This window comes from Mya arenaria, chromosome 17 (genome assembly GCF_026914265.1).
Source record: "Mya arenaria isolate MELC-2E11 chromosome 17, ASM2691426v1".
NCBI classification, from domain to species: Eukaryota; Metazoa; Mollusca; class Bivalvia; order Myida; family Myidae; genus Mya; species Mya arenaria.
The window spans coordinates 28,267,075-28,328,245 of record NC_069138.1 but is presented as its reverse complement, the minus strand read 5'-3'; the positions used below and the strand labels follow the sequence as shown (position 1 = coordinate 28,328,245).

The following is a 61,171-nucleotide window of genomic DNA, read 5'->3' as shown; positions in this document are numbered from 1 at the left end:
ACAGAAAAATTCAGAAACCAAGGTATTTCTGCCTTATAAGATGAAAGTGGATCACAGAAAATCTTTTAGCAAACACCAATCATTTAATATGTGTGCATTTTCAGCAATTAAATATATTGGCACATGTTGTTATCAGTAATTATTGTAATAAGTATTGCATGCTACTAGATATGGTGCCAAGTCTATTGCAATACCTTGCTGTTTTTTTTCTAGAAAAAAAAAATAACTTAGCTAAAAGGTACAAATATCAATACCAATCTTCCATCACCATGATTAAAACAGCATTTTCACCCTTGGACACCTTATATAGTTATCTTGTGCTTGAAATGAATTATAAAATATGTGGAAATTACTTAAAGATGCACTATTACTCCCTCAGAGGATTTACCACAATTAATACAATTGTTTAAATACCAGAAAGAATGAATAGATGTCGAAAACAATGGTTCTTATGAAGGATTCCGAGTTTAATTTGAAAGAAATGTGCAGAAAACATGGTATTTCCACCTTAAGGGAGGATGGTAGATCATGGTAAATCGTTTAGCATTCACCAATTATTTAATATTTTTGCGTTTTCAGCTATCAAAAACACGGTTATAATCTTGTATTCAGTAATTAATATTTTCCATGAATGCATTATTTAGTAAGTAGTTAAAGACTTACGACAAAAAAAAAAAGGTTTGTTTTATATATGTATGAATTGATTTTGAATAAGAGTGTCACTGTAATAACCCTAACCAATGTCGCTAGTTTTCCTAACAGAATGTAACACTACATAAAACAAAAACGCCCCCCCCCCCCCCCCCGAGCGCCATGTTGTCAGGATTATATGGACATTTGAATGAAATATGCATGGACCGAAAGCTGACAGCTGATTTGTTGCCGTTAAGGCAGTTTTAAGATTATGACCATTAAAGTGTGAGGATAGAGTGTGTTATGACCATGACCTTTTACCCTATGAACTCAAAATCCAGAGTCATCAGCTGGTCACCAGAAACCTAAATGTCAAGTTCGAGGGCCATGGGTGCAGGCATTGTCAAGTTATCACACAGACAAGTTTTTTTTCGTTCAAGGTCACTGTGACCTTGACCTTTGACCCAATGACCCCTTAAATCATAAGGGGTCACCAACAAGTCAGATGCAACTCCAAGTCAAGTTTGAAGGCCGTGGGTTCAGGCATTGTTGAGTTATCACTCGGACAACCTTTTACCATTCAAGATCACTGTGACCTTGACCTTTGACTCTATGAATCCTAAAATCAATAAGGGTGATCTACTGGTCAGGCTTAACATCTATGTCAAGTTTAATGATCATAGGTTCAGGCATTGTTGAGATATCAGTGGGAGAAGATTTGTTATCTTTTTTGCGTTAAAGGTTACTGTGACATTGACCTTGGCCTGATGACCCCCAAAGTTGATAGGGGTCATCTACTGGGCAGGCCCAACCTTCATGTCAGGTCCAGGAATTGTCAAGTTCGCTTTCAAGGTCAATGTGACCTTGACCTTTGACCCCTAAAATCAATAGGGGTCATCTACTGGTCAGGCCCAACCTCCTAAGTCAAGTTTGTGGGCCATGGGTGCAGGCATTGTCGAGTTATCACTCAGATAACCTTTTACCATTCCAGGTCACTGTAACCTTGACCTTTAGCCCAATGACCCCCAACAACCATAGGGGTCATCTCCTAGTCAGGCCAATTCTCCAAGTCAAGTTTGAGGGCCATGGGTGCAGGCATTGTTGAGTTATCACTCGGACAACCTTTTACCATTCAAGGTGACTGTGACCTTGACCTTTGGCCAGATGACCCCCAAAAACAACAGGGGTCATGTACTGGTCAGGCCCAATTCCAAGTCAAGTTTGAAGGCCATGGGTGCAGGCATTGTCAAGTTATCACACGGAAAACCTTTAACCATTCAAGGTGACTGTGACCTTGACCTTTGGCCCGATGACCCCTAAAAACAATAGGGGCCTTCTACTGGTCAGGCCCAACCTCCAATTCAATTATGAGGGCCATGGGTGCAGGCATTGTCGAATTATCACTCGGACAACCTTTTACCATTCAAGGTCACTTTGACCTTGACCTTTGACCTGATGAGCCCAAAAAACAATAGGGGTCAGCTACTGGTCAGGCCCAACCTCCAAGTCAAGAATGAGGGCCATGGGTGCAGGCATTGTCGAGTTATCACTTGGATATCCTTTTACCATTCAAGGTCACTGTGACCTTGATCTTTGGCCTGATGACCCCCCAAAACAATAGGGGTCATCTAATGGTCAGGCCCATCTTCCATATCAAGTTTGATGACCATAGGTCTAGGCATTGTTGAGTTATCACTCGGACAAGCTTTAAAATTATTTTACCATTATAGGTCACTGTGACCTTGACCTTTGACCCGATGAGCCCTAAAATCAATAGGGGTCATCTACTGGTCAGGCCCAACCTTCATGTCAAGTTTGATGACCATACGTCTAGGAATTGTTGAGTTATCACTCGGACAAGCTTTGGTCTACCGACAGACCGACCGACCGACATGCCTGTGCAAAGCAATATACCCCTCTTCTTCGAAGGGGGGCATAATAACTCTAAACCTTACATACTCTAACTAATGTCACTCACTCTCATAAAGACCCTCTTATCACCGATCATATCTTAAAATCACATTTTTGAACAGATAAATCCAAGAAATCATATTTTTTATTAATTTCACAACAAATTATTTTATAGGTTAAGTAAAACACAGCTTATTTCCATGCATTTAATGATTTTTATGTCATCTTTAACACTAAAATTTGTGATCTTAAGATATTAAGTTGTACTCTCGATGATAAAACAGCCCCATAATTCTCAAATAATGATAAAAATAATTAGAAAAGATGTCCTAATGTCACACTTCATACAACTCAGGATGGTGACCATGGCTTGTGGAAGAAAGCCTCAGGTAGTGGCGTACAGTGAGTAGAGTCATAGTCTTCAAGGTGCTTCTTTGCCTATAAATACAAGATACAAGGTAAATCATAGTCTTTGAAATGCTTCATTGCTTTAAAATACAAGATATAGAGTAAATCATAGTTGTCAAGAAGCTAAATCTTTGCCTTAGAATACAAGGTACAGGGTAAATCATAAGTCTTCAACTTGCTTCTTTGACCTAAAATACAAGATACAGCGTTAATCATTGTCTTTAAGATGTTCTTTGCCTTAAAATACAAGACACATGGTTAATTAATGTTTTTGAGATGTTTCTTTGCCTTAAAATACAAGATACAAGGTTAATCATAGTCTGCAAGGCGCTTCTTTGCCTTAGAATAAATACAAGATACAGGGTAAACAATGGTCTTCAAGGTGCTTCTTTGTCTAAAAATACAAGATACAGAGTTAATCATAGTCTTCAAGTTGCTTCTTTGCCCAAAAATTAAAAAAAAAACAGTGTTAAACATAGTCTTTAATGTGCTCCATTCCCTTAAAAACACAAGATAGAGGTTTAATTTTAGTCTAAAAACTAGTACACAAGATGCTTTGTTGCCTAAAAATACAAGATACTGTGTTAATCATTTTACCAGAGTTATGGGCCTTGCCACATATTGTCAATGGTAACAGAAAAAAATATGCACCAAGTCTTGTGTGAATATCTTGAAAGGTATTTGAGTCATACATGTATTCCATAACAAACATTAAGGGCAATAAGAAAACACAAAATGCTTTAAATAAAACTATCAAAAATGCTGCATTTGTATGTTGTTGTTGTTGTTGTTTACAGCTCTTGAAAAGGGGGCATTACTTGATCATTATTAAAAACCCAGATTTTCTCATGAATCACACATACCTAGTTTCATTTGAATATCTTACAAGGTTTTCATTGAAATTATTGCACCATTTTTGAGTTATGAACAAGATTAAGGTTTTGACACAACGATTACATCCACACCATTGACAACACCATGGCTATGACAATACCGCAAACATTTTACATAAAAAATATATGAGGTAAATTTAAACAAACAAAATATACTACCAGAAAGATAGCCATGCTAATTTTTTGCTGTTCAGTAAAGCCTTCCCCGAAGTTCAAAGGGAATGTGGCTCCTTGGTTTTCTTCCATGTACGAGCGGATCATGGTTTCACACAGCTGGGTGTCTACATTGAATACCACGGAGTATAACTCAGCTGAAATAAATTTAAAGTTTGGCAAAGTTAAGACAAATTCATTTTTTTTTCAAATCTGATGCTCCAAATATTATTTAATATTTTTATTTTTATTATAAAAACAAGAATCCCTTTTCATTGCAACGACAGAAAGTACTAATGTTTTTATTAAACCATATTTTAATATATAAACATATTTTGAAACTAAGATGGTTAAAACAGAATTTAATATTTAATTATAAAACATGTTTTAATACTTTTTCTGGTGTTTCACAACAAAACAGCGAGTGTCAAACATTTTTTGGAAACAAAGAGTCCAAAACCTATATAAAAGCTTACTTCATTATCACTATGGAAAATTGCATATTTTCTAAGTCTGCTACACATTTCATACACCATTGAAGTGAGTGATGGAGTATTAATAATAATTTATCTATCATGAATTTCCTGTTACAATATCCAACCTGCGGGCACGTGCAATAGCAGGTTAAAACATTGCAGAGTGCCTGAGCATCAGATTTCTTTTCCAGAAAGGAAACTCGTAATAGTATGAATTGCTTGCATACCTGTATTTATGTCGGTACATTTGTGTAAATATTGACATAGAAAGGAAGATTTGAATCCATTTATCCATTTAACCTATTATTTAATGAATGTGACATTTTTTTATTGAGTCATAATGCATACTTAAGTTTTATTTTATACTTGAATTTCAACAGAAGACTTGTCACATGCATAACTGTTTCGAGTGTATTAATATGAACATTTGTGAATTTTTGAGTTTTCTGTAAAAACAATGAAAGTGTGTCATCACAAATTTAAGTGCTTTCTTGCACATATGATAAAAAATGTGTCTTTTAATGTCAATTCTTTTAAATATCAATCATTCAGTAGCTAAGTTCTGTTTAAAGAGAAAATTAAAAATGACTAAGAGCGAAAATATGGAAAAAAATAACATGTTTCAATTTTTTCAACAAAAACCTGAATTTGACTGCGGGGGTGGTTTTCCTCAAAGAGCTCTAGAACCTTTAACTTTTGGAACAGAACCTCAAATCTTACTTTGTACATGTAAATAAGAGAGTTTCTAGGAAACAAAATGTAAACACTTGTTTTAAAGGGCAAATTACATCAATTTGGAAGTCACTTCTCAGTCTTACATAATTATGTTGTTTTATTCTTTTTATAAACACATGACAGTGAATCAAAGCATGGTTATACCATCTCAGCAAAACTGGCTACTTTACATTTTTAATAAATCCTTGCTATTGTAGATGAATGGTTTGTGATTTTAAAATCATGCTGAACATGCTGGATCTTTTTTTTTTTTTGTTCACATTTTCACCAAAGTGTTTGTACTCGTACATCAGATTTTTTGAGAAATACATAGTGGTTACATTCAATCAATTCTAATTTTCTTATACAAAATCCAATTTTTTTATTAAGTTTAAATGTTTCATCCTCAAGTGAATGTTACTTCCCAATGACAGTTTTGGGGACTATGGAACACTAGAGCTCAGTATTATTTCGCATGCAAAGCCGTCAATTCACCATAGAATATTATTATTATATAGGAAATTTATTTAGTGGTTTGTTACCTGATAGACTACTTAATTATATTACCTTGTTCACTGCCAGTCTGTGACAGCCAAGTGAGCAGAGCTGGTTGAGTTGTTGCGTCTACTATCTTGGGGTACCTTGATAAATATAAAGTTGATCAATATATAAGAAATTTATTTAGTGGTCTGCTACCTAAATATGAAACTGATCTTTATTAAAACCTATAACAAACAAGAGATGTTTGTCAAACATTATGCCCCCTGAGCGCCAAGTTGCCAGAAATATTTGGACAATTGAATGAAATATGCATGGACTGAAATGACAGCTGATTTGTCATTGGATGCATATGAGGCAGGTCATCTACTGGTCATACCTAAACTTCATGTCAAGTTTGATGACCATAGGTCCGGGAATTGTTGAGTTATCACTCGGACAAGCTTTGGTCTTCCAACAGACCGACCGACATGTGCAAAGCAATTATATAACCCCTCTGCTTCGAAGGGGGGCATAATTAAACTAGATGTTCACTGAAAACTGATACTTCAACTCATGCATTTAGTGACATATAAATTTCTACTGTCTACTATATAAGACAAATATCAGAACAATACTCTTACTTTAAAACTTTACTGAAGAAAATATATCCTTGATGATCATCTATCTTAGTTTGAAACAAACATGGCACTTAGTGGATAGAGGAGCTTGAGGCAAATTTTCTCCAAAATTGCATAAGATGCACTTTACTTATGATAACTTAAGAAGGCAAATAAATGCCCAACTAAAATAGTAACATAAAAGAAAATCATTTCTATACAAACATTTATACATCAATCCCAATCATCTGTGCATGCATTAAAAAAATATGGACAATCAGAAAACCTTTTTTCAGCTTACAGTCACACTGACCTTGACCTTTGACCCACTGACCTCAAAATCAATAGGGTTCATCTGCTGGTCATGACCAATAAGCCTACCTAGTATGAGGTCCCTGGGTCAAAGCGTTCTCAAGTTATTGATCGGAAACCGTTTTTCATGTTAAGGTCACACTGACCTTGACCTTTGACCTCAAAATCAATAGGGTTCATCTGCTGGTCATGACCAATACACCTACCAAGTATGAGGTTCCTGGGTCAAAGCGTTCTCAAGTTATTGATCGGAAACCGTTTTTCATGTAAAGGTCACACTGACCTTGACCTTTGACCCACTGACCTCAAAATCAATAGGGTTCATCTGCTGGTCATGACCAATAAGCCTACCTAGTATGAGGTCCCTGGGTCAAAGCGTTCTCAAGTTATTGATCGGAAACCGTTTTTCATGTTAAGGTCACACTGACCTTGACCTTTGACCCACTGACCTCAAAATCAATAGGGTTCATCTGCTGGTCATGACCAATACACCTACCGAGTATGAGGTTCCTGGGTCAAAGCGTTCTCAAGTTATTGATCGGAAACCGTTTTTCATGTAAAGGTCACACTGACCTTGACCTTTGACCCACTGACCTCAAAATCAATAGGGTTCATCTGCTGGTGATGACCAATACACATACCAAGTATGAGGTCCCTCGGTCAAAGCGTTCTCAAGTTATTGATCGGAAACCATTTGGTATTCCGACCGACCGACCGACAGACAGACAGACCGACCGACCGACCGACCGACCGACCGACCGACCGACCGACCGACATGTGCAAAACAATATACCCCACTTTTTTCAAAAGGGGGCATAATAATCTATTTCAATTATATATAGTAAGTGTTGTCTGTATGAAAACCCACTGTATTCAACTGTTCCATTAAAATAATATCATTATCTACTTATTTTAAGCGTTCTGTACATGTTTCTTTACAAGAATTATTCTTAACAACAACTTTCGCATTCAGGCAAAAGAAATGTAGGCAAATTATTAATCAAACATATTTTAAACTATAAAGCCCAAAAAAGTTTCATGGTTCAAACCTGAACAATGCGCAAATGATTTTTTCGAACCAGAAATCATAATCAACTTATAATTCTACAAAATTTCTAACTACAAAAAATATCTTCTAACAAAATAAACAAAACCAGAGCTATCACTGGATGTGAATAATATCCCCACTACACCACCTTCTTGTAATAAGAAGAATCACTATGGCCACCTTCTTGTCCTAAGAACAATCACTAGGGGAATGTATGCTTATTGAATGCCCAATGTCGGTGAGAAGACATCAATAAAGTTAATGGCCCTTATACATTAATAAAAATAAGGTCTGTAACATCCGTTATGAAAAGACAAAACCTTAAAAAAATATGGAGCTATGGAGGGAAGTATGTAAATAATCAAACGGCAATAACTCTAAAAATATCATACACAAAGTTATGTTTCTTATGCACATCAATCCTCCTCGACACTATCAATGTATGTATGAAGCTTAAAGTCAATACCTCAAAAACATATGAAATTATGGTGAAAGTAAACTATTCACGATGTCCCTGGGCATACCAACATTTAAGGTTAATATGATTTTTCCTTCTTTACAAAAAACCCCTCATCAGCAGGTGTTTTATGAGCTTTTCAAATAGAAACAAACCCTTACTATCATGTCAAAAAAGCCCACTAGTGCTTAATGCTGGCGCAGTCTGACCAATTGTCAAATACTTGGGATAAGGTATGATTCCTATAGCCAAAACCATCGACTGCCCGGGATATAACAAAAATTTACCTTAAAACATACAAATGGTAAACACATGTTGTATGTCATTTGCATTTATAAAATTCTTATCAAAAACAGGAAAATATATATATATACCTGCTTTTCAGCAGTCTCATTAATAGAAAATTCCCTCGGTTTGTGTCTATGGCGGTTGGATCTCTGAAATGAAAATAAATAAACTTAAAAGTTTTTTTTTCATTTAATTTGTCTGTGAAAAAGACAAAACAGTGAGCATGAAGGTATAATTGTATTGTAAATAGGTATGTATAAATGTTTGTAGGTATCTAGCATGAAATGTAGAAAGTTCATGAAAAACGGAATAAATATTTTGTCCATCTTTAGAAAGCAATATATTTCACAGTGAGCAAAATAAAAAAAAAACTCCTTGAGTAGTGTCCCCATCAGTGAAACATCAACTTTTGGTGCTTAATATTTGAAATGAAATGATTCAAAAAAGAATCTGAGGTAACAATAGAGTGGCTAGCATATCAGACTCTTGATCAGAGTCCCAGGTCCCAATATCACGAAAATACTCAAGTCAAATCACAATCTCAGTCTCAAATCTTTTTATCAAATTACAGCATAATATGATTCAAAACTGTAAATGTTTTACCCTTTTTAAAATCGCATTCTCTCATTCATTATGTTGATTATAAAATTTGGTCAATATTTTAAAGAAAAAAAAATGAGAGCAAAAGTTGTACTGGAGTCCAATTTATTATTTTTGAGTTTTACTCTAGTACATTTTGTGCTGTAGAAATGTTTTTTAGAATATTGATCATGTTAATCAGCATAATGCATGTGAGAATGTGCTTTTAGAAATAGTCAAACATTAGTAATTTTTAATCATGAATGTCAAACTGTAATGTGTAAAAATGAGTTGAGACTGAGACTGAGATTTGACTTATTATAGTATTTTCGTGATATTGGGGCCTGGTTCGATCCAAATACGGAGCCTCACCAATGATGAGTACTGGTTATCACCTAGGAATGGTAAATGGCTCTAAATAACATCTGCATTACATATTTTAAAAGTGTAAAAGTGTTTGTTTGTCGCTAGCTATTCAATCTCTTGATCAGAGGGTCCGATGTCCGATCCCAACACAGATCTTCCTTAATGATTAGTACTAGTTGTCAACTAGCACAACAGTGCGCAGTGGACTGGCAGTACAGCCGGGATTAAAAGTTTATGCTATCATTGTTTTCAGTGCACTAATCTGATCTTACCTTTTTGTAATTGTATGGAAGAATATAATAAGAAAAGGCTTTTGTAAATACTTGTTCCAATGTTCTACCTATTTCAAATCATATACTTTTATTTCCAGGTCACCAGCTCATTATTGTTTTGATATGATATGTATGTTTGTTATTCATGTCAGAAAATAAATCATTGAGCTAATGTTTTCTTGTTATCATATACCGGACTTTAAATAAAGATACTTGTATTGTGTATCTTGTATTACCCAGGAAAGTTAAATGGCTCTAATCAACAAGTACATATTTGAAAAGTGTAAAAATGTTTCTCATTATGTTTTCAAACTTGTTCATCAATGTGATGTAAATTAAATCTTATTTTTGGAATAAAGACTCATTAAACTGGTGTCAAACCTGGTAGTAATCATTTCATCTCGGCTTCTTCTGATGAGCAGTATTGGTCCAGGATATCTGAGATAAAAAATAGATACCTGCTTTAAAGATGCACTCTTACTCCCAGATAAGATTTACCACATTTAATAATATTGTTTTAATATTCCAAAAACGATGAATAAATGTCGAAAACAATGGTTCTTATGAAGGATACCTAGTTTACTTTGAAAGATATGAGCATAAAACACGGTATTTCAACCTTATGAGACTACAGTTGATCACAGTAAATCTTTAAGCATTCACCAATCAATTAATATTTTTGCGCTTTCTGCTATTAAATACACGGTTACAATCTTGTTATCAGTAATTAATATTTTCCATAAATGTACTATTTACTAAGTAGTTAAATGTTTATCAGTAAAAATTGATGTTTGTTATACATGTACATGTGTATGTATTGATTTTGAATAAGAGTGTCACTTTAACTTACATAAGTCAAACTCAAAAGAACAAATTAATACATGTATTGCATTTAAAGTTATTCGACATATACACATTTAAAAGAACAGTTTTATTTCATAAATACACAGGTAAACCCAACAGTTGATAAATTGGCAGTCAATTTACAATTGATAAATTGGCGTTAAAAAAACAGATTCATAAGGATAAATTAGCAATTAATACACAAATGATAAATTGACAATTAATAAATTGGCAGCTGATAAACAACTCTTACATCGGCAATCAATAATTTAAGTCTTAAACACTGCACGTTTCGGACATAGAAATAAAAGATCTTATAAGTTAATCATGCAATACTAAGAAATATAATAACCAACTATCAGTCAAACGCTTCAAGATATATAAATAAGTAATTAATACTTACTGCACAAGCTGTTCTGCAATATTAAGGTTGAGATATCTGTCCACGGTGCGTTTAACGAGACTTTCTGTAAAACAACAACAAAATATTAAATTAGTCGCACCATGTTATTACATTGTACTTCCAATCATATATAGCAGTTGCAACCAGAGATGGCTAAAAATTATATATACTCTTATAATATACAAGGGTTGATAAAGAAATATGAAGACTTTTCTTATAACTCTAAAATACTTGCTCTTGTTAATCCATGGTTTTCATGGTTGATATTTAGTCTATTGACTAATACAGAATGATAAACCTGAGTCATGATATTCATAATTTTATTTGGCAAATAACAAGTAGGATATAAGATCTCCAGCAAAGCATGCCAAAACATGGGGTCCGCCTGGTTAGCTCAGTCGGTAGAGCGTTGGACTGTTAATCGGACAACCTGGGTTCAATTCCCGGGCGGACCAGGTCACTTCTGTTGTGATTGGTTATGAAATCCTTTCTACGACCATTCGCACTGTACCACTGCCCCTGGCATGTACAGAAGTTGTCAGTTCCTTGCAGAGGTGAAGGCACCTAGAACTGGTTCACCGCCCAGGATAGGTGTGCGGTGGTTGAACTGTCACTCTGGGACCCTTCAATGTGCTCACGCCGGGACCCAAAGTATAAACTACTAACACCACCACCACCATGCCAAAACATGTCATTAATGCAAAATATACATTCTGATTCTTATATTATATCAACCTTAATCTTACTAGAAATATAATAGAAAATTTTCTGCTGAAACAAGATTTTTATAATTGGATATTATTTCTAATTTAATTGCTGCATAGTATTTGCACATTTAGGATCTGAATGCAAACTTGTATTGGGAATCGGTTCCAATTTTACTATCGATAATCGGTTCCACTCAAGTAACCGATTATCAATAGTACAATCGTTTTATAAATACTAGATAGTACCTGAATTGTTGTTTTATTCATGTAGAGTATTAAACTCCTAATCATTATATGCATATAGGTTATGTCTATGATTGAAGTTATTAAGTGTTGTTGTATAAAGAATAATTAATTTTCGTGCTCATTGTGGCTTTTATTAAAGATGACATCTGAACACTTACTTATTTTTATTTTTTTTTGATGATCGATTATAACCAAATACAATCGATTGTCACCGATTTCAGGTCCAACCAATCAATTTTCGATTAAAATCAATCATCGGAACACCACTAATGCAAACCGTCATATTTTTATTAAATCTATGACATTGAATTCCTGGCATCAATGTTGCACTTCACATTTCATTTTCAGAGGTCAAGAAATTGTCCTAAATGGGGATCAAATAGTTTTGAAAATGGCACATTTACCACAAAATCAATTCAAGAACATGTCACATATATCAGTTTAGGACATGTCACATATACCAGCTTCAATTTTAGGACATGTCACATATACAATTTAAGTACATGGCACACTTACCACAAATTCAATTTCAGAACATGTCACAGATATACCAGCTTCAAATTGATTGCATGGCACAGATACCACAGTTTCAATTTTAGGACATGGCACATATACTACAGCTTCAATTTTAGAACATGGCACATATACAGGCCGTCAACCAAGTTTTGGTGAAAATATAGGAAAAAATATAGGAAATTTTGTCCAAAATATATGAGGTTTGGGCATTTTCTGGGCAAAATATAGGAATTTTAAGGTTGAAAAATCGATATTAAGAGGTATGTAAGTGAACATTTACTTACTTGATTATTTGCTATAAACATAAAATTGGTGTTTCACTTAACCAACATTCCTTAAAGGGATTGTTCACCAGATTGGTATCAAAAAAACTTTTTTTCTGTAACAAATCTCAGGACAATTATTTAATAAAATATTTTACTCTTTGATATCATAATTGTAAAAAAAATACCAAAATGTAAAAAATCAAGTCGGAGACCGGGTTCGAACTGGGGTCGCCAAAATTCCAGTCCAGTGTTGTATCCACTGTGCTACAAAGGCTTACCCTTAACAGTTAGGATATTTCAGCTATATACCTAACTTGGTAATATCACATGATAACATCGACTAGCCAATCACGCATAAGGAATGAATTCTTTTTTAAGGAATGAATTCTTTTTTAATGGAAAAATACAAAAAAACAGCGAAAAATAAATTAATTGTAAACTTTGTGGTACTTCAGTTAGTAAGTTTCAATGCATTGTATAAATTGATACCTAGTTTATGTCAGTTTTTTGCTATTTCATCATACGGAGTACAGCCGCTTTAAACCTCTCCATCAAGGCAGACTATGCTGCAGCAACACAACTGTGGTCATCAAAGGTGTCAAGATGGATAACCAAGGCTGTACAACAGCAATTCTGAATGATGGTGATGGTTTGGAGAATAAAGACAGTCTTAAACTGTAAATAAACAATATCTAAAGGCGGTATCAATCCTTTGGATGATTTCAAACATATCCCAGCACCACTTTTTAAGAAAAATATAGGACAAAAATCCAAAATATAGGAAAATATAGGAAATATATGAGGTTTTGAAAAATATAGGAAATTTCTCAAAAATATAGGAAAATATAGGAATATAGGAATTGGTTGATGACCTGCATATACCACAGCTTCAATTCGAGGACATGGCACATATACCACAGCTTTAATTTGAGTACATGTCACATATACCTCAACTTTAATTTCAGGACATGGCACATATATCAGGTTAGAACATGGCAATTTCACCACAGCTTCATTTGAACATTGATATATTAGGGATTCAATATAACACTGTTCACTTCTATGATGTTGTGGGGTAAAAGCATGTAGGTACCAAAACCTTACATAAGTTTATGTTGCCTAAGCATGAATCCCAAGATAAGATACAAAAAGCAAGTGTTTTATTTTTAACTTACTACGAAAAATCAGAATCACCTTCATTTCCATAAAGATCCATTGACTATGTGTTTTTATCTTAGCCAGATTAAAGGTTTTTGAACTTTTTGGGGGCAAAAATGAGTTAGTGAAACATTGTCTTATTTCAATTTCTTCTGAGCTTAAAATTTAAATCATTCATGCCCACTTTGAATGTGAGACTAACTTACGTGCAAATTCTGGCATCTTAGCTTTGGCTAGTGGCATCATCTCATCAAACGTAGCATCGAGAATCTGTTTTAAAAATCACAAAAATAGTAAAAGGAGTTAAACGCAACAATTAATGTCCCAATTACAAGAAATGATACAAATTGATGGCATTAAATTGAGTTACCTTGATAGAGGTCCATGAGAACACATTTTAACTTACTTTTTTGTCTTTTAATACGTAATTAAATATAATTTGCAGCAAAGACATTATCCATTTAATAACTTCCTCAAATTTCATAATGTAAATTGGAGGTACGGATAATATCCCCCCCCGGATGATTGCCCCCCCAGACAGTAGCCCCTAGGACCATAGCCCTCCCGGAAGATAGCTCCCCCGTCTTAGTGAAAGAACAGACGATATCCCCCCCAATATTAAAATGCATATTATAACCAGTTTATTTAAGCAAATTTGTAAATTGACGTGGCGATAAAAATTGGATTAAGTCAGGCCACAGTAACTAAGCAGTTAGTTTAACAAAGGATTCTATTGACTTCAAGAGCATGTGTTATTTTGTTTGTTCCACTAACATTTCAACTTTTATTTCACAAATTAAAGGTCCCCACATAGAGACAGCATTAGCATACATAATATATAAAGCACAATGGGTACGGCTATATGTGATAGTAAATATTGATTATTTTAACAAGGACGTTTTTCAAACATCTTATTTTCTACTGTTACTTATAACTTCTTAAAATGAATAAAACAATTTGGGTTATATCTTATGTTTTTATCATAAAGTTAGGAATAATGCCAGGTTTCCACAGATGATGAGTAAAGCTTTAAATAGTTGAGTGAAACTTGTTATGGTACATTTGCTTTTAGTTGTAACTTACGGAGTCCATTTCCGGAATAAAGCATGCAGAGAGGTGAGTTCAACAACGGCATTGTTTTTTACACCTTTTATCCTTAATTCATTGGATATAAATATCAAAATCAGGGTGGCTCAGATTAAATTGATTGAAATAAATACAGAAAAGAAATCATAGGAAACATTTAATGTTTTTATAATTGAACAAGGGTTAAAAATGTGATAATTTAAGATGATAATAATTCTCACCATATATTTGACGTCTGGGTAGGTCATAGCGGCCCATGTCGCTGTGTACCCCCCTATAGACCAGGCGTACACTACAATGTTGTCGGGTGTGAATCCCAGCTTCTGTATAGCGTACTGCATCACAGCGTCTATAGCATGACGCTCTTGGGGTGGAAATGGTATACCCTGAAATAAATGTTTTACTATATTAATAAACACAAGAGCCGCATAGAGAATGCTAAAGCATGTTTGCTCTTGTTTTTTTATTATCTTAAAAGGGGCATAACTTAATAGCTATATAGAATCACAGACATGCGCCTAGCAATCCACTTGTGTATTTTCTCCATCACAATATGTTCCATGTTTCATTTGAATAGCTAATGGTTTTGAGTTACGGCATAGAATGAACTATGAATATAACACCAACATCATCATTAATATTGCAATTTTTTTAACAAATTTATGTTTAAATTTCTGCTGTCCAGTAATTATTTTAACTTACTCACCAAAGAGGTTGTGAGTTCAAGCCCCACAAGCAAACTTTCTCTTTGCCACACAAACCAGTGCTGGTTTACAACCACTGGCTTTCAAGTAGCCAATAACGAAAGGTAGGGATAAAAGTAGGAGGATTTCTTTGAAAAAGTACGGTTAAATAGGGATATTAAGAGCAAAAAGTAGGGCTCTTTACTTTAATAGGGCTATTCCATTTAAACATATAACCCCCGTGGGAAGGCACTTCTAAATAATGCCACCCCCCTACAAAAGCAAATTTATCCTTGTGGGGTCCAAATTAGCAAAAAAAGGCACCCACCTATATACTATTTAAATAATTGCCCCCCCCCCACCCCCCCCACCCCCGTGGGTTATATGTTTTACTGGAATAGGCCTTACCTTTTTGGATGCAAATAAATGATACTAAAACTATTCATCAATAGTGATGTACATGTACTGATCTTTGCTTATAAAACAGTGCTTCAAGAGGGATTCATCCACAGGATGAGGAGTTGAACCTGGACTTGGTGTCTCTGACTTGTCAACATGACCACCCATTCCCATCATAGAACCCTTCTTGCAGCACTGGAGACCTACTGCATCAAACTAATCCTTGAAAATACTAGAAATGTCTTTTTGGCTCTGTCAGATCAAGATTTAGATTATCTCAATCAATTCATTTAGTTTAAACTTTTCTATTATTTCTTTATTTTTACAAAAAAAGTAGGGATAGTAGGGCTTTTTAAAGAAAAAGGAGGGAAAAGTAGGAGCCTAACTAAAAAGTAGGGAAAAGTAAGAAAAGAAGGGCCCGCTTGAAAGCCTGCAACCATGACACATACTCCAGATTGATTCATTCCAGCTATCAGCTGTCTTCTAAATCAAGCTAAAGTAAATAAGTAAGTAATTTAAGGTGATAATAATTACTGTGCTTCCTGCAAAACCAGGGTGGTTCCATCCTAGTACAGAGTAGCCCATCTTTAGAGGGGTCTCCATTGCCCCAATCTCGTAAAACCCGGCATTGCCTTCGGAACACACAACCTGGTTAAGAATATAAATTCTTAAACTGTATTTATACACTATTTTAAGTACATTTAAAAGTATTTAATCTATTTACATCAAGCCATATTAACACTATTCATAATATTGACAATATTTTATTCTGTTTGGGGAAACCAGAATACCTGGAAGATATTTTACTTTTCTAGCCTGATGAACACCAACTAAACATGTTTTGCAACCATTTTTTTTTAAAAAACGTTTTGCAGGATATTAAATCATCATGTGATATCTTTTGTTGTTGTGTTCATCATTTTGCAACACCAACTGACTCATACCAGTGTGCGTCCAACTTCTGTTCCTGCTCCTCGCTTGTCCACAAACATGGTGTCTATTTGGTTCTCATCCTCTGTTCCCAGTTTTGCCCGCTCTCCCCCACGCTGGAAACCAGACAAAACAGTTGTTGGAAATATGACTAGAAAACATTTAAATGTGTACTTTTGAGTGGCCAGCACATTATGTTTGTACATTTATTATACTTATTACTATAGGTGTTCGTCAAAGAGTTATTAAGTGTCCTTTAAGATAGCACCCTTCTGCTAGGGTTTTAGCATGAGTTATGCAAGGGTGTTGTGCTTTTTCCGTTTATGGTATCACCTTTCTGCTATGGTTTAAGCTAAAGACTTAGAGTGATGGAAGGTTGCTGCACCCTGTTCCTTTTTGGTAGCACCCATCTGCTAGGATTATAGCTATAGAGTTATGCAAGGGTCCTAGGTGTGGTATGGTATACTATAGTTTTAGCGTCTTGACCGAGAGGTCTTGAGTTTATTCTCTTTGCCTCTCCAAAAAAACAGTACAGTCGACCCCTGTTGGCTCAAACTCCAAAGCATTCCCGCTTTGCTTGAATTTCACGAGTTCGAGATATTTTTCACAGGTCCCTGAGAGCTCATGCCATTGGGTTTTGACTGTACTGGCTTCCACCCATGAGACTTGAGAATGATTTTTTAAATAAGAGATGTTTGTCAAACATTATGCGCCCCCCACCCCCTTACCCGAGCGCCATATTGTCAGAATTATTTGAACAATGGAATGAAATATGCATGGACTGAAATGACAGCTAATTTGCCATTGACATTGGATGCCTTTGAGGCAGTTTTAAGATTATGACCATAAAAAATGTATCCTTTTCGCAGCACGGAATTAGTAAATGTGAAAAAATTACCGGTAATGATGAATATGAGTTATGATCGTCATGACCTTTGACTTCAAAATCCATAGGAGTCATCAACTGGTCACCCAAAAGCTAAATGTCAAGTTTGAGGGTCATGGGTGAAGGCAATGTCAAGTTATCACACTACCAGCTTTTTGCATTCAAGGTCACTGTGACCTTTGACCCAATGAACACTTAAATCAAAAGGGGTCATCTACAGGTCAGGCCCAACCCCCAAGCCAAGTTTGAGGGCCATGGGTGCAGGCATCATCGAGTTATCACTTGAAGAACATTTTCGCATTCAAGGTCACTGTGACCTTGACCTTTGACTACTAAAATTAACAGGTGTCATCTCCTGGTCAGGCCCAGCTTCCATGTCAAGTTTGATGATCATAGATTCAGGCATTGTTGAGATATCACAGGGAGAAGCTTTCTTAACTTTTTCACATTAAAGGTCACCATGACCTTGACTTTCATGTCAAGTCTGATGACCATAGGTCAATGAATTGTTAAGTTTGCCTTCAAGGTCACTGTGACCTTGACCTTTGACCAGATGACCTCTAAAATCAAAAGGGCTCATCTACTGGTCAGGCCCAACCTCCAAGTCAAGTTTGAGGGCCATGGGTGCAGGCATTGATGAGCATAATTTTCAAATGATGGTCTCTCATGATAGCCTCAAAGTTGCTTACACAAAGGGAATGTTTGATTTGATAGCCTTCTGGCAAAAGTTCACTCAGACATACTTTGCCAATTGAAGAACCAAGCCATGATTCAGTGATAGCTACCAAATCGAATTAGTTTGAAAGTATGAAATCACAGATGGCCAGAATTGTTAAGTTTGCCTTCAAGGTCACTGTGACCTTTACCTTTGACCCGATGACCCCTAAAATCAAAAGGGGTCATCTACTGGTCAGGCCCAACCTCCAAGTCAAGTTTGAGGGCCATGGGTGCAGGCATTGTTGAGTTATCACTCAGACAACCCTTTATCATTTGATGTCACTGTGACCTTGACATAATGAACCCTAAAATCAATAGGGGTCATTTTCTGGTCAGGCCCAGTCTCCATGTCAAGTTTGATGACCATTGGGGTAGGCATTGTTGAGTAATCACTCGGACAAGCTTTAAATCCTTTTACCATTAAAGATCACTGTGACCTTGACCTTTGACCTGATGACCCCTATAAGCTATAGGGGTCAACTTCTTATCATGCCCATCCTTCATGTCAAGTTTGGTGACCATACGTTCAGGAATTGCAAGTTAACACTCGACAGGCTTTAGTCTACCGACGAACCGACCGACCAACCTACCAACCGACCAACATGTGCAAAGCAATATACCCCTCTTCTTCGAAGGGGGGCATAAAAATACATAATGTCATGTCATTCAATAAACTGTACCTCTTCAACCAGCTTTGCTCTCCCTTGACACAATGGCCCCTCTGTAAGAGAAAATATACACACTTAACTACATACTGACTGAATATCAAATCTCTATCCTTTCAGGAGATATGAAGAGTTCACGGTTCAGGCTAGAATTTGGAAAAGGGAGAAGCTAGGGAAACAATCTATCAAGACTTTCAGCATAATTTTCAAATGATGGTCTCTCATGATAGCCTCAAATTTGCTTACACTAAGGGAATGGCAGTTTAGCTGAATATAGTTTCTACTCCAATCAGAACCGTGACATACGCATAAATTGTACAACCATGGAAACTCAGTGCATGGCAATCCTGCTAAAGAAAATATCTCATAACAGACAAGCCTAAAAAAGAGCATAATATGCAAACCTTTATCCAGATATTTTTTTTAATTAAAAATGGGGAATGACTCATAATTATTTAAACCACAGTTATGGGCCTTGGTTTTAATGTGCATATTGTTTCTGGCAACATGTGTTCAAAGTTCCACTGAAATATGTTGAATTTTGTTTTAGTTATGACCACAGTTAAAGGTTTTGGCACTACGATGCCGACACAGACTCAAACGACTATAAAAATAACCTGCTTTCTTTCTGTGAAAAACAGACAAGCTGCAAAAATGTACATTTAACACTTCAGTGTCACCTATTTGTGAGTGGGGCTACAGCCCTTAGAATTTTTGTGCTTTAGAATTTTTGTGCTTTATAATGACTTGTTAAGTATGGCAAAAAAATATATATATAAATCTATATATATGCGAAAAAGGTCTAGTACAATGTTGTTGCTTTTCCGCAGATTGACAATCCCAAAAGTATTTATATTATATACATATATTAATATACTATTTGGAATTGTGAATCTGTCGAATAAACAACAACACAACACTAGAATATTCCAATGATGACTCAATCCCGCAAACCAATTTTCCACACAAATCGGACAAGCTAAGAATAATATGATAATAAACTCACCAACAAGACTATTTATAAGTGCAGTTGCCCCCGGGTACATCATTCTCCGTCCAAATGTGTTTGCACACATATAGCTGAAAAGTAACAGAAATAAAAAATGTAAAGTACACATCAGAAATGTTCAGTTAGCGCAGTGGTTAGTGCACTCTCTTCTCACCAAGATGGCCCAGGTTATATTCCCAGCCTGAGCACATATGAGTTTGGTTAGTGGTAACAAAACTGGACAAGTGGGTTTTCTCCGGGAACAACGGTTTCCTCTAAAACACAAGACCACACTCCCGCCCAACATCATGCCAGGGAGAGGGACTTAATATACGTTAGAATAATCTCTTCACAATCGTTGTAAAATATATAATGTTTAAATTAAATAAAAGAAGTATAATCTGAAAAAGATACTACTACAAAACAGAAAGATGGACAATCATATGAAAGTGCCAAGTTTTACTAATTGAAAAGCCACTACTCACTTCTTAGTTTGTGTAAATGCTAAAAAACACCAGGTGCAAAACTTATTCACCCCAAAAACATTACCCTAAGATTTCAATACTCTAGGCCAAATAGTCTTGGAGTTTTGAATGACTCAAGTTCTCAAAATGACAAATTTAGGTAACTGAAGGGCAGTATTTGATGAGTATGTGCTATGAAGGGCCCATAACTTTTCCCTGACCATGTGCAGCCGCAAACCAAACTTCATGTGCACAACTTCATCATCTCAACAACATTCCCCTTAAGTATTCAAGAGTTTAGGTTAAATAGTTTTGAAGTTTTGAATGTCGCAAGTTCACACAACAATACTAACTGACGGTCTATCCCATGTTTCTTGTTTATGTGTTTTTTCTTTCTTAACACTAAAACGTGTATTTTGATGGGTTTTTTTAAATAAAAGACATAACCAGATACACACTTAACACTGAAGGAAACACTCCCTTAACAGCCCAAGGTTGGCCCAGATGGACACGCTGACAGACAAAGGCAAATCTATATCCCCCTCCCCTATAAGTGTTGGCATAAAAATATTTATATTTTTTATATAACATGTGTACTGTTTTTAACTGAATATTTACACTCAAAATTGTAAGCAAGGTAGATATTGATATTTGTGGTCGTGCCATCAGTGGATTTGGGAAATCCTTCAGCTATACAATATTAATTGGAATGACATAACCTTGGAGGCATAAACAAATATAGTTTATGTTTTATTCATAGTCATGGTGGACCTTCAACTGTGGATCTGGGAAGGCCTTCAACTTAATTTTTTTTTTAGGAATGGCACAACTATGTTTAAGAAGCGATGGTCAAATGGTTAGTGTATCAGACTCTGGATCAGAGGGTCTCCACTTATAGCTTTGTAGAAAATTGGCACTAGCTATCACCCAAGAATGATTAATGGTCCTTAATAAATGAGGCCAGTTTCCGCCTTCCAGTTTCTATGACAACAGTATCAAGTTCAAGGTCACCTCCAGCTTTAAAAACATTGTCCCAATAACAGTACATTCCTGGAGTAACTCAGCTAAAATACACAAAACAGCAACAATTTCCACATAAGTCGTATTCACTTCACTGGTACATGAGGGATTTTAAACCTACATAAATGCTTGTTGCTATAGAAAATACTCAACATTGAGACCAGTTTGAGAGAAATCCTACATTTACATCTTTGTATTAGCAAAAGAATACCTGAGGATGTCTAATGGTAAGGTAGCAATTGATCTTGGTGGACCTGCATCTGTGGAACTGTGAAACCCTGGGGTACGCCTGAAAAGTGAAAAATATTATGGGAGCATTCCTTAAGCAGAAATTGCTGGTCAAAGATACTGTATCTGTTAAAGCGAAATAACAACTCTTTGTCTTATTTTTTCTCTCAAAATAGGCACATGTTAAGAGAGAATACCCTTTTGTTTAAAATGTGCATTGGTATGTAAAATAAATTTAGTTGGTAAAAACAACACATTATCATTCAATATTTTCAGACCTACCGGTATTTCGACAGATTTTTGATCATGCACTGTTTCTTTTTTCTGCTTTTATATATTAGTTTGTCATTCAATTCTAGTATTGCTGTTTGTTTTTCCATTCTCTATGCTTGTAACAGGCTAGGAGTATTCTATAAAAATATCTGACATATGTTTTACATTGATCTATATTCTATAATCCACATTGATTTAGTATAATTCTAAATTGTTCAGTAAGTAAATAATATTCATAATAGATTTTTTAATTGCTAAAATGTGATTCAGAATTTTCTTTTGGGAAGAACATATTATGTTATTAATTCTGAGTTAAATATAATACAATGTAAAATAATGTACACCTTGTTGAGTGACTGAATGCTGTGATCAAAACAAAACAAGAGAAACACAAGGGAATTCTGATGCTCATCTGTTTGTTTTTTAAGGTGAACAAGGGGCATAACTCATCAATTATCAAGTCAGATTTATGGGCCTTGCTTATTCGCTGGTTTTATATGTACTAACTTCACATGAATATCTTCAACAGTTTTAAAATTATTGCCAAGGTTTAAGCTTTTGTACAATGCCAAGGACACCAAGGCTTATCAAAATATACAATTTATGTTATTTGAAAAACAGACAAGCCAAAAAAATGGGCAATATAAATCTTTTGAAAAGTTTTATATCAAAATTACATACAAAACATACATGAACATATCTTCTTACCCAACATTAAAGTCCGGCCACTTGTAAAGCACAGGACTCGCCCAGAAATCAAAGTCATATCTGGACAGAAGTCTCTGAAATGTAATTCTTATAGTTCAGTTTATACAATCATATTTCAGCTCCATTGTAAATACAGGTACATTATAACTACATGTGCAATTTTATATTAAGGTAAATTCAATATTTACTACTCTTGAATCTGTTCCCTTTGGTAGAAAGCAGTACTGCTGCCTTTTTTGAAAGACCATGAGAAATCATCCTTGATAGACCTTAAAACCACAACCTTTTCACCCCTAAAGCACTAACTTGGTGCAATCTAAGGCTCTTAAAATACTTCAACCCCATGACCTTCAGGGGGGCTTTGCGCTGCTCTTGACCCGTAAGGGGGCCTATCGCGGTCCCCTTAACCCACGGTGGAAAAGTGGCGACAATTTTTTAGAACCCAGAGGGAACCCTGACTAAGACAACCTCCACCCACTCTTTTTGTAATGTTCATTTTACAGCCATTATTTCAAAGCTGCATAAAATTTGATAACAAAAATACCTTCATGTACAACAAAATCAAGACTTATGCATTTTTGTTTCATATATTATTATGACATCAGATAAACATTCTCTTTTTTCAATGAAAATACTTAAAGACATATACAATTATAGGTAGAGATTCACATATATACGGAAAAACATAGAAAATACACAAACAGAATTTAACTCACACGAAGATTCAGAAATAGATATGTTTTTTTTGTCTTTGAAAAGGATGGACGTTTCCCAGAAAGGTGTTGTATAATCCAAATGTAAACAGCTGGTTCTATATGCAATGGTTTTTTTCTTATATAAATGGATCTCCTACTGTGAGTGAAATGGTAGGGATAGGTAGGATTACCTTGGAATAGAAAAAAGACCAAACTGGATTCAATAAAAAACAGCTGGTAAAATAAGCCTAACAAGGGAGATTACCCTATTTTGTGGATTGAAGACATTCTGGGCATTAGCCAGGACTGTAATGAAGGCCATATAGTCAGGGTTCATGCATCTACCTACACCTGCAAAGATGACAAAAAAGAACAACATGAATTTGTAATTAGGTTTGACATGATTCTCATAGATAAACAAATGTGCTATATCAAGAGCTGCCACAGAGACACCGCGCTCGACTATTCTGCCACTTTTTAGTTTAAAGATTGCAAAGTTTTAGTGACAGTAGATATGGTTTTAGTGAAACATGCATGGATCACTGTAAAATTAGATTACTGCAAAACCTTAACCAGAAGCCGTAATAAAAAAGCAATTATTTGCAATGTATGAAAGATCTAGTTATCTTTCTTGATAAATTAAGAAGATTGGATGTTTGAGAACCCATGTGTAAAGTTTCCATGCAAAGCATCATGTATTTGTTGAGATTTGTTGACTTTTAAAAATGTGGTTACATGCAAAACCTTAACCAGAATGTCGGAGTCAAAAAATGTAGGCCCATAATTTGCAAATATATTCAATTAGTTTTATCTAACTTTATACATGTAAGTTAAGTAGATTGGATAGTTGGGAATACATATCTTAAGTATCAATTCAATTACATGGATGTATTTGCTGAGATATTGATTTAAAGGAGCTTACATTAACCTTAACCAAGGTGTGACGCCGACACGGATAATCGGGTGAGGAGATTAGCTCTCCTTTGTTCCAATATTTGAGCTAAAAATGAGTTGTTTCATTTCAAAACATACCTCTGACAAGGACTGCAGTGGTATATATGACCCCAACATACATCATGAACCTTCCAATATTGACAATCCCTTCAGAGGTGAAATGACCTGAAACAAATGATAAAAGTAAGCAGCTTGAGAATGTATACAGAAGTAAAACTTAATAAGAAGCAGGAAGCTATATAATAAAAATGGAAAAATAACACTATAACTGAGTTTCACTCAAGACACTTTTAGTAGAAAAGATATTCTTTATCCAGATATACAAAACATCTCTATACATCTATGTGAACAAGGGTAACTGTAACAGCACACAACCCTATACAGTGTATAGGACTACCCCCCCCCCCCCCCCCCCCCCCCGCATACATATCACCTTCTGATCATTTTTGTATAGGTTGAGGAAACCCCACTCATCAATTTCACAAAACCAACGAAACACCCCCTCAGGATTTTTTTCTGTATTGCTTCATGAAATGTCATTTAAAAAAATACAAAATAAAAAAATACAAAAGAAAACAATATATTAAGCAAATATACACCAAAAACCACACGAAGCAGTTTATTTAATGTTGTAAAAATGTATGAAAATATTCAGACATCTAATTATAAATTTACTATTGGAGTCTGAATGACACTTTTATTGAAAATAATTGGCTGATTATTAACAGCATAGTTGTAATTTCTTGTCGTTGATATCTTGTTGACTGGTATTTTCTGTAATTTACTAAACATACTGCACCTCTTCTGTATAGGATGCCCAGCAAGAGAGGAGAGGTCCAGTAGGACAGGGACCAGCAAAATCTGATCTGGAGAAAATCAAAGTCACAGTCAAACATGTATTTTTTTTAACAAGAAGCACAGAATCTTGACACAATAACATTTTGAAATATGCTTGAACCAATCAGGCATATTTGAACCCATCAGGAGTGAATAAAACCTTTAATGACAAGATTCAAATGAACCATTTCCATGTCTATGTAATAAAGAGAATGTGAGTCTCATTTATATATTCGTTATTTCAACAATTGTCATAGGTTGACAACCAAATTTTCCTTGATTATTCTGATTTTATAGAATAGTAAATTACACGGACAATAGTCATTTACAAAATCTAGATTGCACTCACATTTGTGACTATGCAAGTCCAAAATCAAGCTGTACACGACTTGAAAATTATACTTACTGTCCCGATCACCTTGTCTGCCCCAGATTCCAGTAACTTCGGTTCATAATTTCGGCCCTGAATTAAAACAATATCTATTATGGTACACTGTTATTTTTCGTTGAAGCCAATTTCCATTTCGCAATCCAAAAACATATGCTCTTTTCATAATATTGAATTCAAAACTCACAATCTTAAAAAAATCAACTCTTTACAAGTAAAATTAGCACAGACATGTTTAAATGCAGTCTTTTTCTCTTAAATTCTTTCAATCCATGATCTTAAAGTAACACTCCTATTTAAAATCCATAAATACACATGTATAACAAACATAAATTCTGAATGATAAACCTTACTACTTACTAAAATAAAGATAATTATATGGAAAATATTAATAACTGATAACAATATATGGTAGCTGTGTATTCAATAGCTGAAAACACACAAATATTATATGATTGGGGAGTGCTAAAAGATTTACAGAGATCAACTATCGTCTCATAAGTAATATGGTGATTTTGTGCATCTTTCTTTCAAATTTAACAATATAGTTATATAAGAACCACTGTTTTCGTTATTCATTTATTCTTAGACCTTTTCTGTAAATTAATGTTAAACAATTGTACTCATTCTGGTACATCTTATTAGGAAGTATGAGTGCACCTGTAAATCGGGCTTGGCTATGTTTGAAATATCGTAAATTCACAAATTTTAGGCATTCCGTTGCTATTTCCACAATTCTAAGGGCTCTGGCTCAGTTAACAAGGTGTAAAAAAACACTGTGGTACCGTCAATGCAATAATCATAACTCCATTACATTGTCCATAGTTATAAATAATCAGGAGTAGTTTGTTAAGAAAACTGCTGTAGTGTAGATGGGTGAGAACCAGCTGCCTTGTTAACTCATTTGGTAATCTAGATCTCTGGTTTATGTTTGGACTTTCATTTCGCATTGGGCACATATTTTCCTGCAGGTCAATTTCACTCGTATTTGTATTTGTGTCAGCCCTATGCTCCAAACATCGTTGCTGTCAAGCTAGCTTTTAAAGTGACGCAATAGTGCAGTGAATGACATTTTTCAGTAAATATATTAAAGGGACTGTACACCAGACAGGCACCAAAATAAGTTTTTAACGAATCTCAGGACAATTATTTAATAAAAATGTTCCACTCTTTGATATCACAATTGTTAATAAATTACCAAAATGTAAAAAAAAATCTAGTTGGAGACCAGGTTCAAACCGGGGTCGCCAAAATTGCAGTCAAGTGTTGTATCCACTGCGCTTAAAAGGCTTACTCTTTACAGGTGGAATATTTCAGCTATGTACCTAACTTGGTAATATCACATGATAACATCGACTAGCCAATCACGCATAAGGAATGAATTCTACTAGGAAGACATACCTAGTAATCTTTTTGAATGGAAAAATACCAAAAAAACTGCAAAAAAATAAATTAATTGTAAACTATATATATATGTGATACTTCAGTTAGTAAGTTTCAATGCATTGTACACAACGATACAAAGTTAACGTCAGTTTTCGACAATTTTCTTTTTTTTTTCGCTATTTAATCAATCGGAGTACAGCCCCTTTATTTATCAAACTTAGTGTAATATATATGATTTAAATGTATTAAAGGATGCGTCATTGCGGTTCAAAAGGTACAGGTTCAAACCGTTATCTGCCATACATTCTGTCTTTCACTTTAATGAAGTCAGAAGTCATTTAGAAGCGCCTAAATGTAAAATTGGGCAGAAATGGAATATGTACAGGTCAGTACATCCAAGCCTAGGGAATTCTGATTCAGTCCAAAAATTGTACAGGAGGGAGTAAAGTTTCACAATAATTTTAAAACAAGAGCTGTCACAGAGACAGCGCGCTCGACTATTCTGCCACTTTTCAGTGTAAGGATTGAAAAGTTCTGGCGAAACATGCATGAATCACTGTTCAGGGCTTTTTCTATAGTACCCACGGGTCGGACTATCGGACCCGTTCCCAAAGCAAAATATAAGATATTTTTCCCAATCTTCAGAAAAAAATCCCAATCCAATTTTTTTTTATTTTTTTTTAGAAATTCTTTTTACCTGTACTGGTTCATTTTCAACATCCTAATAAATTATGTGATGTGAAGTTTTTTTGGTAATTGAACTCAGAAATCATTGATTTTCATCACATTCAAAGATATGAAATATTATCTGTCATGATTTATTGCAATAGATATTTACACCCCAAGGATTGATATTTCAGCCATTGTGTGTCCTTTATAGGGAAAATAAACTAATATTAAATCATTTCCTAATTCACAGGAGACTGGACAGCTTTTTCTTTTCACTGTAAAATTTCCCAATTTTGGCATTTTCACGACGCAAAATTTCCCAAAATGTCTAGGGTCTTTTTCCCAAAATGGGCAGAAAAAGCCCTGCTGTTAGATTAGATTTCAATGCAATATATGATGCGCTGAGATATTAACATAAATGTGGTTACATGCAAAATTTTAACCAGAATTTTTAAGTCTACTAATAAAGGGCCATCATTTGCAAAATACAGTTATCTAACTTGGTTAGTTAAGTACATTGGGTGTATAAAGTCTCAATGCAATACATCAAGTAGTTGCTGATATTATCCTATGTGTGCTAACATGCAAGACCTTTAACCAGAATTTCTAAGTCTCATAATAAAGGGGCAAAAATAATATAATATGAGAGATAGAGTTATCTTACTTGATTAAAGAAGGAGGTTAAATGGTTGAGAGCCTGTGTGTAAAGTTTCAATGCCATACATGATGTTTTCACTGAAGTATTGACTTAACCCTTTACTTCATGTAAACCTAAGCCATTTCAGGCTGCCAGTTCATGGCTTATCAGTTCATATCAGTACCCCTACTTCATAGGAGATAATTGATATTATTGGAATTTTTTCCCTAATGCATTACAAACCTATTTTCTTAGTATTTCTTTTGGTTTAATCAATAAGTCATCAATGTAAAGTTTATAGAGAATTAAATTTCCAATCCAGTCATATAAATTTTATTTTGTTATCTAAATTATTTCCGCATGATATTCATAAACAAACAGAAAAATATGTCAAATTTGATGAAAATTAATTTTTATTACACTTTTATTTATCAAACATAACACGAAATATTATATAAACAACATATTTTTATAATTCATTTAATGCAACCTGAATTGAAACAAAGATGGACAGAATTAAAAAATAGTTCACAACAAAGAAGCACGGTATATTTATATATATGATACAGAAGAAAAAAAGTTGATCAACAGTCACAGTACGTATAACTTTCGGTTATTTAACACTACAATGAACAAATAAAGTTATTATTCAACTACTAAATGAGGCCTGCATGTTATTGTTTACAAAATTTATATCGTTTATTGCATGTCCATGTATTGTCATTTGGGTTTGATTTTAAAAATCTTCATTTCTCGTATCCTTGTGTGCGTGACGCCGAGGTCTGAATTCTCGACGTCGTACTCAATGTCTCAAACTCATTTTAATTGAAGCCAGAATGTTCCGATTCGTCAGACAAACACTGAAATATAAATGACATTATTCAGGAATGTTGTTTTAAACTGAAGTTAACAAGGGCAGAAATTAGCTCTACATCGCATTCTTGTGTATTCGAAAACACGTGTTTCAACAGCTGATCGATGTTAAATTGGGTCATGTCAAAGTTTAACAATAGGGATAGTCATTATTTTATAACACATTTGTACTTACTTTCAATTTGTAGAAGCAGATGCGCATTTTTATGACCGGATTAGCGAAACAGAAGTGACACATATGTCCCATATAATGATTTATGGCCTTTGTTTATACAAGCCAGATGATCTTTTTGTTTATCCAACATGGCCGACATTTTGACACGTTTTCGAACCATGACCTGTGACGTCAGGCGCGTGATCAATAAAATATTGTTGTATTATTGGTAGTTAATTATAACTTGCAGTATTGTGTAAATTTCCACGAGGAAAACAAGACAGGAATGCCCACAAACCTGCGCAGTCAACGTTTTACGCATCTTTGATACCAGTGACCTTATTTCGCAATTTTCCGAAATTCTTTAAATAGTAACATAGTGTTTTTTTTAGTGCATTGTATTTATCGATGTTTATACTTCATGAATATGAATTTATAGCGCATAAACAAGCATCAGGTATGAAAATAAATGCCCCTACATTACGAATACGTAGGATTACGTATCTATGAAGCTATGGATAAAACGTTAAGATCCGTATCTATGAAGCTATGGATAGATAAGTAAAATTGCGTATCTATGAAGTAAAGGGTTAAAAGTGGTTATTTGCAAAAACTTGACCAGAATTTCTATGTGCCAGGGCTTTTTCTGCCCATTTTGGGAAAAAGACCCTAGACATTTTGGGAAATTTGGCGGCATGAAAATGCCAAAATTGGGAAATTTTACAGTTAAAAGAAAAAGTTGTCTAGTCTCCTGTAAATTAGGAAATGATTTAATAGTAGTTTATTTTCCCTTTAAAAGACCCACAATGGCTGAAATATCAATCCTTGGGGTGTAAATATCTATTGCAATAAATCATGACAGATAATATTTCATAATTTAGATCTCTGAATGTCATAAAAATCAATGATTTCTGAGATCAATTTCCAAAAAAACTTCAAATCATATAATTAATTAGGATGTTGAAAATGAACCAGTACAGGTAAAAAGAATATCTAAAAAAAAACGTTGGTACTATAGAAAAAGCCATGAATGTTGAATAAAAAAGGGGCCATTATTTGAATTTAATGCAAACTAGAGTTTTTAACTTGGTTAATTAAGTTGGTTGGATAGTTGAGTACCATTGTATAAAGTCTCAATGCAATACCTCAAGTAGTTTCTGAGATATTAAAGCTGCACTCTCACAGATATACCATTTTTACAACTTTTTTTATTTTTTGCCTTGGAAAGAGCAAATGTTTGCGTAAATATCTGCAAACCAATAATATAAGATTGCTGACAAAAAATCAGATCAGAGATTTTCATATTTCCGTTCGAAAGTTAATGTTTTATGGCTTAAACCGTTACTAACAGTTTCAGAAAAATGCATAAAACATCGATTTTTGAACATAAATATAAAAATCTACGATCTATTTTTTTGTCAGCATTCTTATATAACTATTTTTCATGGATTTTCGCAGAAATTGGCTCATTCTAAGACAAACAAGAGCTGTCACAGAGACAGTGCGCTCAACTATTCCGCCACTTTTCAGTGTAAGGATTGAAAAGTTTTGGCCAAACATGCATGGATCACTGTTAGATTAGATTTCAATGCAATACATGATGTGCTGAGATATTAACATAAATGTGGTTACATGCAAAAAATTTAAGTGTAATAATAAAGGACCATTATTTGCAAAATACAGTTATCTAACTTGATTATTCAATTAGGTTGGGTGGTTGAATACCATTGTATAAAGTCTCAATGCAATACATCAAGTAGTTGCTGAGATATTATCCTAATTTGTGTGCTAACATGCAAGACTGTTAGATTAGATTTCAATGCAATACATGATGTGCGGAGATATCAACATAAATGTGGTTACATGCAAAATTTTAACCAGAATTTCTAAGTCGCATAATAAAGGGGCAAAAATTATATAATATGAAAGATAGAGTTATCTTACTTGATTAAATAAGAAGGTTAAATGGTTGGGAGCCTGTTTGTAAAGTTTCAATGCAATACATGATGTATTTGCTGAAGCATTGACTTAAAAGTGGTTACATGCAAAACCTTAACCAGAATTTCTATGTTGAATAAAAAAGGGGCCATTATTTGAATTTAATGCAAACTACAGTTATCTTACTTGGTTATTTAAGTAGATTGGATTGTTGAGTAATAATAAAGGGCAATTATTTGCACTAAATGCAAACTAGAGTTATCTAACTTGGTAAATTAAGTAGGTTGGATGGTTGAGTACCATTGTATCAAGTCTCAATGCAATACCTCAAGCAGTTGCTGAGATATTAACCTATGTGTGCTTGCACCCAAAACCTTAACCAGAATTTCTAAGTCAAATAATAAAGGCCTATTATTTGCATTAAATGCAAACCAGAGTTACCTAACTTGGTTAATTAAGTAGGTTGGATGGTTGAGTACCATTGTATCAAGTCTCAATGCAATTTACCTCAAGCAGTTGCTGAGATATTAACCTATGTGTGCTTGCACGAAAAACCTTAACCAGAATTTCTAAGTCAAATAATAAAGGCCTATTATTTGCATTAAATGCAAACCAGAGTTATCTAACTTGGTTGATTAAGTAGATTGGATGGTTGAGTACCATTGTATCAAGTCTCAATGCAATTTACCTCAAGTAGTTGCTGAGATATTAACCTATGTCTGCTTACACGCAAAACCTTAACCAAGGGGTGACGCAGACGCCGACGCTTGGGTGAGTAGTATAGCTCTCCTTATTCTTCGAATAGTCAAGATAAAAATAAAAAAGTTGTCAAAACGTTCAATCTGTGAGAGTAAAGCTTTAACCTATGTCTGCTTACACGCAAAACCTTAACCAGAATTTCTAAGTCGAATAATAAAGGCCTATTATTTGCATTAAATGCAAACAAGAGTTATCTAACTTGGTTTATTAAGTAGGTTGGATGGTTGAGTACCATTGTATCAAGTCTCAATGCAATACCTCAAGTAGTTGCTGAGATATTAACCTATGTGTGCTTGCACCAAAAACCTTAACCAGATTTTTTAAGTCGAATAATAAAGGCCTATTATTTGCATTAAATGCAAACTAGAGTTATCTTACTTAGTAATTAAGTAGGTTGGATGGTTGAGTACCATTGTATCAAGTCTCAATGCAATACCTCCAGTAGTTACTGAGATATTAACTTATGTGTGCTTGCATGCAAAAGCTTAACCAAGGTGTGATGCCAACGCCAAAGCTGAAACCAACGCCAATACTAGGATTAGTAGTATAGCTCTCCATATTCTTCGAATAGTTGAGCTAATAAATATGTTTAAACCAAACTAAAGACTCCTCTCCAACAAGACATGCATGGAAGTAATGCAGCCTTTGACTGTAGTCTAAAATAATAAGACAACAAATAATTATACAGCATTCTTCTAATCCCTAACGTCTAAACGAGTTTGTGCAAAAATGTTTTTTTTGAAAAATATTGAAATTGTATTTAGAGAAGTATTTTATGTTTGAAATAGATAATATAGGTTTATATTCATATTTTACCATGTAAGTGCAAAGATATATTGCACAAAACAAGCATAAATGCATTAAAACACAGGGTTTACCTATCCAATAAAACGAAACTTTAATGATACCGACAACAATTATGCCAATCGTAACAAATTGGCTATCTCCGGCAAGCTTCGAGATAACCTCGTAACACAATCATAACAACTAGGCCATGATTGTGGAGGAGATCTGATTGATATAAAACGGTGAACTGCAGCCTTGCAGGTTCCTTTCATGTAAATATATCCTTATGCTTTGACAGTATGAAAAGAAATGAAAAAAACCCATCAAACTCATGATTGTTCATTAGATATTTATTTTTTGTGTACGGACCTTATATAAAAAAAAACATTATCTAGTAAAATTTCTTGTTTTTATGTTTCTTTTATAGATGCAATATGCTTTAACCCAGAATCCCCATTGGAATAACTACCCACTTTCGTTACGAAACAATTTGTATGTGAAGGATTTCCCTTTAATATCAAAATCATTAAAAATCCATAAACATACAAATATTTGCGCTAGCAGCCTACAGTACACTTTACGAGTTAGACCCTTTTTCCTCGATCACTCCGAGGGATGAAGTCAATGATTGCGGATTTCATCCCAGGGTAAAACTATTGCCCTCGCTGACCCTGCGGCAGAACTCCGTGTCTAATCAGATAATCAAGAAATCATTCTTGTTCAAATATATTTGTTTTTTATGCATATGAACATTGTAAATCTTAAAAGATTTTTACCGTTGTTTAATTTGTATTTGTGTCCGTAAACACCAATTGAATAATGTCTTTACTTGTTATCAATAAACATTGAATCATTGATGCATTGCTATTTATTGTATTTCGTCATAATTCAGTACACATTTTACACAAATCTGAACCATGACCCCTGGCCTGTTAAGCTTAAGAAATTTTGAGAAATTGGGGCCAGATGTTACCCGTGTGATCGATACTATATAGAATATATACATAATTGGTGGTAAAAAAAAGCTATGACAATTTAGGGAATTTTCCGCAAAAAAACAATACAAGAAGGCCTTCAACCATGCGCTGTGAACTTTGAACGCGTGTTTGACACCCTTTTCAGAAATAGTGTAATAAGTATCCTAGTCCTTTTTGAGTGAATTGTGTTTATCAATGTATTCAGTCATAAGCAAAAAACATGTACTGGTTGAGAAGCAATTTCCGACGGAAAGCAGTTTCCGACAAATCGCTTTTTGGCATACTTTCTTTAGATCTTCATAAAGAAGGCACTGCAATTCAACTATATGGTAACTAGGCAATCAAAAGTTGAAATTCTTACAGAGACACATAAGTAACTTTTATTATTATTTAATGTTTAATGTTTATTTTTTATATTGTACACAAACTTGCACGTGGGGGATCAGCATGCGCAGAGTATTGCGCATGCGTGTGAACCTAATTTGCATATCTATGAATAGCTACAAGGTTTTCCTATATTGACTTATACAAACGATGATCATTGTTTACATATTTGTGAACGCTGGTGGCATGCTTGTAAGACACCCACATTCACTTAAATGTATACAAACACAAGTTTCTATCAGAAATGAATCAAAATATCATTGATATTCAGTGTCTGCCTGATTTCGAGTATGAATTGACTGTCGTAAATTTTAAGGTTTAAATTTTTCGTAAAGGCTAAAAAAAATATAAAAATATTTCTCTTATTACAGTCTTATATTAAGTATATTAAATAAACGGATAATAAAAACAAACAAAAGGCCCTTAAATATGCCACGAATTCAATTTGTCGGAAACTGCTTCTCATCACAAGCTAATCAGAACAGTGTAAGTACCCTCTTTGCGCCACTATTAGATACACTATATGTGACGTCACACATGTGAAAAATATATCGACAATCGCAGCTTGAGCTGTAGTTATCTGAAATGCGGCTTGAGCTGTAGTTATCTGAAATGTGAACAATTTTAGTAGGTATTCAAACATGTTTAAATAATTCAATAAAAACGTAAAAAAATGTTGGAAACTGCTTCTCAACCAGTATATAAGATGCATGTGCAATAAGTGAAAAATGACTGCATTCTTGTGGTAAGCTAACTTCATGCAAAATGGACAGGGGAAAAAGAATAATAGCAATTTCCTGGAGCCGTCATAATCGTGTGAAATTTTTAAATTAAAAAATAACATTTGCGTAGATTCTTATCAAGTGTCCGCAGATTTTGCGGAGTTAACCCCTCTGGGCAACTCCGCGTTTGTAATTATTCGATCTGATCACTGATCACACTCCGGCATTTAATTCAAACTCAGAAGATATATTCATTATGCTGGCCGCCATAGCGAAAATCCGTGGAGGAACACGGAAAGAGTGTCTAACTCGTTGAGTGTACTGTATGTTACTTTTGTAAAGTCTAAAGATCATGAGGATTGATTTTAAAAACATTGTAACCTAGTATAAATGCAATTAAAAAATTGCCGGGCATTTACATTGAAAAACGACAGAGATAACTTACTGCTTCAGCATTTGAGTGGAATATTCTAAAAAGCCTGGGACCTTTGATAACGTGGAAAATATTTCCCATTTTCGCTTTATTTGTTGACACACTAACGATCACGATCACCTAAGATGTTTCGGCGATTATTGAGTTGGGGCAGGCAACAGTTTACTAAATAGAGCTCAGGGTTACGCAGTGATTTCCCATTATTAGTGTAATGTACATGCATACAAATTATACTCGAATATCCTTTGTAGAATAAAGTTCTGCTGGATGGTCTCACTTAATATGTCGCAAAGAATTTTGGGATTTTTTTTCATTAACCTTGCAATTGGTACATCCTTCAGAGAAAAGCATGCTCGACCTTGAAGGGGTCCACTGGTCCCAATTAAGTAATCATTAGTTCTAGATCTATGAACAAATCTTTTTTTCAAATCAAAATATTGCCGTCCGACGTAGCATTTATGACGCAATTTATCACGTGGTATACACACACTGATGAACAAACTTCTGTCTATAGCGGAATATTATACTATGAACGCACATCCGCCGCTTACAGCGGACAGTTACATAACATTCCCTTCCAGAAGACTCGTCCTGAGTCTTGGTCTGGGAAACTCCGTTCCGGCAGTTATCAACATCCTACCGCTGCCACCATTTGTAACGTGCATGACAAACAAACACCTACAGATCACTTTAGAGAAAAGCATGCTCGACCCTGAAGGGGTCCACTGGTCTTCATAAACACTAAATTCTCTATCCACACGGAGCCCGGGCTTTGCTAATTGGCATATAACCAATCAAGTAAACTTTCTATTAATTAACGTACTTTCTTCTTTAAAGGAATATTAAGCTATGGACGCACATCCGCCGCCTACAGCGGACCGTTACACATTTTTTTACATTGTAGTTGCACTGCACATACTTAGTCTTAGATGACGTTATTACAAGGGGCAGGTCTAGGATTTTATGTTAAGGTACATGTAGTGTAACGATTAACAGTCAAAACGTCCCCAGGTCAAAACGTCCTATGGTCAAAACGTCCTCATTTTGGTCAAAACGTCCCCAGTGCCTAGTCAAAACGTCCCCAAGAACGTCCCCATTTTTTTTTTAATTTATACATCAACTTCAATGTATATATGATTAATTAAAAAACAAGAAGTAATAACTTCCCAAATATTTATTTGATGTCAGGAATTATATTTGTAACAATAATGACAATAAGTTTACTAACATTGACTACAATTATACTTTATTTATTTGATAATAGGCAATATATTAATAACAATAATGATAAGAATATAATAATACTTTATCTATTTGTTGACACGAAATATAATATTATCAATAATGATAAGATGTGTACTATCATTGACTAGTCCTCATCCTCAACCTTCTCTGTTCTTAGGACTCGATGACCATAGATAACTGAGACCTTCTTCAGGAGCCCTGAAGTTGATATATCGCCGGCAGTGTAGGCGTCCCACGCACTAAACAGCCTCGACTGCATCGACCGAGTTGACTTTCGCTGAATTCTCCGAAGACTGAGTTCTGAAACCAGATGAATCTGCTCTTCCACATCCTTGGCCTCGAGATGCAGGACTTGGAGGAGGACGTAGAAGGGTGGCGCCGCTCCCGTCTTCATGTTCAGTCGACGATGCCACCCTGGAGGAGAGAAATTTAATTCTAAAATACATATACTATTTATTGAATAGATGCAAGTTATAATTCTAAACATATTTTGTACATTTCTTTTTTTTGTTTGCTTTACAATTGCGAGCTAAAACATTTACCTTCTACATCATTGTTGGTTCGGACAGCTTGTCCGAAGACGCACCACTCCTCTACTGTCCAACACGGAGAAGAAAACCACTGCTGTTCTAAGTATTCTAACAAGGGGAGCACTGCTTCAGAAGATGTGTAGTCCTTCATACACTCAAAGGTTGGCCGGATGTGTTCTTTTGGTAAGAAAGGAAGGCTAAGAACCTTCCGGATGAAAGCATGTGTTCGCCGGTCCTGACTATACTGGGTGGCAAGTCCAAGTCGCTGTAGGGGTATATATATATATATATATATATATATATATATATATATATATATATATATATATATATATATATATATATATATATATATTACATCCTAACATTACCTTTTTTTATCTAAAAAATGTCTGAATGTTTTTTTCTTGATTTTGTAACATTTTAATCATGAGTAACGTATTCAATGTTTTTTTATATATTGGTAGGTACCTGCACGGTCCTCCAAATAGCCTGACCCCAATGAAAGGCGCAGCCACGGAGCTCGATGGCTGGGAACACATCCTTCGCCGCTTTCCACAACCCCCTCTCGTAATCTAGAACCATGCCCTCTACGGCGCACTGCCCAACGATGGCGTTCTTGATGGACTATTTAGAAATACAAGAAATGAAATGAATAACAATCTCTATCATAATAGTAGTTTTAAATTTTATCGTCTCAAAAGAGAAAACATGTATACTCTTAAAATAATTGTGATAGGCTGATCGTTTACCTCGAATACTGCAACGTAGTCACGTGCTTTGCGCCCGGTCATCAACGCAAACAACAGCGGCACCTGTTTGCTGCAATCGGCCCGCTTCACGAACACGTGTATTGTCAATAACATTACAAACGGGAGCCGCATACACTGAAAAATACGCAATGCCATTTTATACAACATACTTTACGAAGTCTCCATTAAAAAGATGTGTGTTCAATAAACCAAACCGGTTAGTTACTTACACATATTAGAGATAGTCAACATTAACTTACCTTGAATGTACCATCCACATACCAACGGGAGGCACGGCGTAGTACAGAAATTTGAGCATCAATCCCGAAGATGAGGTGTCGCCTGTCCTCCACAATGATGTCGTCGCGACTGAAGTTCTCTGGGATGGCATTGTTGTCCAACTGAAATCATCATCATCATCATCATCATCATCATCATCATCATCATCATCATCATCAACGCCATCAACAACAACGTTTTGACCTGCAACCAGAGTAACATAGGGGGTTGTAGCTTTTAACTTGCGCCCCTGCCTCAGAAACAAAAATAATAATTTGGTTTAAAAGTCGGATTTGGGGATATTCCCCAAAATATTTCTAACAATTTTTAGTCCGAAATGATGCATTTTAGGCGTCTTTCTTTAATCTTTTTCTATTTTTTTTAATATAAAAAAATAAACGTGGGCGAAATATGGGAGGAGTGCCGGGTGCACCCTCCCTGGATCCACTAGTGACTACATGCGGACAGATGGGGGTTTTGATCTGCGCTATTAGCAGTGTCAGAAATGAACACTTTTACTTATGGGAAGTAATTGACCAACTAACAAACATATACATCCTATTTATTTCTGTCAATAATTTGTACTATAAAATGCATACAGCTAGGCTATAGAGACCTTTTACGTCCGGAAATGGAGATTTTCTTGAAAGAAATGAGAAAGTTAACACCGTGTGATTTCTTTAAAGGATAGTTACTGAGTCCCCTGATCTAAAAATCGTTTTTATAAAATCTAAGATAATTATCTTAGATCAAATTCCAATGCTAAATACATGTATATTCAATAATATCCCATGAATCGCAGTCAGCAAAGTATCAAATTTTCGCTCACTCACATTGCCAACTTTGAAGCTTATCAGGCTAACGGCCGTATTTTCAATTGATTTCTCCTCTCTGTGCAATAGTGGGGTAGTTTAGGAATTATTAATCTATTGGAAGTTTTGCTAGATTAAACCAGCTAAGAATTTAAGAATTTATGAGGGTCATAAATCAGATCCGTCTTAATAGTTTCCATTGACACTCGTAAGTTTCTTATAAGGCTAAAACGACATTGAGTAGGGTTAACAAAGAAAATTTGGTTGATAAAAATAATACTGAATTCGTAAGTCATCTCTGATTAACTGTCTAATTTTACATCTTAAAAATATAACCTCTGTTTGAAGCCCCTGATTGATCGTTAACAATTCAGTTGACTTTATTATATAACAGTTGGAGCGTAACCGCATCTTAGCACGCTTACCGCCCTTTATTCTAAATTGGCCATTTCCTTTAACAAAGTTAGCTGCCGCCTGGCGGTGTTTTTCAAAGGTAAGTTTGATATCCCAGAATAATTTATTTCTGGCTTCCATCACTTCAATGTTGATTCTTTTTTTGATATTTACTTCATATTAAAATTATGGCGTAACCCCCATACCAAACTTCCAAAGTAAACTAGAATCAACTGAGTACTTATGATGATGCAAGTGAATGACTCAGCAATCACATGGCCATGATGACGTCGATGGATTCAATTTAAGCATCGACTTCAAATTGTTCATTTAGTTGAAACCAATTTAAGTAAGATTGAAAATATCTTTTGATAAGTTAAAACAATTGATTTATTTCAAATGTTTTATCTGTTGTATTTTTAATTTTTCAAAATAGTAAAATAAAAGCAAAATAAACACTACATTTGTTACAGGTGCTCATCATATTACCTGGATACAGTAATATATATATATTTTTTAACACTATTTCATTTTTTTGGTCAAGATAGTGAATATATGTCATTAAAAAAAATATTCCACAATTTTTCATGAAAAAATGAGTATTATTATTATATAAATAAAGTTTTATGTAAGGTGAACATGTGCATAAATTCATCAATTCTAAAGGACCTAAACAATAGAACATAATAATGGGGATAATCTGATAATTTTTACACTTCTGATAGGTAAAATTCCCATCTACAAGAAAAATTCAAACAAAGTGCATCTACCAGAAATCTAAATTTGCCATTACGAAAGAACCGGGAGGTTGAAAAACAACAGCTTTTTCCTCTGTAAAACACGTTAAAAACAGACTGACATGCGGTTCCTTTGCGCCTGCAAATACAAAGAGAAGCTTGAAATATCATTTCTTCTGTTGAAAACACATTGGAATGAGACGCATATTTATCCAAATCAATGTTTTTTGTTGCGGTTTGGAATTGATGTATAATATACTAATTTTCTTTCATGAAAAAATGTTAAATAATTTTTTAAATGACATATATTCACTATCTTGACCAAAATTAATAATAAAAAATAACATTAAAAAAATGTATTACTGTGTCCGGGCAATGTGACGAGCACCTGAGACATTTTGAAAATATGTTAGAAACTACATTTTACTTCATTTACCTGAAAATATAGTTATTTTGTCTGTACAATGAATACAATTGAAATAACAGCCTGACATAAAATGCATACATGCCATATCCCCCGGGGGGGGGGGGGGGAATCCCTCGGAATTTCGATCCATCCCCTGGTCTCCCGGCGGGAGATAAAAATCCCCCGGAATTTAATTTTTTTTTTTTTTAAATTTTACATCAGGCAATAATGATAAAGTCAAACCACAGTATGTGAGTGAAACTCTCCAAAAGTAAACTTTTACAACAAGTGATCAAGTAATTTGTAGTAATTATCAAAGGCAAAGAAATATTACTCTTTTGGAAGGAAGAAATTAATAATATTTATTCTATTCTCTTATTGTCTGAAAGTCATCAAAGCTGATAGAATTAAGCACAATTTTTTAAAAAGACTTTGGAGGAAGGTAAATTTAATTTAATTGTCTCGAAAACATATTTTTCCAATGACATGTTTTGTTTTGCAAGTGCATTACAGTACGACATGACAGTTTATCATAAAAATATGATAAATCATGACATAAAATAATTCTGTATAATGAAAAAGTTAAGAGGTTTTCAAAGCAAACTATATGTGAATACATTTTTTCATACTTGCGTCTAAAAATACTTTAAAATTTCGCCAACTTAGACCTGCTAAAAAAATCCCCCTGAATACAACCAAAATCCCCCTGAATTTTCAGCCTTTTGAACAAATCCCCCTGAATGGTCTCCAGAAAATATGGCATGTGTGAAAATGTAAAGAATTTTGGTTGGGTTTGGATATTGCGTTTTCTTCAGCTAACATGTCTCAAAGGGTAATATATAACGTGTTCAATGAAGTTCTTAAAGCGACAGTCCGCAAATCGGGCAAATTAGCCATGAAAAAAAATAAAATTCATCTATGTGTTGATAAGCATTCCTGACTGACGAATCCAAAAAAAAATTGGTTCAAATCGACCTAGAAATGAGTTTTTCGTGTCATTTTCAATATCTCTTCTAACTATCGGCCCCCCGAGAGTTAACGGTTATATAAATAGAAAAAACAGTGGGATTCCAAAGTTCTTGCGCATGCGCAGGGCGATACTATTTCCCGGTCTCTCCTCGTAAAATCCGGTCTCATCCGGTCTCATAATTCCCGGTTCATAATTTATGGCCCCAGGCAACGGATTGTGTTGCTGATGTTTATAACACGATTTTGACAATCTTATTTGTTTTTATATGTAACAAAATGGTATAAAATATATAAACATTATGTCTTAATTTATGCAATTTGTTATAGGTATACACTATTTATGCAATTCGTGTTAAAGGTGTAGAGAAAGATGCGATGCAGTACAAATGCTCATGTTTTTTGCATAAAAGATTGAGGACGGCTAGAGTATGAAGTAACTTAGAATTGCACCTTTTAAATTATGTTATGTTATGTTATTGTTCTTCCTTTTATGTTTACCCCCCCCCCCCGACATAAAATTTTTAAAGCATAAATGATTACAATTGAAAAATTCCATGTTTGCATATCCGACTCATATCGATACGATACGATATGTTTATTGCGTAAAAACATTATACAATGTTCATCGCATGTAAACAAGTAAATCAATGAATGGAGAAAAAGTACACAAACACATTTTCTGGAGCTAAAAGTTGCAATGTTATAACATCCTATTATAGTAATTATGCGTGTGCTTAGACATTAAAGCTACTAGATGAAGAGTGTTTCTTTGAAGTTGCGCCATTCTGAAGTAATCAACACATTATGTCTCCATTTTTCGTTTATAATTTTGTGCTATTCGCTAATGCTAGGTTTATATTAGGCCACGATTACCACGATGTCCCCGATTCCAGAGCATCGTGGCGAACGTAACAGAGCGTGGAGTCGAATCGGGGTGATCGTGGGGGGAGCGTAACGGAACGTGGTTGAATCGGGGACATCTTGGGCATCGGGACAGATTTTAAATCAAACTTAAATTTTACCACGATTGCCCCGATTCATTTTCTAATCGTGACATAGCGTGGCCTTCGTAACAAAACGTAACGGAACGTAACGAAGCGTAACAGAACGTGGAGTACAATCGCAACAGATCGGGACCAGCGTGGACACATTTTTTCATCCCGCTTCGCTGCGACGTCTCACGATAGCTCCACGCTCTGCTACGATCTACCACGATCTGTTACGATATACACTTTTCTACCATTTATTGCTCCACGTTGCGTCACGCTCTCCTACGGTATCCCCGATTGTCGTTCACGTTCTGATACGCTCTGACACGCTCCATCACGTTTCCTCACGATAGCCACGATTTCCACGCAAGCTGCATATACATAACAGCTTTATCTACTGGTACTCTATCGTTTAATCATGCCAGCGAAACGAAAAGGTTCCAAAACTTCAAGAACTGTTGTGGTTGATGTTCATCCGCCACCACCCCCTCCCCCACCTCCACAACCGGAAGAAATTGAAGATGCTCCGACATCCCGACACCGGAGTTCGGCGTTTAATAGTTGTGTGTAATGTCCATATTGAAGCCTACTTTCAACACTTAACCATGGCTTAACCCAGCATGACCTAGGCTTTCTATTTCTTCTTCTGACTTCTAATCCGATATTTATATCACGTGTATGCTGTGACCTTTTCTTTCGTTCAACAATATATGCGTAAATTAAAACAGCCAATTCAGGATCGTCTATATCCAGCTGGTTCATTGTTGCGAATAATAAGCCTAAAGTGAATTATTTCTTGCTTAAATTTCAAATCGTGACGTAAAACGTGGGCCTTTGTCTCAAATCGTAGGTCAAATCGCAGGAGATCGCAACAAAGCGGCTTTGTCGTGGGAGATCTTAACAGGACGTAACGGAACGTGGTGGAGCGTGGAAGCCAATCGTGTTGATCGCAACAAAGCGTAACAGAACGTGATGCAAATCGTGGGCTCGATCGTAGCAAAGCGCAGCAGAACGCAACAAAACGTGCTGATTTCGTAAGGAAGCGTAACAGAACGTGGAGTAGACCATTTAATCGTAGAGCTCCCCGATTTTTTTAGCCTCTGGATAATCGGGGAGATCGTGGCCAGATGTAAACCTAGCATAACATTGAATACATTTGAATACCTTCGTCATTATTACACAACTTTAGCCGAATATATTTTATTTGTCAACTTGAAGTTTGCAATAAAACTCTAGCTGTTTAAGAAATCTGATGCTGATTATTTTATTTATTTTTGAATTTGGTTATATGTTATCATCGTATTATTTCTAATTAAGATTATTAGAGCCTTTGCATAACAATCATTTATTCTATAAAATTGCCTTTATAATAAACAACAATATTTTTAGGGTATGAACCGAACAGTAGCCGTGCGTGTGTTATAAAAAACACTAATCCGTTTATCATGCCCTTATCGAGGGACATTCGCTAATCTCTGACACGCGTTGCATAACGCATTTACACCTTTCATGATATGACATTATTGTGTATTGTCATAAACCTGTTATGAAGAGTTCCTTGACAAAATAAAATGATAATAAATAAACTTATGAAATATTCGGAAGGCTATTTTACAAATGAAATATAACTAACAACATACAAGAATCTTTATTTAAAGTCGTCATGATCGGTGGAACTACGATGCTCCTAATTTATAAAAAGTAACAAATCTCAGCTTATAAAAGTTCCACGACTTCTATAACAACCAAATGTACATGCCTGTGGTGTCTTTGCAACTGCTAATGCTGTGGATTTTTGTTTTAAGAATGGCTATGTAAATACAAACGTCAATTTCGTTGTAAGTGAAATGAGGGAACATGTCAGCTGTCTAGAAAAAAAAAAATCCGTTTTATAGAGAAAATGAAAAGTCGCGATCCCTATGAATTTCAAATTAAAAACATTCTGTTCATGTGAAATGCCAGAATTCGTCGATAATTTAGTTATTTGCGAAAATAGAACATGCAGGAAAAGATTCCACATGAAATGCGTCGGCATAAAAATTAAAATTAGACGATCAGTTGGCAGAAATACATAAGGCAACTGGTCGTGGAAGCGCATCTGCTGCAACAAAATCAATAGTTAAACAAAAGAAGGATAATAGAATTCCTGAAGTACTGAGATAACTTACAAATTTGATTTACATGTAGTCAAGCATTGTTATTTTTTGTATTACTATTATCAATAGTATACTTATAACTGAATTTAATATGAAAAAAACACACACTCAATGTGTTTGTTATTCATGACATTAATTTCAGTACATGTGCATATTTCATGTTTTTATCTTTGCCTAAATTTATTTTATGTTTTATTGATATAAAATTTGAAATAAATAGTGACATAATTATCATCAAATATCTAATGTTTTAATCAACTGTAATCTTTTGTAATCCTATTACCCCCCGCGGTCATTAACACCTTTTTGATCACGCCCGATAGCTACTATAAAACAGAGACCGGAGGAGACCGGGACCGGATGAGACCGGGACCGGGAAATAGTATCGCCCCCAAGAGTAGTCGGAAAAACCGTAGACCTACTTTCTCTTTTGCCGTCTAAAAATAGCAACTTTCGGCAATTTTCAATTTGTTAAATCTAAGTTATTAAAGCGATTTTTTAAAAAATAATTGCGGTTCAGTCGGTCTGAAACAATGTGGAACTTATTAAAAACTTTTGAAATACGGTTACTTTTGCGGACTGTCGCTTTAAGCTAATTCCGTACTAGTATTTTATTAGCATTTACAAGAAACAATAGGGAAGCTTTTCAATGAACTGGGAGTTGTTTTCATAATACACCAGTCAATTGTTTCCACGCCCCCCCCCCCCCCCAGGTCTAGCAAAAGCGGGGACTTTGACTATCGGTCCAGTCAACCCCGGCTAAAATCCCTGGCCTGCGGGGACAAACAAATGGTAAAATCCCTGCCAATTGCCCCTGCAACCCAGGGACCCTGAGCAAGGCCCATTCCCCGCTATATTTAAAGCAAAGACAAAACCACCGCATTCACCCGGCACTGTGGGGCCACCTGAAAGGTAAAAACACTGCCCATTTCCCTGGCTATCCCTGGTATACCCCCAGACCTGGGGGAGGAGGCCATGACAGGTTACAATTGACTGGTGCATAAAGACTTTTAGTAAAAAATAATAATGATAGAGCTGTCTCCCTGTAAGTTTTTGCAAAGTGGAATTTACCGTGTTACACATATTAATAATGATCTTGTCATCCCTGGAGTATAATAAATAACGCTTTCTTAATAAGCTGGTGCACTTGGTATTTATGCATGTTTCGCAAACAGGATTAAATTTTAAGTACATCCTCCAATAATTAGGGTTCCCATGCTACTGGGAAAATGGGAAAAAATCTGGAATATGGAAAAATCTGTTTCTGGTTGTGAAAATGCCTTGAAAAGCCAGGAAAAAGTTACACTTGGTTGGCAATATGCTAATTAGCAAAGCCTGGGTTCTGTATGGATTGAGAATTAACTGTATATAAAGACCAGCAGACCCCTTCAGGGTTGAGCATGCTTTTCTCTGAAGGGATCAGTTGGTGTTTTTTTAACATCACAAGTTACAAATAGTGGCAGCAGTGGGATATTGACAAGTGCCAAACTGGACTTGCCTTATTGTTGAGTTTCCAGTGTTCGAAATTCGCGGTAGCCCGATAGCCCGAGGCTACCAAATTTCAGCTGGGGCTACCGATTTTCCACAGAAACTAGCCCAACTGGGCTACCGTTTTTTCCTTGTGATTTAAAAAAACACAAAAAAAACTGCCAATTAAACGTGTTACGCATCGTGTTTTATATACGCAAAGCCTTATTATTCAAGAATGCGTCCTTCAAGGCGACTTGAGTGCCAACGGCATAGTCAGATTCGCCGAAATTTACGATGATAAAAAAAGCTAATTGCTCTGCTATTCAGGACTCAAGCCATGTGCTCAATGTTTGTTTATTTAATCAATGAATATAAGCACATGTCAAAATTAATTAACGCCCAAAGTGACAAGTAATTATCGATCAGTTTCTAACCAGTAACTGTGTCTAATAGCAGCAGTCAAACTCTATGACGTCATAAACTCCGCCCATTATGTAAATTAACGAATAAAGTCGGCAGTTTTTGACAACAACGATGGCTATGAAAATCAACAATGCTAAAATAGCAATATCAACATTGATATTTTGTTTATTTCATTTAAATATATTTTATTTATTAGCTAAAATAAAAAGAAAGATATTTAAGTTTTTAATGCGAACAGAACATAATCATTCTACAAAAGTTGTCTGAAATGCGGAGGAAACAGGTGCCTGCTTACTTCCTGACAAATTTAATCAAAGTGAAAGGAGAACTGTCGGATATAGTTAACTCGTTGTCTGTGTACAGTACAGTAGGGTTCTACATGTTGTATTTTATACCTTTGAATAGCTTTGCCATTAATTTTTGAAGAACAATTATAGGAATATTGGCAATATGAACATCCATATATTTTTGTTGTTACTTCTGAAACTTGAAAGTGAAACTGAAAGTTGAAAAGAGAAAAATGTCATTGCACAATCGCTGGTGCATATCGGATTTGACAGAACTTACAGTACATGCATAACTCTTTCCATTAAATAAATGATATGTTCAGAAAATATTTTTCTCTTTTTTCTCGTAATTAAACCTTTTTGAAAACTTTATTAGTTACTGAACTTTTGATGACTACACTAATGTAAGTATGATTATAATTTATTATTGACACATTGTTCAGATTGGGGAGCATTTATTGAAACTGTATGAGCGTGCTAGATTAGATGATCGGACTCGTTGCGGAATCGTAATTAAACTTCCAAAATTTATTCCGAACGAGTGAAATTTTTAAGTGTTTAAGTTTGGGCTAGTGAAATTGGTTTCGGGCTAGTAAAATTTCCTATCTGGTAGCCTGAATGGGCTAGTGGATTCAAAGCCGAATTTCGTACACTGAGTTTCCCAGACCTAGACTTGGGACAAGTTTTCTCGGATGGGAAAGTAATGTAACGGTCAGCTGTAGGTGGTGGATAAGTGTAACGGTCTGCTGTAGGCAGCGGATGTTCTTTCATAGTATAACATACCTTTATAGACGGAAGTACATTCATAGTACTATGTATGTTAATTTGGTTGGTAATATGCAAATTAGCAAAGCCTGCCCGGTTTTGTATAGAAAAAAACAAAGTACAAATTCCGTGTCACACAAATGTTAAAGTATACAAATATGCCCGTAATTTGTTTACGCTTTGAACTTCCAATATTTTTACACCCAGAATCAACTAGGAACTTGTAGGAATATCAGGCGGAATAATGATACTCCATACTCCAGGTGGAATTCATCGATTCCGTGCCAATTCCACCTCAATTCTGCCCGGAATCCGCCCCTTTATATCGTACGGGCAGGGTCGACACTGTTCTATGTACAGATAGTAGGTGGGCCTTAAAGTTTCCAAAAAGCAAATACCGTAGCCAAGACCCTTTTAAAATGACATTGATGTTATTCAACAAGTTGAAGTTAAAATGGCCAATAAGTTTCTTTTTAGCATGTTGAAATGTTACAATGTTTCACTGAAATGTTTTATAGCTTAACTATGAAAAAAGGTCGGATGAAAGTCTGGAAGTTTGCAAAAATTTAAAAAACTTGAAAAATTCTGGAATTTTACTTGCAGAAATATGTGGGAACCCTGACAAATTTGTTATCTCCCGTATGCAATTATTCGCCCGGAATTGACACGTAATCTAACAATAAGATCCAGGGTTTCCACCAGGAATTTCATAAGGCATGTCGGGAGGGGAGGATGCGGGAGGGGTATCCCCTCCTTACGTTGATTTTTTTTTATTTTCGTAATCAAAATGGTGCAATTCCGTGCATTTCAAACAAGTTTACAGCTATGTTCCTTTGATTTAGAATTACAAAATCAAGTCCGAAAAGGTTAATTGTGTTGTTTTTTTCATTTATTATTGGTATTTCTCAAGTATTCCGACAATACAATACCGACGATATCGATCGACTCATGTTTCGTTTAGTGTGGTACAAAATGTGTAAAACGCGCTCTCTGCATGCTGCCCGTGAAACACAAAAAAGCCCGGAGCAAAGCGACGGCTCGTGGGTGTATATGAGGCTGCAACAGCTAATAATTTTGAAGCCGGGTCGGCTAAATAATAACTAAAAGGGAATGTAATGTGTATTTTCAGATTTCCGCTAATGCCGGATACATAGGGAACAGATCATGCCCCTACCTGTTATGAATAAAACACAGATTATTTTCAATCATTACATAAGAACTATCTTATGTCTGGATTGATTCGTTTTGCGGACTTTTATAATGTGCTTAATATACCGATAATAAAAACACGACAAATGCTCGGATTACAACGAGGAGCACGTATTTAAGTTCCCAGACTGTCATTTTAAAATCAAGTCAAGATGGTCAATTGTTATGGACATCGATTGCGCTTTATTGAAATTCGTTACAGCGCAACAATGTTACTTCCAACTTTATTTTCAAAATGCTTAAAACTGTATCAAAGTCATTTTATTCAATGTGTAGTTCTCACCGTCTGCGCTTTCCTGCAACCAAGAGTTTTGATGGTGTTGAAACACAGATTGGCGGTTCAGGAGCTGGAGTCGTTGAGCTAGGCTCACTAACCTCAGTACGTGAGCGCTTGAAGAATGATTCAATAGAAGCCGTGGAAGGTTTACGTTTCGACATGTTGGAGTTCTTATACAGAATGATTTGTTTTTTCATATAAACATAGTAAAAAATGAAGATGACATGACATGTTTTGATAGGTATTATCTTTTCTTTGACCATGCTTCTCAATTACAATTTAATAATTGGTAAACAAAAGGACAATTAACAAACGGACTCGGGATCAATAAACAGAATAAAACGACACATAATTTATGTTACCGAAATCAATTAACACTTATTGTTTACTTTGCAATCATAGGTGATTATAGGGATGAAGATCGCAATCACGACAGTGGTGTTTTTCACACATTCCAATTTTGATAAAGAATAGGAGGAGTTTGGTTAATTGGCACTGTTGAACCTCACCGACACGCTGTCATGTTGTCGTCGATCCTGAATGGCTGATGCAAATGCCGTAATAGTCCTGACATGCATTCTGGCTGTCAGTCAACCGTTGCAACCGTTGCAATCGAAGCCAAACTGTGTATTGTCAAAACTGATGATTGTTTTGATAAGGCTTGTCGCTGCGCGGATTAAAGCATGTTGGCATAATTAACGCGGGCCCGACAAGCCATAAAGGTCTGGCGGAAACCCTGAGTTCCGGGCGGAGGTATTTTCCAGGCGTAGTTTGAAAAAAGTAATGTTTAATGTTAAAGGCGGAACCCGGCCATATCCTGGCCGGGTTTTTATGGCAAAATATGTAAATGAGGTGTGGCGGAATTTCAGGTTACGGGCGGATTTTCAGATTTAGCTTGATTCTTCGTTACAGGTGGAATTTGAGATTACGGGGGGAAATTCAGAATGAGACGGAATTTCGGTTGTGGGTGGAATTTCAGATTACGTGCGGAATTTTAGATTCAGACGGAATTTCAGTTACTGGCAGAATTTTAGTGGGCGGATATATTCATACATAATCAGTATTTACAAACAGCTGGATCTTGTACCCCATTGATAGCCCATAAGGCTTATCGGTGAGTCAAATATTGCAGCACAGTACTGTACATGATGACCTCGAATCGAGTGGAAGTCCATTATTTATAGCCGACTGGGCGAATTTTAATTCAATTGCTATAAGTGGTTGATGTTATAATGTCCCATTTAGTGTCACAAGTAACATTTTAAGGTTACTTTAAAGTTCATAAAAGCTGAGTGTGAATTAATATCATGGGGTCATGTTTTTTTCCTTTATATGTTTGACTTCCCTTTGTATTTTTATTCTTATTTTTATTGCATATTTTATATTACATTGAGTATGCGGTGTTTAGATATGAAAGCATGGAAGATGTTTAGCTTTTAACTCGCTATGTGAAATCTGAATGATGAAAGGAACAAAACAATTCAATAACTTTTATGACTTTCGAATTATTTTGGAATTCTTTTGGCTGAACAGGGTTAGACACTAACATTTTTCACAAGGTAGTCCCTCGGACTACTGGATCTAAAATCCAGGTAGTCCAGCAAAAATTCTGATAGTCCAAAAAATGCAAGCCTGCAACGGATTCCTTCAGTGTTTTGTTAGACTTCTCCATAAAACAGTGTCAGAATAACCCTTTGATTGATCATGTTTCTTATCTGTCTCAGTCTTAAAATTTCCACATTCTTCAAAACAATGTTTGGCCTTCAATTTTAAAAACTTAAAATGTCTAAAAACCATGCTAAAATACCCCAGAATAAAAATTTAAAAACCATGCTAAAATACCCCATAATCTGTCACTTTCAGGAAAATGGTGCAATAAATGAATTGACACCTCGACCGAGATCGTTGCTAAGGTACGGCACAAATGACTATTTGATAATTGATATTGGCATCCTAATATTCAGAAGTCTTTGTTAATCTATTAAAACGACAAACAATAATGCTTTAAAAATATAATGAAATTAATTCCCAAAATGTTATTAATTAATTGCGAGTATATAAAGATAAGAGTTGTTATTGGCCCTCACTTCAATGTATAAAATGTTACGACCTTTTGGTGCGAAAATTAACGCACACAATTTTTGCCGTCGTCTGCACTTACACTGAATTAGACATTTTTGAGCAGTATGATTATTTTTTAAGCTGCTCTTCTAAAAGCCAGTTAAAATATTTCACAAGCCATACATAATGTTCCTTCTGTCTGCTTTATCAAAACACTGACATTTTAAAATACTCTAAACGATAAAAAATAACCAGAAAATCTAAAAATAGTAACAACCATCAAGTTTTTGCTAACATCGTATCTATCATTGTTTCTGTCTGAAAATGCAAGGGATCTAAAAATTCTGCCTCATTTTAAACCCAAATCTACCTCGCTGACACAGGCAGACTTTCACGTGTCTGACGATTAAAACACACCATACAGTGCAAAATGGTTTTTCCCTTTCTAAATAAAGACATTCTACAGACTGGTTTAAATATTGATCGAAAGGCTATTCGAATTGCGCGCGAAACTTGCTTAACAGTCCAGGTTGTCCGGAACTGCTCGGCCATCTTCGGCAAACTTTAGAATGAGTATTTACCGGTGATACTCGGCTTTTTTTTTAAATTTTAGCAACACGTTTTACGCAAGTTTAAACGTTATAAATATTTTATGCTCAATTTCCTGATGTCATATTTACTTTTTCTAGTAGTCCGACGGACTATTGACTTAAAATTTCTTGTAGTCCGAGCACAAAACTGGTAGTCTCGGACTACCGGACTACCGTTAGTGTTGAACCCTGCTGAAAATATTAGTCTAATTTAAGTTCGAAATTACGCTCCACTAAAATGTTTAAGTAGGATATTCTGTCCCAAAGGTTTCGTAAAATGAAACGAAGTACGAAATTTCGTGTCACAAAAATGTTAAAGTATATAAATACGCCCATATTTTGTTTACGCCTGGAACTTTCACCCAATTCCACTAGATATTTGTAGGGATATCGGGCGGAATAATGATTCCGTCCATACTTCAGGCAGAATTCACCGATTCCGTGCCAATTCTGCCTCAATTCCGCCCCTTTATTTAGTACCGGCTATCAGACCCTGATTCAGAGGGGTCACTGGCCTAATTTTTACGGGATAGAACTCTTTAAAATGATTCTTTGTATTGACTGCAACACATAGATAGTTTCTTTTTGTAAGGTTGGTGACTCACAGTGGTCGAGCGAGTGTTGACTGTATTTAATGTGTTTTATATTTAAGCTCGCACATCCAAAGTTTTTTGGTTTTATTTATTTTATTTTATTTATGGGACAGAAAACACTTACACCCAATTGGATTTAAAAGGCTGATGCATTATTTTGCATCAGCCAGAATTTATTTTGAAAAGGACTCAGGTGCATTTGCAACCCAGTTCACATAACTTGTATGATAATAATTACATAATAATGTAAGTAATGAGTAAAAGTCCTATAAAGTTGGATGTATAAGAAAATCCAAACTATTTACATATAGCAAATTGGACTGACAGTGAGGGGGCAGGGTGGGAAGGTGGAAAAATCGACAGAGAATTTGCAGCGTGCAATCTGCATGAGATGAAAAATTGAAAGGCCGTTATGCGCATGCTTGCTTTGCAGCTTCCGTTGCGCTAAGGTTATTTTATACTGATATATGTATCGTTAACAGAACTCGACACTACTTTGCCTCTCAGCGTGACAAAGACTGGTATCAAAATATACAAATGCACAATATCAATCAATTTATATCTCCTTTGTCATATAAATTAATGTTTTTTTCTCAAACCCATTATTTTCCACATGTATAAATTGTATGTTGCGGATGTTAGCTAATTCAATTGGCAGTTCAGTTATAAGTTCAAACAAAAACTTGTAACACTATTTCAATTTTAAAGAGTGTGTAAATCACATCTGTTACAAATGAGGAATCACTTGCAACAAAATAAATTTAAGACAGAATGTGTGTTTTGTTAATGAGTGTGTTTAAGTGGTTATTTCATAAAGGTTGTTTTAAGATTATGTAAGGTTCGTTATCTGAATTATTATAATGTTATAACGTCTATTTAAAGTTTCTTTCTGATTCACACAGAATCTGATATGAAAAAATAAATTACAAACATTTAAATATAAATAACAATTTTTGCTCCAATATCAGCTGTTAACTAGCCTGGGTAAGGTTCGTTAGGTACTTTAAGTTCGTTTTTGAAATATTATTTTGTCAATATGTATTTAATTGGCTCTTCATGCGTAAACGTGAGGTCTTCGCTTAGAAGAATCTGAAGTGGTGAACAGTTTGTATGTGTTCTAGCCTGCTTGCTTTGTCATAGATCATAGTTTTTTAAGTTTTTGACCCACAAGCTCAGGTTTTATTAACCAGGTTTTCACAAAGTGAAACCTGGTTATTAGAATGATGAACGTCTTTGTTTGGGTTGGCGGCAGGGCGCCCGGGCGTTGTCAAACTCAACTATGAAACTGAATAACTTCAGTAAGGGTTGACATATCTTGACCAAACTTGGTCTATACGAAGAATTAATATAGATACCTTTCAATGGATTGTGTTTGGGGTCCCTAGTGTCAAGGTCAAGGTAATGGTGACTAAAAATTAGGGATGCAAACGAATGGCAAAAGTGATATTCGAATATTCGGTAATTCTTTCGATCGAATATTCGAATATTCGAACACCAAAATGAACCTTTAAGAATTGTAGTAAACTATTATTATTCACTAAAGTAATAGTGGGGGCCCTGTTACCCTTCCTGGTCGTATTCGGTACATGCGACGGACCCTTATTGTTCCACAAATTAGCCTCTGAATTTTCCATTTACAAAATATATCCCAAGAAAAAGCAATATATCTTAAACAAAAAAACAAACCTCTGCGTTCATTTTTGTAAAAAATGCAAAATAAGATCAGGGAATTGCGTTTGTCCCGGTTAAATGACGATATGCGCCAACGTGGGACTTGCAGCCTCGTTCTGGGATTGATGTTTACGAAATATATTTATAGAAAACGACACCATGTCTAAACGTCACTTTTGTCTTAGGTATTGTACAACAATACAGGACATATATCCTTAAACGTTAAACCATTCACTTTCAGTTAATTTTTGTACGCAAGAGCGTTATATTGAAAACATGGAAACAGTAACTAGCACATGTCCTTCGTATCATCAAGGCGATTTGAGCAATATCGCCAAGCTTGATTAGCAGTGAAGACAAAACATTGGTATAAAGGCCGATCTCTTAAACCCTTAATTGGCATGGTCATTTAAATGTACCCAAAATAATTGGAATGTGTTTTATGTCACTTGTCTAACAGCCAGTAAATGCAAAATTACGGGGACTGTTTATAGTTCCCGGCGATATATCCGATATGACGCGTGTATAGTGTCATCAAGTTCACACCTATGGCATTAGGGGTCGTTGTAAAAACAAGACAGACGAAGATGACAGTTGTAGGCAAAAAGTGTATTAATTTATTATTTCAACAAAAACATCGAATATTCGAATACCTATTTTGACATTCGAATACCAAACGTTCGATCGAATATTCGAATATTCAAATATTCGTTTGCATCCCTACTAAAAATAGATAAACAGTTGAAACTGAATAAATTTAGTTAGGGTTGACATACCTTGACCAAACTTGGTCTATAGAAAGAGTTTATAGATACCTTTCATGGGATTGCGTTTGAGGAACCTAGGGTCAATGTCAATGTCTCTGGTAATAAAAATAAAAAACCGTTGAAACTAAATAACTTTAGTTAGGGTTGACAAAATATCTTGAATTAACTTGGTCTATAAGATGAGTTTATCAATACCTTATATGGGATTGCGTTTGGGGTCCCTAGGGTTAAGGTCAAGGTCACTGTTACTAAAAATAGAAAAATGGTTGAAACTGAATTACTTTAGTCAGGGTCCACATACCTTGACCAAACTTGGTATAAAGGAAGAGTTAATGTCAATACCATTCATGGGATTGCGTTTGGGGTCCCTAAGGTCAAGGTCACGGTTACTTAAAATAGAAAATGGTTGAAACTGCAGGGGTTGACACTAACCATTTTTCCAAGGGATCCCGAAGGGACACCAACATCTGAAATCAGGTGTCCCTTCCTGAAATTAAGAGTCTCTTACATTTTTTTTCATTAATGAGCCTGTTTTAATATTAAATTGAACATAAAAATCTAGTGCCTTTTACTTTTCAATTTGTAATTCAAGTATACACCATATTATACATGTTTTCAACAGCATGCAATGACAAGTTAGGTATACCACAATGTCACCCATGTGAACCTCTGGCAATGGCAGAGAGGAAGAATTGGGTCTTAAGTCGGTAGATTGGGTTCAAAAGTGGTAGAATGTTTAAGTCACACAATGGGTACAATGTAAACAAAAACTTGATGTTCTTACTATTTTTAGATTTTCGGAAAATACGCATTAAAAATGCCATGGTTCAGGGTCTTGTCAGATGTCATTGCTTTTGATTGAAAAACAGTAGGAATATTACATCTGGCTTGTGAATCAATCAGACTGCCCAACATTAGTGTAGTGCATACTGGAAGAGCAGACAACTGGAAAATAGTGTATGTTTATTTTCGCGCCAAAATGTCATAATTTTTTTATACATTGATTGAAGATAAATAATAAAACTTTGGAATTTTATTTCTATAATGTTTTGATCAAGGCATAAAACAAAGAATGCTGAATAGTAGGATGGCTTCCCAGAAAACTAGTTCTGTAGGATGCCAGTCTTTTGTGCCGTAAATGTTACTGTAACAACTCGATGGTCGCATCATTAAGGCATCAAAGTCAGCAGTTTTGGCATCTTTTTGGGCGGTTCTGCCACATGAGCAAACTAGTTCACCATAATTATTGTACCGATTATAAAAGTCTGTCACCTCTTGACACCATAATTATTGTACCGATTATTAAAGTCCGTCACCTCTGACCTTGTTGATAATGTAAACAACAAAGCGGAAGCGTTAAACCGCATGCACACTGTGAAATGACCTGTTTATTTATAGATTCATGACATAATTATACTGAAAAGGTCAGCCATCATAACTTTCGCTTTAGTGTGTGCGACCTATTAATATTAATATCTTTTTCACATGCACTGTCAAGAAAGTTAGGGGGACCCAAATTTAGGTAATTAATTAATGAAATGCTATTTATTTATTGATATTTAGCATTTATCGGTCAAAATTTCAGTGTCCCGACGGAATACCGGACTTTGAAGTTCAGGTGTTCCTCCCGAAAAATTGGTGTCCTCGGGATCCCGGGACTCCGTTAGTGTCGAACACTGAACTGAATAACATAATTTAGGGTTTACATATCTTGACCCAACTTGGTATAAAGGAAGAGTTTATGAATACCTTTGATGGGATGGCATTTGGGGACTTTAGGGTCATGGTCAAGGTTACTGTTACAAAAAAACGGTTGAAACTGAAGAATTTTAGTTAGGGTCCACATATTTTGACCCAATTTGGTATAAAGAAATAGTTTATGAATACCTTTCATGGGATTGTCGTTGGGGTCCCTAGGGTCATGGTCACTATTACTAAAATAGAAAATCAGACACAGGCTGAAGTAGCATTGTGCTGATGATAGATTATAATTGACAATTGATTGGAAAGGCCTACGTCGGCGACAATCGATAGTTAAATTTAAATAATTGATTATTGAAACAAGGGACGTAACTACTACCGACTAATTTTCTTTTTCTGGTTAATGGCCTTTTCATGTAAGGTGTTACTATGTTCAGTTATTTAGTCATATTCTTATCAAGTCAGTATGACACTACAGTACTTTATTACGGTACCATTTTGTTTTGGAATTTCTATGCTATAGGATTGGTTCTCAATCTCTCACGTTTGTGGTTAAAAAGTGATTTAAAACATGTTCCCGCTTACAAATTAATCAGCTGCTTGTTGTACTTGTTACTGACTGATTATTAAAATCAAATTGATATATATTTATGCCCCCTTTTGAAAAAAGTGGGGTATATTGTTTTGCACATGTCGGTCGGTCGGTCGGTCGGTCGGTCGGTCTGTCTGTCTGTCTGTCGGTCGGTCGGTCGGAATACCAAATGGTTTCCGATCAATAACTTGAGAACGCTTTGACCGAGGGACCTCATACTTGGTATGTGTATTGGTCATCACCAGCAGATGAACCCTATTGATTTTGAGGTCAGTGGGTCAAAGGTCAAGGTCAGTGTGACCTTTACATGAAAAACGGTTTCCGATCAATAACTTGAGAACGCTTTGACCCAGGAACCTCATACTTGGTAGGTGTATTGGTCATGACCAGCAGATGAACCCTATTGATTTTGAGGTCAGTGGGTCAAAGGTCAAGGTCAGTGTGACCTTAACATGAAAAACGGTTTCCGATCAATAACTTGAGAACGCTTTGACCCAGGGACCTCATACTAGGTAGGCTTATTGGTCATGACCAGCAGATGAACCCTATTGATTTTGAGGTCAGTGGGTCAAAGGTCAAGGTCAGTGTGACCTTTACATGAAAAACGGTTTCCGATCAATAACTTGAGAACGCTTTGACCCAGGAACCTCATACTTGGTATGTGTATTGGTCATGACCAGCAGATGAACCCTATTGATTTTGAGGTCAAAGGTCAAGGTCAGTGTGACCTTAACATGAAAAACGGTTTCCGATCAATAACTTGAGAACGCTTTGACCCAGGGACCTCATACTAGGTAGGCTTATTGGTCATGACCAGCAGATGAACCCTATTGATTTTGAGGTCAGTGGGTCAAAGGTCAAGGTCAGTGTGACTGTAAGCTGAAAAAAGGTTTTCTGATTGTCCATATTTTATTTTCTTATATAGTAGACAGTAGAAATTTATATGTCACTAAATGCATGAGTTGAAGTATCAGTTTTCAGTGAACATCTAGTTTAATTATGCCCCCCTTCGAAGCAGAGGGGTTATATAATTGCTTTGCACATGTCGGTCGGTCTGTTGGAAGACCAAAGCTTGTCCGAGTGATAACTCAACAATTCCCGGACCTATGGTCATCAAACTTGACATGAAGATTAGGTATGACCAGTAGATGACCTGCCTCATATGCATCCAATGACAAATCAGCTGTCATTTCAGTCCATGCATATTTCATTCAATTGTCCAAATATTTCTGGCAACTTGGCGCTCAGGGGGCATAATGTTTGACAAACATCTCTTGTTTTTTTTATCATTTTGCACGTGTATACAATACTAAATGTAAGACAAAAAATAGAGTCTGTGTTCATATTTTCTGTAAAAGTAACTTGTAAACACTAAAGGACCATTGTGTTATGAATAAATAATGTAATTTATACAAATAAATGTTCAAACAATGTTGTAAGGGAACATTGGTGCTTAAAACTGGTGCATGTACTGCAGCAGTGCATGCCTTAAATGACCAAAGATAATTGAATAATAATTAAATCGATTAATAATAGATCATTGATTGGTTTCATAATCCGTTGATCGATAGTATCTTTTCTGTCTGATTCAAACACTAGGCTGAAGTTCTTCTATCAACCATTGAAAACCTGGTTTCGTCGCAGTGTGGCGTTTCTTGCTGTTGTGATTGAATCATACATTTGATATATATCAGTCTTTATTTTTAGCTCACCTGAGCACGAAGTGCTCAAGGTGAGCTATTGTGATCGCCCTGTGTCCGTCGTCCGTCGTCAACAATTTGACTGTTAACACTCTAGAGGTCACAATTTGGGCACAATCTTAATGAAACTTGGTCAGAATGTTATCTCTTAATCAAGTTGAAATCTGGGTCATGTGCAGTCAAAAACTAGGTCACCAGGTCAAATTTAAGGAAAAACTTTTTAACACTCTAGAGGTCACATTTATAAATGTATCCTCATGAAAGTTGGTCAGAATGTTATATTAATAATCTCTATATCAAGATTGAATCCGGGTCATGTGTGGTCAAAAACTAGGTCATTAGGTCAAATCATGGGAAAAGCTTGTTAGCACTCTAGAGGTCACATTTATTACTGTATGTTCATGAAACTTAGTCAGAATATTTATATTGATTAGCTCTAGGCCATGTTTGAATCTGGGTCATGTGCGGTCAAAAACTAGGACACCAGGTCAAATAATAGGAAAAGCATGTTAACACTCTAGAGGCCACATTTATGACCATATGTTCATGGAACTTGACAATTTTCATGTTTAAACTCCTACCATAACAACAGAAAATAAAAATGTATAAACAAAGACAAGTACGCGTCCTTTCCAAGGTAGCAGACCACCAGACTTACATTTCAAATTCTCTAAAACTGTAATACCCTCAACTATAATATATAATCAACATGTAGCATTGAAAACTAGTCCTAAATTTGTTTTAATTAAGTCCCCTCTCGTTGCACTTTCCATTGCCCTGTAAAACACTTATTCCCTCCCCCTGTAACAATTGCCCTCACCCTGAAAACACTTATTTCACACTTGATTTGGATCAGGTGAGCAATACAGGGCCTTCAGGGTCCTCTTGTTTTTGTGTTAAAAAGACTCATTTTGCTTAAAAATAGAGATGGAACCGTGTTTTATGTAAATGGAAGCATACTTTTAAAGGATTTCCAAAGTAGTGTTAGGTTTGTTATTGTTAGTAATGAACCTTTCTGATTATATTTCTTCATGTCACTAAGGAAATATACTTAAAATACCAATAAACACACACTGCATGCATGCATATTTTTCAATATTGTGTTATTCAAATCAATGACCATATCAGTTATGATGGTATATGTTTTAGATTTATTGCAAATGGCTCACTGGCTGTATACAGAATATTGACATCCTGTTGTTACTTGGGTTAAAGGATTTATTTCAAAAAAGTATTTGCTCTTCATAGTTCAATATTTATTAGATATATTAGGTCATTCATTTCATGGTATGGTGTTGGTTTTCTGATATGTAGTGCAAAAATAGAAAAGAGCAATGTTAGTTACCCAGGGGCAGATCCAGAAATGGGCGTTAGAGGAGGCATAACTAAGGGGTGCGACCTTTTGACATGCACCCCTCCTCCCTCTGAACCGAAAGTATATGGCATAATAAACTGTTTCCATGTGGATTTTGGGTTACTCAATCTAAACAAATTGTAGTCTGAAATGATGCATTATGGGCGAATTTTATCATTTTTTCTCATATATTCCCCAGACATTAGCCCCTAGGACCATATCCCCCCGGAAGATAGCCCTCCCAGACAATAGCCCCCCAGACAATAGCCCCCCTGCATATATATAAATGACTTTACATATATACACTCTTTATACCCCCCAAAACAAAGTTTGGGGGGGTATACTGGAATCGGGTTGTCCGTCTGTCCGTCTGTCTGTCTGTCTGTCTGTCCGTCTGTCCGTCCGTTTTTTTTTGTCCGGGATTCATCTTTGTCGTTATTGAACAAATCTTTTTCAAACTTTCAGATATTAATGGCCATGATGTAAACTTGCGCCTCTGTGAAATTGGTACGGGTCACATGACCCTGACCAGAGTTATCTACCCTTGATGTGTTAAAGTAGGCAAAATAAGCCCTGTCCGGGATTCATCTTTGTTATTATTCAACAAATCTTTATCAAACTTTCAGAAATTAATGGCCATGTTGTAAACTTTCGCCTCTGTGAATTTGGTACAGGTCACATGACCCTGACTGGAGTTATCTCCCCTTGATGTGTTAAAGTAGGCAAAATAAGCCCTGTCCGGGATTCATCTTTGTTATTATTCAACAAATCTTTATCAAACTTTCAGAAATTAATGGCCATGTTGTAAACTTTCGCCTCTGTGAATTTGGTACAGGTCACATGACCCTGACTGGAGTTATCTCCCCTTGTAGGCAAAATTAGCTTTGTCCGGCCTAACTCCAGGGCAAACAACCTAGACATGGAGGGGTGGGGGGTATTCGTTAGCCTATGGCTTACAGTTCTAGTTTAAATTTGCATATTCATAAATGATTTATTTAAGTATTATTTGACGTTCAATTAGGCAAACAACTTTGATGTTTCCACCATGTGAATAGTAT

General features: G+C 35.4%; 2 protein-coding genes across 2 annotated transcripts; both read right to left on the bottom strand.

The window, feature by feature from the left end:
- Positions 1-814: 814 nt before the first annotated feature.
- On the bottom strand, positions 815-35,536 carry LOC128224444 (phosphatidylserine lipase ABHD16A-like). The gene is made up of 19 exons (XM_052934285.1): positions 35,398-35,536; positions 25,686-25,742; positions 25,242-25,308; positions 24,521-24,607; positions 23,754-23,839; positions 22,794-22,867; positions 21,796-21,873; positions 20,119-20,192; positions 19,128-19,168; positions 16,859-16,960; positions 16,449-16,562; positions 15,054-15,218; positions 13,953-14,016; positions 10,854-10,917; positions 9,989-10,045; positions 8,477-8,539; positions 5,756-5,829; positions 4,005-4,156; positions 815-2,982 (listed from the first exon to the last, which is right to left on the bottom strand). Exons 1-19 carry the CDS (start codon positions 35,464-35,466, stop codon positions 2,896-2,898), a joined length of 1,575 nt encoding a protein of 524 aa, XP_052790245.1. The 5' UTR covers positions 35,467-35,536; the 3' UTR covers positions 815-2,895.
- Positions 35,537-36,754: 1,218 nt separating this feature from the next.
- LOC128223340 (uncharacterized) lies at positions 36,755-39,575 on the bottom strand. Its single transcript, XM_052932618.1, has 7 exons — positions 39,571-39,575; positions 39,025-39,082; positions 38,173-38,313; positions 37,913-38,047; positions 37,632-37,787; positions 37,173-37,425; positions 36,755-37,044 (listed from the first exon to the last, which is right to left on the bottom strand). The coding sequence occupies exons 1-7, from the start codon at positions 39,573-39,575 to the stop codon at positions 36,755-36,757; spliced, it is 1,038 nt and encodes a 345-aa protein (XP_052788578.1).
- Positions 39,576-61,171: the final 21,596 nt, after the last annotated feature.

Excerpts from the sequence above, each read along its gene's own strand:
- LOC128224444 (XM_052934285.1), bottom strand. The coding sequence starts at position 35,466 with ATGGGAAATATTTTCCACGTTATCAAAGGTCCCAGGCTTTTTAGAATA. Across the intron at positions 20,193-21,795 it reads TTACCATTAGACATCCTCAG|CTATATGTGTGCAAACACAT; the intron begins GTATTCTTTTGC and ends GTTACTTTTCAG. Across the intron at positions 8,540-9,988 it reads GATGAAATGATTACTACCAG|AGATCCAACCGCCATAGACA; the intron begins GTTTGACACCAG and ends TTTTCATTTCAG.
- LOC128223340 (XM_052932618.1), bottom strand. Across the intron at positions 38,314-39,024 it reads TAAGCTTCAAAGTTGGCAAT|TTGGACAACAATGCCATCCC; the intron begins GTGAGTGAGCGA and ends TGATGATTTCAG. Across the intron at positions 37,426-37,631 it reads CTATTTGGAGGACCGTGCAG|CGACTTGGACTTGCCACCCA; the intron begins GTACCTACCAAT and ends ATACCCCTACAG.